The 68,968-nt window shown below is 41.6% G+C and overlaps 2 protein-coding genes across 12 annotated transcripts; both read right to left on the minus strand.

The window, feature by feature from the left end:
* Positions 1-94: 94 nt before the first annotated feature.
* RAPSN (receptor associated protein of the synapse) lies at positions 95-8,422 on the minus strand. 3 transcript variants are annotated; one of them, XM_026035062.1, is made up of 8 exons: positions 7,941-8,422; positions 5,098-5,436; positions 4,381-4,425; positions 3,872-3,970; positions 3,666-3,788; positions 1,732-1,785; positions 908-1,107; positions 95-167 (listed from the first exon to the last, which is right to left on the minus strand). In XM_026035062.1, exons 1-8 carry the CDS (start codon positions 8,130-8,132, stop codon positions 95-97), a joined length of 1,125 nt encoding a protein of 374 aa, XP_025890847.1. In that variant the 5' UTR covers positions 8,133-8,422. The 3 variants fall into 3 exon arrangements, with proteins under 3 accessions (XP_025890847.1, XP_025890846.1, XP_025890848.1); XM_026035061.1 differs by having other exon boundaries at positions 4,267-4,425; XM_026035063.1 differs by lacking the exon at positions 95-167 and having other exon boundaries at positions 904-1,107; positions 4,267-4,425; positions 7,941-8,078; positions 8,167-8,422.
* A 5,125-nt stretch (positions 8,423-13,547) lies between these two features.
* On the minus strand, positions 13,548-53,764 carry CELF1 (CUGBP Elav-like family member 1). 9 transcript variants are annotated; one of them, XM_026035070.1, is made up of 14 exons: positions 53,733-53,764; positions 39,951-40,138; positions 37,910-37,992; positions 37,465-37,513; positions 35,435-35,569; positions 35,142-35,221; positions 34,597-34,758; positions 33,274-33,355; positions 30,615-30,743; positions 24,350-24,463; positions 23,998-24,183; positions 22,986-23,129; positions 21,331-21,499; positions 13,548-15,039 (listed from the first exon to the last, which is right to left on the minus strand). In XM_026035070.1, exons 2-13 carry the CDS (start codon positions 40,126-40,128, stop codon positions 21,372-21,374), a joined length of 1,470 nt encoding a protein of 489 aa, XP_025890855.1. In that variant the 5' UTR covers positions 40,129-40,138; positions 53,733-53,764; the 3' UTR covers positions 13,548-15,039; positions 21,331-21,371. The 9 variants fall into 9 exon arrangements, with proteins under 9 accessions (XP_025890855.1, XP_025890856.1, XP_025890859.1 ...); XM_026035071.1 differs by lacking the exon at positions 13,548-15,039 and adding an exon at positions 18,724-21,224; XM_026035074.1 differs by lacking the exon at positions 13,548-15,039 and having other exon boundaries at positions 18,724-21,499; positions 24,350-24,460; positions 35,435-35,566.
* Positions 53,765-68,968: the final 15,204 nt, after the last annotated feature.

Raw genomic sequence — 68,968 nt, forward strand, 5'->3', positions numbered from 1 at the left:
GCGGGTCAGGCGCGCGCAGGCGGGGCGCGGGCAGGCGGCGCGGCCGTTTATTGCAGTCCGTGGCTGTACAGCGGCGGCGGGCCCGGGCCGCGCCTCACACGTAGCCCGGCTTCAGCGAGGAGCGGCGGCAGTTGGGGCAGCCCCGCGTGCCGTTGGTCTGCAGGCACCTGCAAAGCAAGGGGCTCGTTGCGCGGGCGGCCGGCGCCGCAGCCGCCTCCGCTGGTGCTGGCCACGACCCCCTGGAAACGGGTCCGCACAGCCCGGGACGGGGACCTGCCTTTCCCACCGCCTCCAGGGAGCCTTCCTGCAAGTGCATCTGTGGGAAGGGCCGAGTGCTGCCTGCCTGGGCTGGGCACGGGGTYGGGCCTGCCCTGGTGGCTGCTCCTAGTTGGGTGTCGGGTCCGAGGGTGTATTTTTAAGTGTGTAAACCCTTAGTGTTCAGTGTTTTGTTATGCTCATGCCATTTCTCCTAGCAGTAAAAAATGATCTTAGCACAGCTAACTTAGTACAGCTAGCTTATTCCATGGCAGCCGTACAGTAACCCAGTGAACACCCTATTCAGTTCAGAAATAGAAAGTATGGGATGCTCAAGGAAAGAGGTGGAAAATACCCAAGTGCCTGCAGCCCTGCAGAATTGAAACCCCAAGAGAAATTAAAGATGACAAGACCCTTGGCCCTTAAGCACCGGCAAAGCCAGGGCATTAGTGAACAACCCTTTGGAGGCCAGAAGGGGGAGTGGGATGGACGTTCTGTGCAAATCCTGCACTTACAGGCCTCGGGATTCAAGACACAGGGTGGTGGGATGTGGCTGGTGGGGGCAGGCAGGGCAAGGGCCAGCTGCAAGGCTGTCCTACACTGGACACGAGTAGCTCGTGACAAGGAGCCCGCGCTCGCCCCAGCGCATTACTTTAAATGGAAGACGTGGGAGCAAGGCAGCGCCTGGAGCTGGTTGTTCCTCTCGCCGATGGACTCGCCGCACATGCCRCAGTAGAGCTCCATCTCCTCCACGCACTCGTGGAACTTCACCACGTGGTCGCGCAGCTCTCGCTGCTGCCCCTTCGCGCGGTAGATCCGCTCGCACAGGCAGTGGAGCTTCAGCAGGCCAAGCTGCGCATAGAGGGCGGAAACAGGAGAGAAGTGAACGACGAGGTGGACGCAGACGTGGGGGAAGGAGCAGACAGCGCTCCCAGGAGCCCCGTGCAGCCCTGCCAGCTGGGCTAGAGCTCCGTAGATCCACAGAGCATAGAAAGCTGCCCGAGGGACARGATCGGTCATGGGAACATTGAGATCTGAGTACTTTGTGCCATTAACCCCTCTATCACACAAGAGGATCCCAGATTTGAGGCACTGTAGTTTTTTCATCCCAGTGAATGAAATCCCATCCTTCATCCCCACAGCCATCCCTGAGAAATACAGTGGGGATGCTGCTTAARCCAATGGTATTCTTCAAGGAGCAGACCGTTAATCCTCTTCGGTTGTTTCATGCCCCATTTTTACTGCTCCCACTCCCATGTTTGTCTCACTTGGACTCCTCCTACTCTTTTCAGACTTTCACACTGATCATTACCCGTGCAACTCCCCACAACTAAGAACTTCACAGTTAAACAAGTCCCAAGCACCAACTGGTTTGTATGGACGGGGTAACAAGCACTACCAAATACGTACACTAACACTTCTCAATTTGCCTGAAAAGGCTACAGACACTGCTGAAGGGAAGCTGTGGGATCCTACCTTGTTCCCTAGTCCCTCTGCCAGCTCCTGAGCCTTTTCAATGTTTTCCAGAGCCTGTGAATGGAGAGCACACACTATCAGTTCTCAGTCTGATATATCAAAAACACACTTGTATGAATAACATGACAGCACTCAAAGGGAAGAGGTACAGAGTAGCATTTGGATAAAAAAGCATCCCTGCAGCTCTGATGGGTATTCCCGCACACAAGCTCATCCCTAAGAAGAGCTTAGTTTCTGAAAGATCACAAATCTTTCAGAAAATAGAGCTACATTTCTATTCCAAGCACACAACACAGRGTATGGCAGAGGGAGGATACAGACTTATTTAAATTCAACTGCACATCAGGTCATGAGGGTTGGGATGGAGCACAAGCAAAGCAAACATTGTTCCCTTTGCACACCACAGGCTCAGCAATCTTGGGGCAACTTCAGTTCCAATTTCACTTGTACAAGAGGGGAGGAGAGGGATCAGCACRACCAGCACACTGTGTTCTATTTTGTCCTACTGTCCACATGTCCCCTTAGTCCTACATCACACTGTGTGTAAGTAGGACAGTGTTGCCATCCATCTTTTCCAGTCTGAAGGAAAAGTATTAGGTCTAGCACCTGTCAAACTATGTGAGTCCCTACTTTTCCCAAAGGTGAGAGCATCTCTTACTGCTCTGTAACCTGGTATCACTGCCATGCTGCGAGAAGAGGACCTCATGAGGTGGGAGAGTGTGCTCTGAAAACAGGGGAGATGGCATTAGACCTGTCGTGACAGCAATAGTCTGGGGCAAGGAACTTACAGAACAAGGAAGCAGRAATTGAAAGGTACAGGGGAGAAAAGAACAGAGAACAGCCAAGAGCAACTGGAAAACCCTGAAATTAAATACTGGGTATAGGCTCAAAGTGATGSAAGAAGCATGTGGGGTTGGGAAGAAACGCTGTGAAGTCCAGGGGATATTTTTCCTGAGAAAAGAATGCAAGGAGTGCACGGAGTTTGGAAAAGCAGGTTATGGTGGGATMCTGGGAGGAATAGGGATAGTGCAGATTACACAACCTGAATGGAACCGAAAGGAAGGTGGGACAAGCTGGCCAAGCAGACTTGGGAGATACAGGAGGCTAGAGAGAAATGCAGTCTGAGAGTGGAAAGCTAGAAAGCTGCTTTATTAGGTAACTAGTGTTGGGATGAGTGGCATGAGAAATGGAAATTGGGACTGGCAAGCTAAGGAGCAGACTGGGGCAAGTGCTCAGGGCTGTGACCCTCGAGGAGGTTTCATTTGAGAAAATGTGAGTAAGAGTCCTTGACTACCAGGGCAGACTTCCCTCTAATGCCTGCACAGAACCAGAGATTCACACGTTTGTTCCTTTTTGTGAAATCAGGACTCTGCCACCAGGCTCTCTGCGCTGAAAATTGCTTGTGATACCTGAGGCTGTCAATGGATAGAGATGGGATTGGGGGATCCAAGAAGCAGGTGAATGTTCTGAGGTGATGCAGAATATTCTCTTACTTATAGGTCCACTTGCTGTGTCTTACCCTTTTGTTTTTAGGAATTTGATGCCATGCCTCTTTGCAAAGCACGTGGTGGAGCCACAGAGCTGCCTTATCATCATTATCACACTAATGAGCCTAGTTATTTAGCTAAAAGGTAGGCAGTGGGACCTATTTCAGAGCATAAGCATAAGCTGATTGTCTAAAACGCAGGAAGAGACTTCCTTCCTCCTGGTACCCGCTTCTCAGCGGGGCGTTTAAGCCTTCAGGACTGACTAATGACCCAGTCACCGGTCTGACCCAGGATGGGATGTTCACCCTGTGAGTAACAGATTCCTCGCCAAGAGACGAGTGTCACTGTGCGAGTAACGGCCGCTGCTGGTAGGAGGAAGGGGTGGATGGGCACGAAGCTCAGAGACCGCACGCCCTAGCGCTCCCATAGAGGCAGCTCCTAACTGACCTTCTCCAGCTCCTTCCGGATCATCCAGCATTTAGCGACTCCAAGCAGCACCTGGACCTGTCCCAGGCGATTCCCAATCTCTGTCATGATGCTCATGGAGGAATCGTACCGAGGAAAGGCAGTCTGCAGAGGCAGGGAGGAAACACGCTGTGCCGGGGCCTGCCCTCCCTTCGCTGCTGCCCTCGCCCGGCGGGAAGGGTTTCTACCTGCACGTCTCTGCGGCTGCGGTGGATGTCGGCGAAGCAGAGCAGACACAGCGCCTGCAGGGGCCGGTCGCCGTGCTGCAGGGCGATCTTCATGGACTCCTGCAAGGAAGCACCTGGGGCAGCAAAAGAGCAGGCTCCTGCTCCAGAGCAAAGAGCGGCTGCCAGYGGGGGCTGTAAGCGCTGAAGCCACTGAGGGGGCAGCTCCAGAGAAATGCCGCCCTCTCCATAAAGGAGGTGAGGTCTTGTTCACACCCCCCCAGTCAGAGGCCGTTTACAGGCCCACACTTCAGCGACTGGCTCCCGGGAGCAGCAGCCCCAGGCCTGGCAGGCAGCAGAACACCTGGCGTGGGGGATCCGGCCGCCGTGTCCCCGTTCCCCGCGCGCCCGCCCGCTACCTCACAGCAGTCCATGGCGTCGGCCAAGCGGCCCAGCTGCCGGTACGCCACGGCCATGTGGTACTGGCTCATGGCGCGGTACTTCAAGCTCCAGCCCGCCCCGTAGTCGCTCACCAGCTCCGCTGCTTTGCACGGGAAGAACAAGGCTTTCTCATAGTCCTGTAATGCAGACAGGCAGGAGCTATGGGAGCAATAGGGAGCAGCTCAAGGAGGGGGGGATCAYGGAATATGCTCGCTGTACTGGTGCTGCAGCCCCCAGCAGCTTTCTGTACACCCCTCAGCACCTGCCTTGCTTCCACGTGCCCTCATCTCAGCATTCACATGAGTATCCAGCTGTGGATGGAGGACTTGCCATATGCATAATCCGTATTAATCAATGGGTCTGGGACGGTGAGGCAGTGACACAGCAACTGACTTTCAAGCAGYATGTTGTAAGCTTTACATGTCAGGAATGACATATTCTGCCCTACAACCACAGGCTGAAATGTTCTCTGCTCTTGCATCATCTCTGCTATTAGCACCTACGCAGAGCCCTCATGTTTTCTATATGGTTAGTCAGGACCTCTCAGAGGCTGATTATTCATCGTGGCAGGAAATAGGAAGAAAATTATGGCCTCACCAAATCTGCAGTAAGTAATAGCATAATGTATTTTTACTTTTTAGCACCTTTTTGCAATAAGGTCCTAAAACTATTTAAAAAAAAATCTAAACCCATTCTTGAGTTGCAAGAAGACTGCAAAAATGCAAGAGCCTTCCCCATGTTATTCTGCACCTTCCCTGAGCCTGGGCGAGCGTCACCCTCCCGCCCCACGGGCCGTGGGGCTCCCGCACCTTGAGCTGCGCGTAGAAGTTTCCGAGGCTGCAGCAGACGCGGCACTCGAGCATCTTGTCGTCGTTGTTGTGCGCGTAGCGCAGCGCCTTCTCAAAGCACTCCAGGGCCTTCTGGAAGACACTGAGRCCCATGAAGGCGTTGCCCATGCTGAGGCTCACCTGGCCGTTCAGCTGCAGGCTCACGGTGGTGCCCTGCATGTTCAGGCACGTCTTACAGTACGAGATGGTTTTCTGGAATTCACAGAGCTTCTCATTGCTGCGAGCCAGGTTTAGGTAGCTCTCCGTGAGGAAATCCGGGTCGTCCAGCTCCCGTGCTGTGTCAATCTGTACCACTGCAAACTTCAAGTAGAAAATAAGGTGTTTATAAAAGCATGTAATTTAGTTGTGGATGCCCAACCGTCCACAGAGGGGCACAGTCACGGAGGAGAGGCTCAGCTCTGAGCAGGCCGCAGAAGCAGCAGGGGCTGAGGAACAGAGCACATCCTAAACAGTTATCTAGTGCTTTAAAAGGTGTCTGTGCAGCCTGGAGAAGCCTCCCTCTCTCTTTATACAAAGCCCTCTGGGCAAGGAAGCTGAACTAGGTTGGCAGTTAATGGAAAAAAATCTGTTGAAGGGCCCTAAAGAGATCGTGAGGCAGCAAACATTCAGCACAGCCCAATTCCATCCTCTTACATTCAGTTTAATTTATTCCATTTTTAAATGGAATTCTTCAAACATTAAAGCAGTGTATTAATAAAGAAATGATAACAAGCTGCTTCATCAAACAATTTCATACCACCAAACTGCCGTTTAGTTGTGGTGATGTGTGGTTTTTGCTCTAGAGCCATCAGGACTCACTGCGTCCTGTCCTCTGAGAGGATTTGAAGTCCTTGTGTTTGGGCTGCAAACCCTCTGGGCTGGGGTGCTCCTCTGTGCTTTGCCATGAACCAAGTGMCCTGAGAGGGTGAGTTAGTACCGGTAGTGACAATAATATTTAGCAACTCTCTTGGTGTGTAAATCTGTCAGAGGTAACAGTTTGACTTACTGATAGCAATTCCCAGGGCCACCAATTCCTTCCCTTTTTGTTTTGCATAATGGTACCACATGTGGCTTAAACATTTTTTTTCACAAAATTAAAAGTAAAACCAACAGCTTGTGCTTTGGTGTATTTTTTCACCCTTTTCTTAGCACTTTAGGAAGGCTGCTGTGTGGATTTGGTGATGTGTATTAGCAGATCCTTCCTCACATTCCCTTACCTTTTTAACAAGTTCTTCATTACTTCCCAGTTGCCACAGACTCCTTTCTTGGTGTGAAGTAACTGTTCTTTCCAAGACAGATTGAGCATCCTAACTCTTCTTAAATCATGGTTAACTTCATACCTCTAGGTCCCAGACTCCTCTTCTCCTCTCCAATTCTTATTTTCTCTTCACTGATTTACTGCTAACGCTGTCCTCCTTGTTTGCTTGTACACAGTAAAATCTTCATGTTGAATGAAACCATTTTTCCTTCCCAACACTGTGAGGAATCTAAATTCACCTACTCTGCTCCCGTTTCCTGTTCTCTTCTCGGGTGACAAAGGAACGTTTAGGTCTACGGGGCCCCTTCCTCTTCCTGTTTCATGTTCACATGAAGCCTTCTGATTTTTCTTCAAGTAGTCACATCTTACCTTCTCTCTTCATTAATCAGTTTGCCTTTTTTTTTTTTTTTTCCCCCAACGGCATCTCGTCCCACATCTGTCAGAATCTTGTTTTTTTTTTTTTTTTTTTCCAAATGCTTTCCAAGTGTATTGATATTCCTTTTTTTTTCTTCTTCTTCCTTGCAAGTATATCTTTTGAAGATGGGGCTTTGACACATAGTTGGGTTTGCTAGTACGATGTGCCCCTCACCAAGTGCTAAAAGCCGGTACCTACAGCCTTCCAATACAAGATGTGGGTACCCCCTAACTGTGCTGCAGCATTACCAGCTTAGCAAAGGGCAACTGAAAATCACAGAACAAGAATATCAAGGCCTAAGTAAGTCCCTATTTCAGGCTGAGAGAGTTTCTGAAAACTATTCGTCTGCTTGTCCTGCCTCACAGATTCTTGAGTCACTGTCTCAAACGCTTCCTGCTACTCTATATGCAGCCTGTCACTTCTCAGATACACTCGTCAGCTTCTTTTTATTTAATCAGTTACRTTTATCTTCATACTCTCGAAGTTTAGCTTCAGCTTGTTTTTGCCACCCTTCCATCAAGCCCCTTATCTGCCTTTTTTCCATGCTGTCACGACAATTGGGAATCGCTCCTTGATCTCATCTGTCACGCCCCTTTTGCAGTGTGTCTGTCTCTCAAAGAAAACCAACAAAACAAAAACTTTCTTTTTCCCTCTTTCTTCTTTTAATCACCCCAATACAAAGAAATAATTATAACAAAAACCAATGAGAGATTTGTATGAGATTTCAAACAGCAGKTGAACAACCAGGTATTAGACATCTCTGATTGTTCTATAGAAAATTCCTGGAATTTGCTTTTCACAGCCTTGTATAAGCTGAAATCATCTTTCAGTGGGGCAGAGGCCCCCTTTTCACATCTCTCTGCGATGCTAGATCAGATGGGGCAGGTAGTGGTGTGGAGTAAATCAACGACAGTCCCCGTGATTAACTGGAGAACCTGATTAACCTGAAACCCCAAGGGACAGGCCACTGCAAGCAGCACGCTGTGCATCCTGCAGCCTGGCCTGTTGGACTGAGACAACCCACCACAGGCAGCAAGCTCGGGACAAGTCTCACTGACCAGCAAAATCCCTCCCCTGCGCTCCCAGCGCAGCGCCCAGCCGCTCTGCCCAGCGGGTGCGACCCGGCCGCCGCCTGCGCCTCGGCGYCCTTACCTTCAGCATGTCTTTGTACCTGCCCATCTCGGCATGGGCGGTGATGAGACAACCCAGAACCCGAAACCTGCCAGCAGGATCCGCAGACTTCTCCAACACCCTCATCCAGACTTGCAGGGCCTTTTCGGTATGATTAGACTGGTAGAGATGAAGTCCTTTCTCTATCTGCTGCTTCGTCTGGTCCTGGCCCATCTCTCTTCTGCATTAAAAAGCCTCATACACTAACCTTAAAGGAGTGCCTGAGAGAGAACACAACATAAAGAGCCCTAAGGGAGGAGGGCAGGTTGCGTGCTCAGAAGGCCTGGAGCCATAGAATCCCAGCCATGCCGGGGTGCTGGAGCTGTGGCAGGCAATGGCAAGAGGGGCTTGCTCGGCACGTAAGACAGGACTCCGATCAAGCAGACAAGTGTCTCGCTCGCTAGGACTCCATCTGCGCGTTCGCCTCGCCAGCCCCATAAACAAAGAGGAAAAGCACAACAGGGAGAGAAAGAGAAAAATYGCCAGCGATTGGAGTGAAACCCAATCTGGGCAGCCGGTGCTGGGCTCCCCCGCATTGGCTACAGCTGTGCCCGCCAGTCGGGCTCACGTGGTTCCCAGGAATGCTGGTCGGGCTTCCTGGCTCCCAAGGTCAYGGCGAGCCAAGTGCCTGTCCCAGCCCACCACTATGCAGCTTATAAATACTGCGGGGAGAGACAATCAGCTGTGGGTACAGGGATGTGTCCACTGTCTCTTTTTCCTCTTTCTCAAGCAATCCCTCTTTAAGAAGCCCTGGTACTGATGGTGTCTGGGACACAGCAGCATCCCCTAAGATGCCAACTCTGTGGACCAACTAGACAGAAGACCTAGAAGACCAGGGCCCCATACAAGCCCTACCTTTTTCAGAAATAGAAGGCAGAACATAGGTTTGGGTTCCTTTTTGCAGACCAATTAGGAAAAACAGCAGCAATTCACCTATTTAATGAAGGTCCACATGCAGAAGCAGCACATCTCCAGCCRCAGCCCTCCTTCCACATGAAATCAGCGGTGGCTCTTCCCAAAGAGAGGTAGCAGCTGATGGAATCATCATCTCACAAGCTGGACCATCCTTGCCTGCATCAAGGCCGCTTAAGGCAGCACAGATCCAAGGGAGACTTCCTTAGGTAGCATCCCTCACAAAACAGAAGACTCCAAGAAAAAAGAGAACAGGAACCATAACCTTTCCAGAGGCTTCACATCACATTCATTTTTCTTTAGAGATACCATACAGTGTTTTTTTCCTAAAGTTTCCCTAGAAGAGATAGTAGAAAATGGTAGAAAAATCTTGCTACAATCAGACCTGCTCTCTTTTATGAGCTTGTCTCCCCCATCCATGATATCATTACTCAGTTCAGCACTATTTTTCAGAGAGGTCTTCCACTAGAAGACGTTTTGGCATAAACGCTGTGTGCTTTGAGACTTTGGAAACAGAAACCATCAAGTAAAGTTTAGGCACAGGTAAYGCACAGAGATCATTTCAGCTTACTCTTAACGCTGTTACATAGGCGTTTTAGATTTTATGGCTTTCATAGAAAGCCTCATAGAGAGCAAGAAGCGTTTCTTCTTGCTACACTGATTGCTATATGTCTCCCTGGAGACAAGTGGTGGGACAGGTACAACGTGAAAGACTGATCCACGGACATGAGGCAGGGATAATAATGGAGCCATCAGATTTCTGAACTTGGAGAAAGAGGCTAGAAGGCCAGAGACAGCAGCCACTGGAGTCTGCTACATGCAAGAATCAATGAAGAGGTCAAGAAAGGGGAAGCAAAATCACTTAACTGGTTGCTTGGGCAGACTGCTTTGCAAAATTACTGCCCACAAGTAACCTGCCAATAACACAAACCAACCCTGATGGTTTCAGACCACTTTGCCTAGACACTGGTTCCATCAATACTGTCATGCACTTGTTGCTCAGACTGCACATCCTTGCCTTTGGAGTTGTACTTTATTTTCCCATGAAAATAGGAAAATCTACCTCATCCACCTACCAAGATGAAAATTCATCCTAGGAAAATAAGAACTAGGAAAATCAGCAAACTCAAATTGRTGATCGTCAAAGAAGAGAAATATACTCTCATATGGAATGTGCCAGTATGCACTGCCCAAATAAGGAGGGATAAATGGATAGAGTCACCTAGGCACCACCTGCACCTCTCTGGGAAGCAAAGGGAGCAGGAGGCAGTCCGCAGCYCAAGTCGATATGAGATTCAAGGCGGCTTCTATATGAAATGGCCAAGTTCCATCTCAGATACTGCAAATAAATTGGCCTGCAAGGTCCACAAAACATCGAACTGGGGAATATCAGTGTCGTGCAGGGCAGTCACACACCCGCTTTCTGCCCGGGAGCACTCTGAGCTCCTTGTCCTCCCCTCTGCTCTTCAGGATGCTCCTGGCCCCATGAAGATGAGTATAGGGCTGGTCAAGCCAGGAAGATTAGAGCSTGGAGTTGAAACGAGTACTGAGAGGAGGAGGTTTGAGAGAGGCCTGTCTATTTCTTCTTGATGCTGACAGAGTTTGAAAACTCATGGGAAATGCTGCTGATTTTCAGAAATTAAATAGGCTAGCTCTTGTGGTTTAGTAGCTGGCTGAGTGGTGCTGGCCTTTTAAAGAGGAAGAAAAAAAATCCCCTAACTCCATAAAGTACATAAAAAAGCTATCTACCCAGAGAGAMCCGTATCAGCTTCTGTAACACACGATTGACACGGCTGCTGTTTACACATCGCGTGAGATCAGCCCAGCCAGCTCTGTTACACAAGSAACAACCTTCCATCCCACACGGTCCATTTTCTGATTCAATTGTTTCTCTCCATCTTGTACCCCAGACATACACGAACTGAAATCTCTCCGGCCTCGCTTTTCGACAGCTGCAAATTAGCTGCAGGGATCCCGGCCCCGTCCTGTGCAACAGGTGCCCAGGCCTGGCCTCACGACGGCCCAGGCAGGAATGCGCCGCTGAGGCCCGACGCTTGCAACCGCTCTCAGATTTACACTCGTGTAGGAAGTAACGGGGTGAAATGGAGTACGCCAGAAAAGAGGAGAAAGAGACATGGAGGAGAAACAAGCTGCTCCGGAAACACTTGCTGTCTCTGAGCTGCAAGTAGGCAGAATGGAAGGAGGAACACTTTTGGATTTTTGTGTGATTTAGAAATGTGCTTAAGTCACAGTCATCATGGTACCTGCCCTCCGAGACACGCAACATTGATGTCAAACTCATGGCAAATGGTCTATACCAAATGGTAATCTTTAAAAAATTCATTTTATTGAAAAAAAGATGCATTTTAGTTCTRGAAGCAAAATAGATACCTTTTAACAAAACCTTAGCTAAGAAGTACATATTTATTTATTTATTTATATCCCACTTCATTTTCGGTTTCCCAGGGCAGCRTTCCCAGGACCAGGAGCACTGGGATATGCAGATAACTTGCCATGCTGCAGACCAAGTTAGGTCCAGCAAGACTGGCCTTGGACCCAGAGCGGGGGCYAAGTAAGGAGGCAGGGGAAGGCATGAGGATCGTAGGAAGGGGATGAGCCGCTGTCTCCAGGAGCGCTCATCTAATCCCACGCGCCACCATTCTGGCTCTGTTCAAATATAGCTCACGTTTGGTAGCATGCTCAAGTTAATTAGTTTGTGAAACTCCACGGCGCTCGGTGCACCCACAGGAAAGCGGCTTCCCAGCACCAGGACTGCGAGGTTGGATGTGGCTGCACTTCACTCCCCAGGGTATCTTGTATCTGCAGTATCCTGACCTCTGTATCTTGTCTAATGGGGAATTTACTATAAAAAGATACAAATTGGAGGCTAAAAAAAGCAACTGAAAAATCTYTTCCATTTCTCCTCAATGTAACGGATCACGTAGAGGAAAAAGCGCAATGCTGTTTTGTGCATCCAGAACAAGTGGCATTGCAGCAGGAAAGTTTAATTGCTCACAGGTAACAAATGGAAAACAGGTCTCCCACCTGGTGTCTTCCCACTGCCGGGCGCCGGAAGAGCCTCAAGTTTAAGCCATAAAGACAACACACAAGGAGTCTTCTCAAACAGTTTAATAGCAAATAAACAAAGGAAGGTACCACACTTGGCATATACAAAATGACTTGTTGTCGGTGTGTCTGTGCAATTAAAACAGCTTTAAGTTGCCCTTTGGGACAAAAAGAAAAAGAAAAAAACACACACACACACACACACACAAAAGGAAAAAAATTCCTTTAACACATACTCGCTCGTTCCAAACTTGTAACAAATCTTCTCTTTTTAAATCCACTACACAAACTCTGTGATCAGCTCAGAAAAGCAACACGTGCTCCTCTGCTTTTTAAACCATTAAAGTAAAATCCGTAATTCTCTACAGAGTACAACACAATTTCACACAAAAAGACATTTTGTTTTGCAAATCAAAACAAGAAAAAAAAAGAACAGCTCAAACAAGGTAAAGAAAAGCATTTCTACGACTGAACCACGACTTCGAGTTGATTAAATCCCGTTTACTGCAGAACAGACTCTACATTTGGTCATAGTGGCAATTTGTTTTCTCGTCACATTGTGAATCACTTTACATTGTTTTCTAGTAGAAAAGGCAAAAAACTGTACAAAACCCCTAGTGTTAAATACAATGTTTGTACCAATAAAAAAGCCCACAGGTTTGTCTCCAAAATGTAAATTTTCTTTTTAAATTATTCACAAAAAGCAGCCAAAAATCAGAAAGGCAGCTGCTGCTCCACTGTCTCAAATCCATTAAAACCACCACAGAACAATTAAAACAACCAAAGGAAGAAAAGGAAAGAAGAAAGGAAAGAAACATCCAACGTTTGGCATTTTGGTTTTCTTCAGATTACTTTTCCACAGGTTTCCCCGACGTTCCTTATGGAACCCAATGCGCATGTACGGACATGTATTGGCAGTTGCTCAGTACACTGCAGGGTGTCAGTGCCCCCCCGACACAGAGCCCTGTGCATTCAGACTGTGGGACTAACAGCAGCCAGCCCACAACCCTACCTCCCAAACAAGCACGTCCCTGTCCCCCTCTCCTCGTCCGGCCTTGCGCTCCACTCCCAGGTACATGCACCCCATCCAAAAATGTTTTGTCTCTTAGAAGCAGATTCAGGACTGTCTACACAAATCTAATCAGTGTCTGTTGAGAATTACAGAATCCTCAGCCAACTCAGCAGTAGAGTAAATCCTTTAGCATCTTCATTATCTAAAGCACTGGACGAAAGTAAGAATTCCACCCAATCAAAGAGCGTTAATTTTCTCAGGAAATGCCTTTCTCCTGGGATTTCATTCCACGCTGTTTTCTCCTGTTAAGGCACCTATGCTAGCTCACTTCTCCCTGTGACGAAGTTTCACCACAGCAAACACTCGTCCAGGTGCCTTCATCTAGAAGCTACATCCCAGTTCCTAGCTGTGCAGGTCGCATGCAGGGTAGGGGGAATCCTGCCACCCAGAAAGCGGCAACCTGCTCTAGTTCCTCCTGTGAAGCAGGAAAACTGCTTAGCTCATTACCCAATTAAAAACTAAAAAAAGAAAAAAGAAAAAAAAAACTAAAAAAAAAGAAAAAAGAAAAAAAAGCCCTAAAAAATCTCCGTAGAGATTCCCCAGCTAAGGTCCTTGAGGAGAGAGCTGGGGATGGTACCCTGTTCAGGAAACAGCTTCCGAGGCTGTCGTATTGTGCTTGTCACTTGGGCAAAGAGCCAGCAGTTGTGACCAGGTTTACGAACGCTTCCTCTGGGATATTCCAAACATTTTGTTTCAAGAGCTGACCTAGAGTCTTCAGGGATCCTGCCACCAAGGTCTGACTGATGATGTTAAGCAGGGGCTGGACTTCACACAAAGCATGCCCTAACTTTGATAAAGTACTAGTCAAATGTGTTTCAAAGGAGCCCTGGTTTCAGAGAACTTTGGAAACAGAAACACTGTGGACTGCCCCACTTTCCTGCTTCCCAGCTATTCCCTTCCACCAAAACTCCCGCCATGGCAGCAGTGCAATCCAGCCCCGGGGCACCTCAGAGATGGAGCAAGGTCCAGGTGCTCTGTCAGGCAGACAGTCTAAGTGCACAGGTAGATGCCCTCAGGTGGCTTCTGATCGGATATTTGTTATACCCAAAACACCAATTTAAAAGGATATCTTCGAAACCCATTAAATTGCTCAGTTTTTGCACAAACTATAGAAAACAGAGAGGTGAAGGCGATATATACGAGGGTGTGAAGAAAACAGCAGGAAACATGCAAAACATTTCTGGGCACTATCTTAGTCTGGAAGAGTAAAACAAAACCATCACATTTTGCTGAGGAGACTGTAGTTACAAAAAAACAAGCATGCTGGGGCTTAACAAAATACACCACCACCTTTGATCAAATTTTCACTGCAGACTGATAATCACACAGGGAAGAGGGGGAGCAAAAAAAAAAAAAAGATCAGTAAGTGCCAGGGCAAAAATGTAGCTACAATCAGAAGTGTAGTTCAAGTGTTTTCTGCTGATGCCACTCAAGTCACGAGTTTAAACTCATAAAAATACATGCTGTCTCCTCAAGCACAGAAACCAGATCAGCAAAATGTGACTAGGAAGCCTCCTGAAAGATTGCGTCACACCATACAATCGACTTTTTCTTCAAAACTGTGTTTGTTTTGTTGTTGTTGTTGTTAAAACTAAGCACACAGGAAAAACTAAGCCTAGAAAGTGATTGGCTGTATGTTCACAGAAATACAAATACTCCACAAGGTATGCTAGCAAGGCTGCTCTGAAGACAATTACAAAGAATCAGATTCACAAAATCAAGTGGTTATCTTACGAAGGTCTAGAAAAATAGAATTTTTTTTTTAATATTCAAATGCAAGTTTAAATATTCCCCTTCAGCAGTCTTTCTAGCAAAACCAATTTGGCAGCACAAAAAAAATCAAAAAACAAAAAACCAAAAAACAAAGAAAGAAACAAACATAATAAAAATACACATCAGCATCAAAGGTCAACACAAGGTCAAAGGTGAGAGTTCAAGCATCAGAGAAGCTGAAGAGACAAGGATTTGGACGATGTACTTGAACGCCACATCGACATGCTTTAGGCACAACGATGAACAAACGGCAGGAATCTAGAAAAAAAACAAACCAGAAAGAGGGAGACCCACTGAGTTACACAGAGCAGTACATCCAAACACGGAGAGAGAGAACAAGATGGGCACCGTACAATGAGGCCTTCTTGGGAAGGGAGTCGACAGGGAAGGGCAGCACATGCCAACAATGGACAAGTGAGAGTTGAAGTACATGAAGGACACCAAGTAAACACCAAACTGCCAGAAACCAAATGGAAGGGGAGGCCTGGATTTCCCTCTCCGCACGCGGGTGTGGGGCCCGCCATGGCCTCATGACACACTGGTTACCGTGTGCCCCCCTTGTCCCGTGCCCAGGCTCTCCATGAGCTCCAGGGAAAGAGCAGAGCAAGCAGCTTTCCCAAGAGACCAACTCCAAAAAAAAAAAAAAAAAAAAAAAAAAAAAAAAAAAAAAGGAAATATGGCTCCAGGGCTAACATCTGCCCACACATTAAGACCACGAGAGACAAGACAGAGGACACAAGGGATTCACAGGTGGTTTGATGACTGGGACTTGGCTTGCATTCTATCATGGGAGGTTCTTAGGCAGTGTTAGCCCATGAAATCCATGCCCTCTTTYGGCTACAGACCCCTCTTATTCCCTAGGAGCCCAGAAAACTGTGAGTGGATGGTTTAAAACAGGGGGAGGGAAAATAAAAAGATTATACAAGACAAGTAAGTGGAACCAAAACCCCCACACAATAGAGAAGAATTCCTTAAGACTTGACTGCAAGTTAAGACTTGTCCTAGCTGAGCCCTTTTCACACCATTAGACCTGCACAAGGGTTTTCCTTTCCAACCTTTTATATAAACAGCCCCCAGCTCCCTGGCTTTGTGAGGAGGGGATTCTGGGCTCTGAGAAGCTCTACAGTCACTTTTGCCAGTTTCATGAATAAAAAAATGTTTCCTGAAGCCCTCGAGCTGATTTTTTTWAAAATAATATCTATATTAATATAAATACCTCTGCTGCCTTCCCATAGTCTCTAAACTACTGAATGGAAGCAACATGATTTATTTTAGGGAGAATGTGGGAGGTAGGGGAGAAGATTTCATCTAAGTTTTTCTAAATCTCCTCCTTGGTGCCCTATTTCTTCAGCACTTCTCAATGCTGCCAGTTAAAAGGCTGAAGAAAAACAAGAGGCTTTCCTGCTATCCTCCAGCATTTATAGCATGCTTGAGAACATATCATGTGTTGCGCTCCAGTTTCAAAGCAATAGGCACATTGCCAACTAAACCTGCAAACTTACTAGTACTGCCGAGATGAACGTGCTCTTCATAGTTCCTAATTTAGAGACGGGACTTAAAATGAAGCTTCAGCCAACTCCAACAAACACASTACAACGCAACTCAGTTATTTCTAAAGTTCTAGGAATGCTCTAGGTAGCCTGAAGAACTGTGAGTTTTCAGCGATAAACCAGACAGCTAAACTCATCACAGGGACTCTGAGGCACAAGAGAAAAACAACAAATCAAGTGACATCTGCATGCACCACAGGAATCCCTTGCGCAATTTGTTTAGAGGTTTTGGATATTTTTTTTCAAATATTTAATTCAGCAATTTCAGAGGAAGACCAAGTTTCATTAAAGGTCTTCTGGATGGGCAAAAAGAGTCTTTAGASCAGCCTACAATAGCAGAGCCATGAAATAAAAGCTTATTAGCTTAGTGAAAGTTATTTTAGTGTGTCCCTGTTCTATTCTCACAGATATGAGGTAACAGTGCATCTTTATTCTGTATTTTACACTTTGTGGTATGTCTGATTAGTGATGCAAAACATCCTTAAATATCTGCAGCAGGAGGCTCTCAAAGCGTATTACTTGTGTACAGCTGCATCTTTCATTTACAGTGTGATTTGTCCAAGTTGCTTTTAGATGTTTCCAAATGAAATAGYTATGAACAATTTCACAACCCAATGAATTGTGTTTGCCTTTCTTTCCCTAAGTCACAACTATTAGCATGAAGAAATGCTCAAGTTAATTCTGTCTTGCAGGCAGGTTTCCAAAATAACTTTTATCATTTAGGTAAAAATCTTTTTTACTTATATTTTCTTTTAAGCAATTTTCTTTCATCTACTTTCCAGGTAATAGAGTCAACAGCTAGTAAATAGATCTCATTGTTAAGATATATAAAGATATTCATTGCTTGTTTCATGTATCTTTGAAAAGTTACAGTCCTCATTCTGCTTCGGCTTAACTATACTGACTCCCAAACCATTGTCTCATAATGCAAGCTCTGCAGTACTAGAAAACTAAGCTGCATGGAGACACCTATTTTTAAACTGCTTATTACCTGCAGGGCTGATGAATCTGAGTCACTTTGCTACAGCACTAGATACTAAGCAGCATCAGGCTAAGACTTTGATTGTTCATAATTCTCCCATCTTATTATGATATGTCAAGTAGAATCAAATGTCTTGATTTAAAAAAACTCTATCAAGTAGAAAAATATTTTCCTCTCCTAGAAACATATAAGCATTTCCTGATGCACTCATGGAATTGTTTCATCAGAAATCCTACTAGATTTTGTTGTAGAAAATTCTGATTCTGCTTTTGAGTATACAAAATACTTTGCCCATATGGCTACTTAAGCAAATCCCTCTGCAGTTTACTTGAACTTACCCAACTCCTAACCTACTATCCATGAAATCTGATCCAAGAACAGGTCATAACCAAGACACATATCTAATGATAGCTTCCAACATTAAAATATTGCAGAGAGTATCAAGTTTGCCCCAAATATTTCTGCTATTTTAATGTCTTTATTTTTTTCTTAATCATTCCTCCCAATCTCATTCTTACTAGCGCATTTTAGCATTTTAAAGTCTGATCTGCAGAAACTTCCTCCTCTGCATTACTCAGTATTTCAGTGTTTTTTTTTTCCCCCTCACATCAGCTGCTAATTCAGAATCTGCTTCTATGTCTTGGGCAGTTTACCCCATAAGGCCCTAAAACAGATGACTGGTTTGTTTTGCACTTGAATGAGAACATGTCAGAAATCTAAAAATCAAACCAAACCCCCAGACCCCCAACCTTTCCTGTCAATGAGYGAGGAGGACACCTGGCTTAAAACTGGAAGGCAAGAAGGGCAGAAATCCCCAGAGTCAGTGACAGCCACCAACCAAGCAGATCCAGAAATACTGATCTTATCTGATCAATTGCATTATCAGAAAAAAAATCTGCCCCAGTCACAGACTCGATACATTTATTACCTTTGGCAACATACACATTGATACACYGAAAAAAAGGGGATGGGAGATCAAATCTGAAACAAATACACAAGAAGGGCAAAATCTTCAGCTGGTGAGAACTGATGCAGCTCTGCTGAAGAGAGCAGGAGAGCACTGATTAAAGCCATCTGAGGATCACACCTTTCAGAAATTTAACCTGCATAGTTTTCTGTTTTTTTTTTTTTCTTCTTTTTGGCAATACTTAAAATATAGTTATGCCAGTAAGGCACACAAGCTAGCCCAAGTTAGGTGTCTATGGCGATTATGTTTGGGAAGAATCACTGACCAAACTGAGCCACAATGTAAACGGGTGAATCTCCTAAGGTCAATAGGAGTTAACACCTATYTGTAACAATGCTGAGCTTGATCCAGAAGTTGCAGTACTGAGGACAGGCTATAGGACACAAAAGCTAAAACATCTAGCTTAGGGCAACTGAAATGATTACTGAAGAGGCCAGAGCACCAGGTTAAAAGAAAAACAGGACAAAGGTCTTGGATAGTACAGTGGGTAGGGTGCAAAGCAGGTAAGAGTGACTGTAGAGACCCCAGAGCGCAGTGCTCTCCTCCACTGGTTCACAGCGTTAATCTTTCCCATTGGCAGTTGTTGGGCTGCAAACAGGCCACTGAAAATCAGTAGTTTCAATCATGCACATCATTATGTGTGTAAAACAATCACATTCAGGATTCTACAAAACCCTGGCCTTTTTTTTTTTTTTTTTCCAGTGAAATAATTTAGGTAATAAATATTCTCCATCCTGGAGCTGTATAAAACCTCTATAAAAATAGAAACAACATTCTTGGTTACAGCAGGTTGCACTTGGAGCAGCTGCTCCCAACCATTTTTTTTTTCTTTTTTTTTTCTCTTTTTATTTTTTCTTGAAAAGTATATTATTTATAAAAAAATCCCATCATCACCCTGGAGGCCTTCACACTCCAACACTCTCTTCTCAGAAAACCAGGACACATCTCTCCCATTGTGCAGAATTCAAGTGTACATGGTTCACTTAAGTGTATGCTTACGTTTCTAGATAGAGAGATCCAAATGATTAACATGGAAGGGTACCACATGCCAGCATAAATGGGACATTTGGCAGTCTGGCCTTTCAACCATTTCCACCAAAAGATAATCTGAGCACTAATAGATTTATTTTACCTTTCTGCCACAAAAAAGAGACAGATAGATTTCAAGTAAATGTTTTTCAATTTAACAAGGGAAGGGATTCTTCTTGAACTGTCTGGTCAGGCCTTGTACTTCCGAGGTCAGGGAACTAAGTCCATGCGAATGCATGACATTCCCAACGGACCACAGCTGCGCCTCTTGCACATGGGCATCCATATTCTGAACATGATTTCAGGTTTGATGAATTCAGTGCTCCTCCTGCTGGAGCAGAACAGAAAGCCCAAACCCTATGTTCGACCCACACTCATTTAGCAGCTGGCTCCCAGATTGTAGTGTTATCTGGTGCCCTAGGAAACAGCATCACCAACTGGGAATATAAAGGAAACAAGGAAATGGAGAAAATATGAGGTAAATAGAACTTCTGTCAAAGAAATACATAAATTGTAAACTTTCTCTTCAGACAGAGGTGGATTTTGGTGGTTATAACACGGGACTCCTTCAAACGATTCAGGCCAGAGTGTCAAAAATCCTTTGAGTCCCCCAAAACCAGTGTATAACAAGGCCCTTAGCAACACATTAGCATTTCATAAGTGTGCAAAAAAAGCRTATATTCACTGGAGGGTTGTGTTGAATTTTTTCTTCAGTATAGAAGACAACAGATGATGCCAAAAGGCAGAATAAGACGGGATGGCTCAGTGCTCTGCTATGGTTCAACAGCTCCTGTGTTATTCCTGTTTTGCACTGGCACACATCACCTTAAAGGAAAACTGCAGTTTAAAGAAATACCTAAATACTAGACTAAACCACTCCACAAAATAGTTTTTTTTTTTTAAATAAAGAATTCTTTGCAACACAGTAAAACTGAAAAAGCAACTGTCATGTGAACATGTATGAAGCAGGAGTCTCAAAGAGTTGTTTTAGGGTAAACACTTGGCTTTGTGTATATTTAACAGTCATTTCAACGGAGGAACAGTCTTATGCTTATCAGAATGAATATAAAGCAATGCTCTGTAGAAGGATATTACTCCACAGAAAGGGGGAATTTGAGAAAATGTCAGGAAAAATATATGGCAAAAAATATTCCTAGTTTGTCAGGGTTCTAAAGTTTCTTGTTTCCATCTCTACTTGTATCCACTCCTCCAGATTAAGCTGTGTCTCTCTAAAGCTTTCTACAATACCTAACTGAATTATATAGGGATAATTTTCCTAGGCATGGAACAATTCACTCCATCTCCTTAATATTCAGTGGTAAACTGCAGTGAAATCTTCTGAGCTGAGACATTACTTTATGAAAGTGCTGCATACGTTCACAGTGCTACACAAACACCACTTTATACAGCGCAAAAACAAAAACAAGCCCCCAAAACTGCAGTTTTCCTTTAACTCATAAATGTGTTCACTCTTCTAGCCTGTCTCCTGCTTAGAGATGAATTATTAAATCCCCACAAAGGCAGAGAGATAAGGAAGCTTCAAAGAGTGGGGCATGACAAAGGCTATGTGGAGTCTGTTCCTTGCTCAGCCAGACTTGGATGGACTCAGGTCTCCTTTCTCACCATCCTTGTTCTCATCAGCTGTTCAGCGTTATTTCTGCTTCCCCTTCTCCTCTCCACCCCAAGGCAGTGTGGTGTTGGTTTCTGCTGCTCCCTTTTACCTTACCTCTCCACCCCCAAGGAGCTGGCATTGGTCCTTCTCAACACACACTGGTTACAAACACAGCAAACTTTAAATAAGGGAAAAAAAACCTCAGCGATATGGCACCTAAACTCCAAAGTAAAACACTGGAAACAAAAGCACAAACTTGTCCTCCATCCGAAGCAGGATTCCCAGCAGAGGTTGCAGCCGAGTCTTCAGGGGAAGATGTGCCAGATAGAACGGCATGGATCAGCTTCCAGGACTGCAAAAACACAGCCTTAGGGCTTCGAATCACTATGTGCGCTCCTCCCCAACTTACCAGAAGATCCTTCTCACTCCAGTCCCGGAGGGGAGGGGCGCTCAGTATGGCTTGCTGTCGTTCTTAGAGCGCTTCAGTTGCACTTTCAGRCGCTTCATGCCAATCTGAAAGCCGTTCATCGACTGAATGGCAGCCTGTGCAGAGACGGGATTGTCGTAACTCACAAAACCTAGAGAAAGCAAAATATAAAATTACAGCACAGTTCTCCATACTGTTTACTCATGACTGGAAATGTAGGCTGTATTTTATTTTATATTTCATTCCAGAGAAAGACAACCTCAGACAGGTTTTGAAGAAACCCAAACCTATCTTAAGTACCTAACTCCGGGCGATGGCTGATGTCACTGTCTACGGAGAGATCATTCCGTACACAGATGTTATGGCCTCGGTACGTTCTTTGTCTTTTAAAAATAATTAGCTTGCTAGCATGTTTTGATTACCCAGAACTAGAAGATACAAGATATGAAGCAGCACAAGGCTACCATGGAAAAAAGGCTGACCTGCAACATAGAAAACCTCCCCTAGCACAACAGTGACAAGACCTTACTGAACTCCAAAAATGACACATTGGCTATCCCTGAGATTCCAAAGAAAGGAAAACAAACCTCCAAATCTCATTTTGTGCACACAGCCTTCTACTAGYCAAGCTGTTGTGGCAACATGAACTTAAGCAGCTAACTGAAAACAATTTAATTGGATAATTACAAGCGTGACAGGTTGGTTTAGGATACACTTCCTGCCCTGTTACACTTCCAAGCCAACACATGCCAGGCAGAGCAAAATCAGAATAAAAAATGCAACATAAAATAGGTAGCAAATACCAGCTGAAATGATTTTACTTGAATGACAAAGGCTTCAAAAATTAGAAGGAAGCTTTAAAAAAATGCCTTCTGAGCATTTACAAGATCAGAGGTAAGTGCTCTCTATTATAYTTTACACATAATATAAAAGTATAAATAGAAATAACTCACAATGATTATAATAAATCCAAATAATATGCACATCAATGTAAATAATTACTGAAAAGGTAGAAAGGGGTAGAGGAAAAACAATATCATGATTAGTTTGCAAACACCAATCACGGTGAATTACCTAGTATACCTAATGGTATAGCAAGGTTGAATAATACGAAATTAAGGACAGGGAAAATTCTCAATAAGCACGAGGAAGATATATTTTATTTTTTGAAGAGTTTTTTTTTTTTTTTTTTTTTTTTTTTTTTTTTTTTTAAGGTACATGAAGAAAGATTCACAACTTAAAAGCTAGACAGGACAAAATACTGGAAAAGAGATTACTAACAAAAACAAGCCACAAATTCCAAAGGCACACACTACAGTGAGGTCCAATTTGGCAAACAAAGTACAGGAGATAACAGGATGGGAAAAGGGAAAACTCAGTGAGTCACACATACCAGTGTAGATGACATCACTTAACACTGTGGTCTTAAAACACAGAACTTTCTTAAAATTAAGCAAACAAAACAGTTAAAAGTATTTTAGAAAAGTGAATAYGTAGTTGTCATTACTATTTCTTGTCTCTCCCTATGAACTTCAAACATTTTCCCCTCACAGAGCAACATCAACTTCTCATTTTCAGCTATCTTGGTCTTCCTACTTTGCATTCCCTTTTACAGGTAATGATTAGTCCCAACCTACCAAAACACTTGCTTAGATTGGTCTGCTTGTCAATGAAAACCTTGGCAGAGACAACATTTCCAAATGGCATGAACATCTGCAGCAGATCCTGGTCCCCAAACTCCTGGGGGAGATGGTAGATGAACAGATTGGCTCCCTCGGGACCTGCAAATAACCAGCACAAGCATAAGTTCAGAAGAAAGCATGGGTAACACTGGCCTACTTTACAAAAAAAGGTGAAAGCACCATTCAAGCCAACTGAATCTTCCACAGAGAACAATGCCCTTGCCGTGGACACTTSTGCATCATACTGAATCCTAGAGTAAGTCAGTGTGATCTACTGCTGAGACCATTGAAATAATTCTAGTTCTTCCTCCAGCATCTTTTGCTTATAATTTCCATAGTGTATCAAAAAACACTTACAGATATTTGGTGYAACAAAGGCCAAATAATAAGCCTGAGGCCTAGGGGCTGACAAACAAAAAAATGGCTATACCACATCTGCTGCAAAAAGTGACTAAATAAATCTCAGTAAGCTACAAGTAGTCATATTATCTATATGAGYTCTCTTCCCTTGCTCTACATTTTTTTCCTAATCGTCTTTTAAAAATCTATTTTTAGATGGGGATTTGAATGGGGATTCTTTGTTATTTTACACTGAGCAAAAAAGATGAGCGTTAAGGACACTGGGAAGAGAAAGACAAAGACACAGGGGTCCAAATTCAGAAATACCAACAAAGTCGAATTAAGAAAAAATGCATCTAATTCCCTGACAATGGGATGTGTTAGACTGAAGACCCCCACTCTCCTCTGAGAAAGTGTGTGTGGGGGGTACCATTACTAAGCATTTAAGGCAAGACAATCAAAGGACAAGTCACCTATACAGCATCTGCATTGGATAGTTCTTAACAGAAAGACGATAAAGTTTTTCCTTCTTTATCTTCCGAGACTCAATTTTAAACTATGCTCTGCAGATAAAGTGGTTGMAAGGTTGGGCTACCTCTGTGAAGCAGCTGCACAACTTTCTGCCTACCTTCTTTTTGACTTCCTGCTGCACCAATACTCTGCTGTGTTAAGAGACTCTGATTATAGAGCGTGGGCAGGGCGGCAGCAGCATATTGCTGGATTCCAGAATAGGCCTGGGTGAGGGCTTCCATTGTGCTCCCTGTCCCGTTGGAGAGACCACTGCTGCCAAGTCCTCCATTTAAGGCTGCCATTCCTGTATGGGAAAGAAAATAAAGACGATGGACTATGGCCACTTAGCCAGATATAATAATGCAGAATATTAAGAGTTAAAGTGGCAAGGAGCAGGAAAAAGCTGMATTAGTACAGCTTCAGAAATGCTAACCTGCTCTTTTCTCTACTCACCAAAACATGTAACTTACCTGCTAGAGAGCTAACATTGAGGCCTGCAGTAGCCCCTGCCAGTGTTTGCAATGCTCCAAGAGAAGCCATTGGGTTAACAGAAGAGCTGCTACTGGAGCTAGGTGAAGAACCTGCTATTAAAATAAGATAATTAAACTTCAAGCAATGTTTCTTGGTCTTGACAAGTAAGCTTTCTCATAAAGTTATTACTATAAAAAAAGTTAGCACTGCTCAGACCAAGGCAGAGTATACTTCATGTTTAAAAATACCAAACCCAAAACCTAACTGATCACACCACTTACCATTTAACCCTTTCTTGTGTTTTCAAAAACAAACCAAAACCAAAAAACCTCATTATTATTGCTACAAGAAATGTTACAATTTACTAGAGTAAGATACCTAAAATTCAATCTATAYATGCTAAACTTTGTTCCTCAGCATAAAATGATCAGCCACAATGYCTCTTTCCTGCTGACTGAAGTGAGATAAGAATTGCTGCATACTGACATCTCTCCTTGAAACATCACAAGGTGAAAAAACCTGAAGCAGATAGTACAGACATTAAAAAAAAAAGGCCCCAGTTGAAACTGAGCATATGTTTTTTCCATACCGACAGAGCCTAGGTTATTCTGACACATGAAATAATTTTTCGCTATAAAAATGCTGCTGCAGCAGCCAGGGTTAGTGCCAAGAAAAGTCTTGGAACACACACCCAAAATACAAAGTCTATTCTCTATCAACTGTAACACACACATCCTCAGTCACGTTATTCACTAAGCAAAGTCTTAAAAACACTCTCCCTAGCAGACTAACAGTTTATATGACCTGACAAATTTTACAAGAGATTGAGCTAGTTCTAGATGAACAAACACCAAAATCAAGAAAAAGCAGCAGGTTCAAGTTTAAGTCATCACAAAGATTACTGACATGATAAAAGTGATTATAGATCACCACTTAAAAGTCTGAAGAAGGTGGTAAATAAGAAAAAACATTATACTTATTGCTAGAAGACATACATTTACTGTAATAGACTCATAGAAAAACACTTCGGGATTCTACAAATGAAAAGATACTGAAAATTACTGCCATTGGGGAATCTTTATAGTCAACTTTCTAGAAAAMCTTTCCTGTCTGATCTGTGGCAACATAAGAGTTGAAATTCAGACATTTTCTCTTTCCTTCTTGCTTTTGTAATATTCAGTATGCTTTGCATACCCATTAAAACTTTGAAAAGAATTTTCCACRTTTTTCAACTGGGTTTGCATGCACTACATCCTCATCACCTCACAGACGTTAGACAAAGTTTTTACTGGAGAGGAATACAGTAACTATTTAAGTGAAAAAATGCATACTTGCCAAGYGAGGGCAAGTTAAAACCTTATAACCAATAAAAGGTGCGTGAGAACCCAGGGAACTACACTTTAGACTTCGGCTTTCGTGCTGACAGAGGAAGTGACAAATCTCCCCCAGGGAAAACTTTAGATAACCTTAACAAGTCTGAAATTGAAAGAGAGCATCCAGATGCATGTTTCAAGATGCTGGGGAAAAAGGAAACACTTCCTGTGTTACTACCTGTAGCATGTTAAATGTAAAATGCAGAGAACTAGTTAGCTGCTATTTTACCTGTTGTTAGAAAAATAGCACAGTCAGCTGAATAAAATCCAACATGCAGACATGGCACAGTCACATCAATTTCAGAATATGATTTGTTTCTGCAACAGTTCATTGTTAAGCTACATAATTTAAACTGACACTTCATTTGAGACAGACAAAACATTATTTCAAAAAGGTAGTGGTAGGGGCAGAAGAACGAAGCCAAAGCTAGAAAACAAAGACAGAAAAAATATATTTCTTGCCTACTTTAAAAGGGTTATAACTTTGTATCAGTTCATGTACACTACTACTACAAAAAAAAAAAAAAAAATTAAATACACAGTTATTTTAGTTAGCTAACTTCATCAGAAATGTGTTTAAGGAAAACATGTATATGTCCTGAAAATAGGCAGCTGCAAAGCAATACTTTGTGGCCAAACTCTCACAGCTTCCAACAACCTGTGCCTCAAGGCTTCTGCAGCTGAGGACAACTACTTTAATATTAAGTCTTGGCTTACAATCTTCATTCATGAATTTCAGTACATTTGGAGTCCCCAAACTTTTGGCTCTACTCTATTTTGTGGCACTGAAATCTAAGATTTAAACATGCATTATGTGCAGAAACATATTTTTTCATTTACATTTTTCAACTATCAGCTGAAAACTTCAYTTGATATCCTGGAACTTTTGTCTTGGAAAATCCAGTGACTAATCTTTTCCTATTCATCTTTATCACACCACTAATATATTTATAGGCTTCCATTATATCCACCTGTCTGTGTCACCAATCTATTTTTCTCGCTATTTAGTTGCTATGAATGGGGAAGGAATTCCACAGTTCTTGTAGTTCTAGTACATTCTTTTAGCTCAAATGGGGAAAAAAGGCAAAACAAATGAAAAAACTCTAACACACACTAACAGAAAATTGAGTGTATACATATCTTCCACTTAAGTCCTAATTTTTAGCATTGTTTCACTTTTTTTCTTTTGGTTTGTTATTAAACTTACATTTTCTTAGAAATCCMTCTTGGTTTCTATCATCTAGTGATTTATCTTGTAAAGGTACCTCCACAAGATGTAGAACCTTACATAKGTGTTCCCTAGAGGGGGTACATTGTCCAAAACAAGAGTTCAAACCTAACACTGATTATGCTCAATTCAAGCAGTATCTGTAAATCATGCTCCAAAGCCTCATCCTCTCGTATGGGACAATGAAAAGGGCAGAGCAATGGCTCTTCTCTCTATTTCTCCCAGTCAAAGGAAAACTCAAAGAATAAATAGTATTCTGAAGTGAAAAAGCAGCAGGGAGCAAAAAMACACACGGACCCTGATGGTCACCCTACAACAGTCAGCTACTGGAATAATACATTAAGAAATCACTGCTAATTGGAATTATTGCTGAGCAGACCCCTAGAAAACAAAGGATCACTATTAGACTATAAMCTAGTGTGAAATTATCTACAAGAAGACCAAAATGTTCTTTATCCTTTCCATTGTGAACACAAAGACAAGGAATTCTTACAAAGTTTTTTGCACTGATGATATAAGAAGATGGCATTAGATAAAAGGAAAACATTGTTACTTCTACACAGGAAACAGCATATATGAAAGAAAAAAGCTAAATTGATTCACCTCCTAGGATAAACAGGAATCAGACATCACAGTTTCACTGTGTTGTCACTTGTCACAGAAAAACAGTTTAAGGAAATCTGACCATGCATCTTCCCTACCTTTTTGGCTAGGGTGCTAGCTACCAGACATATTGCCGTCGTGAGGGAGCAGACGAGGAGACCTGCAACCACCAGCTCAAAGGGCTTTCCGGACAGCAGGAMAGTGGCAAGATTTAAAGTTCCCACTGCAAGGCTCTGTTCGTAACAGGAGCTATTTTAATGACTGACAACAAAAGAGGCAAAATCATCCTCATTTTGAAGATGTATGGCCAAAATCAAAATGGCTGGTGAATGAACTCCAACACTGAAAGGACAGAGGGCTTTCAAAATTTTTTAATAAGTAGTAAAGAATACCTGGAAAAGATGATGAAACTAGGACAGGGATATTAACTGCGAACTTGTTGAGGTAGGCAGATTAAGGGATTTTCCTGGTGCTTGTCTGGAAAGAATAAGTCTGTCCTCACTCAGTCATCAAGCATCCAAGCAACAAAGTAAAGAGCATTAAAATCCAGACAATGAATCTGACAGAACTGTAACAGAGGTACTTCCAGTTAGAGTAGAAAGACTCACACATCCTTAAAAACAATATTGCTGAGGACACTCTAAGGCAACTAAAATTATCTAGKCTTTGATGGTTCCCTTAAAAGAACGGAAAAGGAGAAAAAAAMCAGTATTTCCACACATGTGATCTTGCTTTGGAGCACACAATTCCTGTTGATGTCCAAATGAAAAACATTGCTTCCAAGGTGCTCCAGTCCTGAAATACTTCCATAATATCGTTTTTGAATGCCTCATTCAAAAATCAGCAGTTTAAATGAAAGGCTATCTGCTAAAATCATAGTCTCTATAATATGGATGACCCACAGGAGAAAGCAGCAGTGGACTGTTAATTTCCAAAGGGAAGATTTGGCAGTTGAAGGAATTTTGCTTCATGCTGTTCTGCATTAGAAACACCAAATCACTCCCTGCATGTGAAAAATCTAAAAAAACCCTGATGACCTGGAATGTGCAGAAAGACAGCACTACAAGAATACTTAACATCTCTGAATTCAACAATAGTGATGGGTATCCCAGGTCTAGACCACAGAGCCTGCCCTGTGTGGCTCTCTGAGCAAGTTCCCCAACACACAGAAGATTATCAGTGTGAGTGAAAATTCAAGTGGCTCCTAGTGTCTGGATTTTTCCACCAATTATGTTACTTGAGGACAGTCTGGGATAGATGTCAAAACAAGCATCAGGTGAACATTTGGATGACAGATGGATAGAAGTCAAGCCAGTAGTCATCTCATCTGCAGTTAGGTCTAAGAGGTTATCACAGTGGATATTGCCATATGGTCCACTTAGACAAGAAAGTCATTTACGTGGCACTGAATGGCTATACATTGATTTTCCTTCTGAGGTCTAAGTATGGTTCCAAATGGATGCTCCGGGTTAGTGTGAAGTCTAACAGCTTCTTCTGTGCGAACACATGCAGTGTGAACACACACATAATCAAAAGAGAACCTCAAGTTTGCTTTTGTGACAGATAAGAAATAGCCTGTGCAGAGTGAAGAGCTATAACGATTTATAATGAATAACAATAAGATGTTATGAACCCAACTGTTGCCCATATTCATGGAGGCTTTTTCCCCCCTCAATTTATGTACAGTTTTTAAAAGGTCAAACACACTCATCTCTAATGAAAAGTCCTAAAACTTTCAGATTGTGATGGATCAAACAGACCATATATCCTCCAGAATTTCTTTCTTTTTTCTCCTCCTTTTCTCTTGAATAAAGTCAATCTCTACTCTTGGAAAATATGCTAAAAAAGAGGGGTTAAGAGTAATACAGCAGTGACTGCTTCAGATTAAAGGACTGTGAAGGGTAAATTGTTACGACTCTCTAGGATATTCACTCATTGGCAGGCTATTGTCATGGCAAGCTATCATAAATTTGTTTAGATTTTGAACAGATGGTCCTTGAAAATGGACCACTGTTCCTCACCACCTAGCTCCTTGCCAGCCAGTGTGATTAAYGGGGTAAGAGAGTCCCAAAACAAGTCTGGAAACAAAACCTGCAAAATGCTGTGGGACATTCACAGAAGACAAAATTCACAGAGACTAGTCAATCCCAAGGAATCATAAAATCATAGTGTAATTTCTGAAGATCATCTAGTCCAACTGTCTGCTCAAAACAGTTAACTTCAAAGCCAGATCCAGCTGTTCTGGGCTTTGTTCAGCTGACTGATTGCACAGTCTCTCTGGGCACCTGCTTCCTGCGTTCATGGCTCTCACATTAATTATTTTCCTTTATATCCAGTCAGAATTTTCACTCTTGCAACTTGTGTCTGTTGCCTTTTGTCCTTTTGCTGTGCACTTCTGGGGAGAATTTGGCTCTGTCTTCTGCAGCATGTGTGAGGCATGTGAGCTCAGTGGAGGCTGGAGCCAACAAGGAATGGCTCCAAAGGCCAGTCATAGCTGAAGTAACCTGACCATTTCAGCTCTGCTACTACTTGAGGAAGGCATTGGGGGATTCACAAACATATTCATGTTCATACTTTCTCTGAGAGGAAACAGTAGAAGGTTCTAAATATAGGATAAGTTTTAGATTTTTTTATCTTTAAGGATTACAGACCATGAGCTTTTTGTTTTGTTTTTAAGTGTTGTTTTGTTTTTCCAAGTGGCATAAACTCCATTAACAAGACTCCTTGAGSCCTCTCTCAGGGATTTCTCAAGTAGAAAACTAGGCAAAACACTCAAAGTTTAATTCCTGACCTTGTGACATAAAGGTTTCTAAGCAGCTTTTCTTCTTTATAACCTATTATTCTGGTTCTATATTCCTCCAACACACTGCAGAAAGCATTTCTCCCCTATTTGTTGCTTTTAATGAGCATGTTTCACAGTAAGTTATCAGGAGGACGCTGTTTAGGAAACCTAGTCTCTCTGGATAACATACGTGGCCTGAAGAAAGAAAAATCACCAACCAGTGGAGTGAGTCCCGAGGCCAGGGAAGGCGCGTGGCCCTGGTGCAGGCAGCCTCTTACCTGAGCTGGTGAGCACGCTCAGGGGGCTGCTGGAGGAGGTGAGCGCAGCGGTGCCGCTCGGCGGGTTCTGGGCCGCGCTGGCTGCGGCGGCCAGAGCGGCCAGGTTCTGGAGCTGCATCGCGTTCAGGCCTGCAACACAGGGGAAAATGCAGCGGCTGCTGTGACGGTAAGAAGGCTCATCAGACCCAGCAACCTCAGCACATCATAAGGCCATCAGTCAGTACAGAGACGAACTTAAAAACTAAACAAAAAACCTTCTATACCAGTTCTTGACCTTTTCCACACTGCAATCTCTTGCGAATAGTCATGATTCAAGATTCAGACTCCAGAGAACAATTTCCAAGCAGCGTTCTTCCTCCCAAAATACTCTTAGTTATAAGTGTGATGCTAAGTTAAGGAAGATGCCCTAGTGTTAATGAACTTTTAGGAGACAATTTACTCATCTGTCTCATCTTCATTTTGAGTCACAGCTTCCAAATAAACCATTCATTCAATACTGACAAAGCAGTTTGCCCTCTTTCTCTGCCTGMTACTCATCTCCTCAGGACTTCTGTGTTTTATCCATCCAGAAGGCTAGCTCTATTCTTCCTATTCTGCCTCTCTTCCCTTCTCCTTACTTCCATCTTGTGTCTCTAACTTTACTTATTCTAACAGATTCTCCTCTTCCCATCTAACTTCAGCCAATCCCTAGTAGTTTTTCCGTCCTATAGACTTGATTTTGGATTTAATTTCAATCACTATTAATGTAACAACCACTAAAGGTAGGCATAGCATCTACCCCTCTTTTGGATGCTCAGGAAGTATCTAGTAGCAAAGCATGCATTTCAAAAGATTCAAATATCTGTTTGGAAATAAAGTAAATGKATAAAAGGAAAATGTAAATGGACAATGATTCAATGCAATATCAACTACCTGCTCAATAACTTCTATTACCATTATCATACTTAATTTATTATGTTTTAAAATTATTTTCTTTTGGTGGAAGGATCTGTTTTGTAGACCAAATTTAATGTCTAAAACAAGAGGATCGTAACTACTTGTGTTCTCAAGATGCTACTGCAACACAAAGAAGAGCATGAAGTCAAAACAGGAAAGTCCTGCTGTTTTTATTGTGCTAGAGAGGGTTAGAGCTCCTTCAGAGTTAGAGCTGCTGAAGGATAGAGCAGCTTGCTTCCTTTCTGAAGCAGTTTGGCATGCGTACATTGCACCTGTCCTCTTTTCATCACATTGTTTTCCCATCTGCTTTCAAATAGGGTCAAGATTAAATTTTGTCTGTTAAGTCTGATACAGAGATTTCTATGAATTTTGTGAAAGAAATCTCAGCTGAGATATTAATGAGACTTTTAAACTTCTTTTGGTGAAGATCTGGTCTTTGAATAATTATTTCAAAGCACCATGAAAGATTCCCATTTCAATTTGCTATATACACTCAACAGTTCTCAATTTTTATGATATTCTTTAACAATGACTACAGAACAACTCTGAAAGCTTTATATGCAACCTCAACTAGATCCTTACTGCAGTAAAAGAAAGAAAAAAGCATCATCATCTTGTTCATTACAAAAATCTATCAAGATCACCACCACATATGAAACAGGATAGTACAACAGAAGAGTCTGAGATACTTAGACCTGAGAACTCTGTAGAAGTCTAACATGAAAAGAAAAAATGTAAATGTAAGAGACACTGGTTAGAATTAACCTCAAAGGCAAATACAAATTCTTATAACAAAGGACATAACACTTCAAAAGTTTTTAGCTGTTACTGATGGGTGTACATACACAAGTCAGATACACAAGAGACAACAATTTCATAGCAGTTTTAAATTGACTTCTTTGCAGGTGCAGCATGTAATACTTTGGATTACTCCATATTTCTAGGAGGCGGTTTTAAAAGTTTAAAATATTCAGCATTAAAATCATAATTAGAAGTTTTTCTTTTTTTTCTTTATCTGCAGATAAACATACAGAATGCAGTGAATGGGGATACTAACATGGGTCTCACAGACGGAAGGGCCATTAATTCATAGCCACAGTTTAGCAACTTCTTTGCTATCTCCACATCCCTAAAGTATCTAAGTTTAACTTACTTCAGATGTTTTTCCTTATATTATTTTCATCTGCTATACTTGGTGAATATGCTGACTAGCGGTCTATAGAAAGGAATTTAGTTCATACATTCAATTACATCAGCATGTCCCTCCTTCTAGCAATATTGTAATCAATCATGCAACACAAATTCAGGATACATCCCAAGAGAAGGACTAATTCACTTCCCTTGCAACACTGCATTTACAGTTTTGAGGCATTTAAGAAGAAATATTTTAAAACAGGAAACCTCAGGAAGCCATCATCACTGAAATTCATGTACCAGGGTGTTYATTTCAAAACATAATGCCTCAAATCTGTATCTGTTTGAACAAATACCAGAGGTAGGAAAGATTAACAGCATACCACAACTTACCTTGGGGACAATGATTAACTAAGGTTAAGAAAGAATATTCACACTTGTAGCAGAGGATTGCGTCATTCCAAGGGAGTAGATATATCAGGAGTACTTATTACAACTAGGGTTAATGTCTCAGCATTTTGACTGCTTCCTCTACCCTGCTCCTTTTGACTTTGGCATTGAATCTGTCTTCTGGTGGAAATAAACTCACCTCCCATTGGGTGGAGGCTGCTCAATGTGTTCAGGTTCCCAGATGAGGCAGCTGCTGTCTGCTGAAGGAGCTGCAAATAAAGCTAGACATTACACCAAAAAACAAAACAAGAGTGAGAGTGAGGGCTGGCTCCGCTTCTGGGAGAAACTGCATCACACCACAGCCAGAGCGCCGTCACAGAGAGTTCCCGCTGCCAGTGCATCACCCCGTAGCCAAGAGGGAAGAGAAGTCCCCTCACACACTGCAGCCAAAGCACCACCACAGGGTAGTCCACACTGCCCATGCAGCACACCACAACCAAAGCAACAGCCCAAGGAAAGCTTTCCCCACTTAGCAGGATCAGGGAACGAGCCGAAGAGAAGTTAGTTTTTAGTGCACCAAGACAAAACCACTAGAATCAGCAGCAGTGAACAAGAATCCCCTTCAAAGCACCTCAGCCAGCAGAGCCACTGCTAAGAACACACTACCTCAAGCCAGACTTTACAGCTGATGTTACTGGCACAGGAAAACTGCCAGATGCCATAACAAAACCAATGAGCTGCTGCGTGAGGGGATTCCCTCCACAGCCCTCAAGCAAAAGGGCACAGCAACCACACAAGGGAAATAAATCTCAACTAAGAGGCTATTTAGAGGGATTTCCCATTCCTTTCTCCATTAACTAGTTGTTGTTACAAAGAAATTCCAATGAAGGAAGGATTGTACTCATTCCAGTAGTACATCATTGCAAGCGTGAGGTCAATTTTTTCTTTTCTGTTCCCCAAACCTTCACATCACACGAGAACAGTTCTCACAGTCACCCTGACAATCCACGTGAGTCAGAGGCAATAGCACTGTGAGCTGCTTAGCACTTGCACCTGACCTCCTTTTCTATTTACACAGCACCAAATACTGTACTAAGTCTAACTGGAAGAGTATGAAAAAAATAAATGTTGGAGAAGGAACAATGGATGAGGAATACAAAACCTAGGTCATCAGATGGACATGAAAGGGCATGCAAGAACTACTGGATAAATACAGAGGCCACAACATACGAGGAAAATCTCCCCAGCACAAAGTCATTCTACTGAAGGCAGGGAAAATATGTTTCTGTGTGCAGGGCTTTAGGGACTGGGGTTAAAAACTTCCCTGTCAGACACATCCTGAGTCACTATTAGTACATAACTTGATTTCTTTGTGATTCAGCCTGCCCAACCACAAAACGGGGATTAAAAACCCTGCATCTATCTACCTAATGTCTTCTGAGAATGAACACATTAAACACTATACGACAACCAGACACCATAATCCCTAAAGATATTAAAGGAATCAAAGTTAGAAACTCACTGCTAAGTATTGGGGTCCAAGCGTGTTCAGACCAGCCAGATTTCCCCATACAGAGGCAGCACTGATCTGTTGCATTTGTTGCTGGAGTTGCTGAGCAATTCGTTTCTGCTCTTTGTCCTTTTGCGTGTCAGCAAATTTTACCACAATGGGAGAAGAGCAACCCTGCAAATAGTAATTCACAGTTACCACCTTGCTATCCCTCCAGTAGTCACAGAAATATTGCATTAAGAGCTAGTCACTAAGATAATTTTTTCTTCTTACATATGCTCAAATAATATATATTATCTTCTCTTCTATCCAAATGTCACAAATTTTCTAAAAGATTCAAAATCTCTTTTAATGTTTATTTTTATTTTGGTATTTTCTCTGCAGATCAAGTGTCTATGTTGAACTCTAAAGATAGGAGCTGAGCAAACACAATATTTCAGAAGGAATACTTGTAGAGAGACTCCCATTACACTTCTGTCTGTTCCCTAGTCTCCTAAACTCCACAGTGACTGCCTGGCCCATTACATCTTTTCCTCCCAGTCACTAACTAGATTTACCTCCATGGTTTGTGCTTGGTGCATTGCTTTGATTGCTGTTTGTGCCATGGCTCTTGTCGTAAAAGTCACAAATGCACAACCTGAGGAAAAAGAAAACAAAACAAAAACATCAAACAAGTCATTCATTATACTCACAATTACTGAGACAAACCAAGAAATGCAAAAGCTTATGAGGGGAATAGAGGGTGGGTGGAGAAATCACAGAAACAGCTGAAATGCTACCTTAGGCTGCATAGCAGCTGCCAGAGGAGAGAGTGGAGAATGTTGAACAGTCAGAAGGGCTTCGTGCTTACCTCGGCTGAGACCATCTGGGCCCCGTAATATTCTGCATTCTTCAATCTGTCCAAAGGAGGAGAACATCACTCGGATATCATTTTCATTGCACTTCTTGGATATCATTCCAATAAACAATTTCCTATCTTCTACTGCTAAGAAATCAAAAAGATAAAGAGTATTACTAACAAAGAAGCACTTGCATCAAGGCAGAACTTGGATCATAGCTTTCCTTGTATTGTAGGCCCTTTTCAGCTCTACCTTGTCTTTTCTAATAGCTGAAATAATGGAAAGAAAATAAAAGCAAAACACTTTCAGCAAGGTAAAGCTGCCAAAAAACAGTGTTGCTAATGAGGCAGTGGGGAAAAGACCGAAGATGACACATTAACCTCGTTTTGTCAAAATGTCTTCTTTGACAATTGTAGGACTATTTCCCTTGTATTTRGAGTAGGGATTTGTTGAAACTAGATTCCCAGGAGCTAAATCTTATCCATTTTATAAAGGTATGAGATACTTCAGTAAACYTGCAGAATGCCTATAGGTGTTTTATTGTTATATTTAGATAAAACTGTCTTCATTGCAAGCCTGTGAACTGCAAGTATGTAAGAAAATAAAGAACTGTTTCAGAGAAATGGTGCWCTTCCCTCATCTTCTACTGTCCATTCCTCCTGATGAGAGAAGAGTTTTACATATTTTACTAGACTACTTGCATCCTCTCATCCATCTCTGTCTCTAGACTGTCAGCACACCTTTCCTATATCTAAACAAGCAAGTTACCTGCAGAAGGCTTCTGTCTAGCCCTTTAGATTACCCTCTTCATCCAATCACTTAAACTTAGTTCTGCCTATTTCCTCATGATCCTGTCTCAACAGTGGAAGCAACAGCGACTGTTTTAGTTCCGCTTCATATTCATCCATTCTAATCTGTAGTAAGAGCATGAAAATGACACCTCAAATCAGAAGGACGGATGGCTTGTGCTGCCATATCTTATCTCTAAGCGCAGAAGAACACCTTTCGGTGTGTGGGCTACTTTAAAATAAACAGTCCAGACACAAGCATTTCTCCTACATTGTCAGTTAGTGGTTACAATTGTCAGTTTGATGTCAATTAGAGGGAGTGAGATAAATTCAAATCCAGAGCAGAACTTTATGCCTCTCATTTTACTTGATTAAAAAGGCCAATCACCATCTGAAACGTCCATTTTTAGGAGATGGAGCAAAGTATCCATAATAACATTTGGGAATATAAAACAGTTCACAAATACGACATTCAACACAAAATAAATCACAGTACAATGAACAACATTGCACAGTTTGAAGCTTCAAGGGAGAGTCTTCTATTCTGTGCAGTGGATGGGGGAAAGCAGGGAAATYAATTTATTCACTGTGTTGCCTATGAGCTTGAAGAAGAAAGTTCCAAACTATTTCAGTTGACAAGACTTAAATCACAAGGATGTAGGCAGCAATATTACTTTCTTGTGTGCACACACGTATGTGTATGTAACTTTGTATTCAAACACACACACAAAAAAGTCATTACGGAAATACATATATAAATCAAGATTTATACACTGGTACATGCTCAACATCTTAATCCACATGGACTGGGTAACATACATAAGTAGATTCACAGTCTTTTCTCTACAAGAACGTTTTGAACACTCTTTTGTCCTTGTATGTTAAAAGATGAGTTTCTGAGTCCCACTGAAGCTGCAACAGGCCTTGCTTCAAATTGGCAAAGGACTTTAAAAAAAAAGGAAAAAAAAAAACAGAAAAAAAAGAATACCTAATTTAAACCATCTCAGTAGAAACAAGAATTCACTGGATGTTTCTCTAACTGGCATCACAGTTTTGTCACGAGCAACAGGAGATGCAGACTCATAGAACTATAGACATCACTTACAGTATCTACTGTACTAAAAGAACACTTTTTAAAATTAAGTCTGTAATTCATGAAGACTTCTGGTAGAAGYTGTTCAAAAAAGAAAAAAAGGGAAAATCCTGGTTTCCCTATTATCATGCCATAAAACTCAGACTTTAATAAAACTTACCATTATTCTTTTCACTGTCAGCTGGTTTCATCTGGATAGGATGGTGCATCTGAAATACAATAAGAGCATTTCATCCTAAATGCATTCACCTTGCTTTATGAAATACATCCCACAAGACTAGTAGACAGCAAGAGAGGCTATTCTAGAGAACGGCATATGTGCAAACGCGTACATTTCTGGAAGAAGAAAGAGCACTTTTCCTGTATACTTCCTAACAACGTGCCATCTTTCCCGCCCAGAAACTATTACCATAGAAGCCACACCACCCATTTAATTACAATATTATTCCCGCAAGCATTTCTAAGATGTAAATCTCAACCTTGCTCTTTCAGACTGCTCTCTAAAAACACAGCTTCAGAGGGCGAGATAACATATGTTTATACATCAGTGGTGCCAGAGCTCAACCAAGTCAGAGTTGTGAAGAAAAATACRTCTTTTCTCTTACCCCTGGGAGTATCTTCATGTTGTGAAGAGCATTCTGTGCTTCTAGTGCAGCTTTACGGGTATAAAATGTAACAAAACAGCACCCTGCAATTGAAACAAAATACTAGCCAAGAAAGCACACTATGTACCTTGCTGAGTTGTACAGAAATTACAAGTCCCACTTCTACCCTTCTCACGCAAAATACCCAGCACGCAAGAGAGTGTAGACATGTAAATAGGTAGGTATTACTGACTGTGATTGTTTACAAAAAGATTCCTGATAAGTAAAAAATTGAACTTATGCAGACCTGAGGGAATAACTCATATGTAGCTAAACAACTGCATGCTTTAATGATGCTTTTGCCAAACAATTTCTGGCTAAAGCTGCCATCTCTTTCGTAAATAAGTGTACAGTATTTTGCTGTCCAGTATGATGGTTCAAACCTCTTGCCTAAACATCTTGCCAGCCAATATGTTTTGAAAATGATTTTTCTCCTGCTCTTTTCATACAGACTCTTCAATTGCCCAGCCAGTAATGACAAGCACATACTGGTCAGTACTAATATTTTCCTACTTTCAGTCATTAACATGTCTCMTTTGGTCTGAATCCTGAAAACAGCTTCTAATATCCTCTGAATGGTCTTTGATATGCAAAGTGGTTGAACTCCAGCAATTCTCAAATGACTTATTTTGAAAATAAAGATGGCACCAGACTGAAAATTCTTGGTTCATTATAAACCATTTGTCTCCAAAGCCAAGTACAGTTAACACAGGCCTGATTTGCACAAGCAAGCACTAACCTCRAACTCTTTGTTGCTGCTGAAGAAAAGACTTTGTTTTCCTGGTGCCATTGCAGAACCGCAAGGCAGCAGAGGATCCGTTCTTTCCGCTCACGGATACCTCCTCCCTCTCTCTTCACAGAGACTGGACACTATGTGTAACAGTATTCATAAYTCAGTCCTACCCATCACCATTTCCATTCCTATTTCCTTGGTTAAACGCTCTTTACTCATCCATTTAATAAGTCTTAGGGACTTGGAGAGGAATTGCGTTAGTGCAGGTTAATCTGCTTTACTAATTTTAAACCAGGATATAACTCTAGAGTCTCAGCATGAGGCATAAACTTCAAAACCTCACTGCTCCTTTTTTGTTGTTTACTTTAGCTGCAAAGTGTAAGACAATGACTTTTGACACTGACCAGAAGCAATTATTCCCTAATAATTAATCTGTATCAGTCTACTTTTTCCTCTAACTCACATTTTACCTTAAAGGAAAACAAACAAACTTTTTAACAGTAGAAATTGAAACAGACGTTCTCATCAGCTGCAAGCTTGAAGATCATCTCACAATAGATAAATCTGCCTTCTCATAAGTTACATTATAAATATCTGGTTAAATTTATTATAAATAACTAATACATGAACAAAAAGAATAAGACTACATAAGCTTTTCCTCACATGCATTCAATTGCTTTTGACAAAGTTTTCATCTGTTATTTTAAGAGATCTCACCATCCCTGCAATGCAAAGCTTCCACAGTTCCAAAATAGCACCCAGACTAACCCTAGTTTCACTGGAAATAAAATACTGCATACTAACAAACTCTAAAAACAAGTATAAAATTTAGTCAGGTTATTGGATTAGCATCCTCTTAAAATATTCAATGGAAAGAAATATTCAAGAGCTTTTTGTATCTGGTCTAAAATGTTACGTTCCTGTAACACTGTAGCATGCCACAACACCAWAATGACCCTCTGATGTGAAACAATGTTCATAACATGTTCCTCTTTGCATTTATACACTTAYACACTATGTATTTACACTCTTCAAGCACTGCCATTACTTCTGTTCTCCCAAAAAGTCAGCCCAGTTTAACAATTGGGTCACACTCCAAGGACAACTATATTTAGACACAAACAGTTCAGGACTGTAAAGTCTGGGCTTGCATGCACACCTGGGTGCATAGTGCTCCAAGAGAAAGGGATGCCTGAAAGAAAACAACAAGGAAGCATGGACCTGTGTGAAAGAAGTTGAAACCTCAAGTCTCACGTAAGAAATTCTCACCTTTGCTTTGAGGAGGGTTTTGACTCCTGTCCCGCAAGACATTGATTTCATAGACAGCACCATACTGTTCAAAGAGTTCTCTTAGATCCTTCTCACACCAGCTCCGTGGGACCTGGCCCACAAACATTTTGATAGCATCTAGATCCGGTTGGTCTGGGTGATCCAGTGTGCCATTCATTTTCTTTGAGCTATAAAAAGCAACAAGAAATTTCTGTTATCTTTCCACAGTTTCAACCTGCTTTTGTGGCTACAAGCATCTTGTAGTGTATTTTGTGCATATGTTCATTTATATATACACACATGTGCACACGCATGTGTGTGCATGTACAAGCAAAAACAGACTCTCACACCTTCAGAGTCCCACATATTGGAAAATACTCAGAAACATCACTCACACCAAATGCTCCCTGCGCAGCTGAACCTCTCCTGTTTGCTCTTAGAATGCAGCCACCATTTAAGATTCAGGACATAAATTTGTTGTGAGGTTCAATTCAATGTGGCCATATGCAAGCGTTCCCAGGTTCAAGATCCATCTCGGAACAGAGAACCCAACTGAAGAGATGAGGAGTCCCATGTAAGGCGTACACCAAGTGTTTTGCAAAAACAGCCTCAGGTTATGGCAGAAACTGGGCAGGTTGGGCTTAGACAATCTACTTAGAGAATCGCATTAAGTAACAGTCCAGCACTAACACAGAGGAGTTATTTCTTAACACTACAGCAATATTGAAGTTTTGAGTACAGAGATTCAAGGCACCATACTGAGCAACGTCAACAATTTACAGCCTCTTAGCAAAACTGGCTGTGTCCTGCTCTACACAAGAAGCTGTCAGCCACACACTGCTGTCTATATTACTCCTTGCTGTTTGCCAAGTGAGGTGCAAGGTCTTCTTATCAGTAGCCAAAGCCCAACATCTCACAGGAGCAGCCTTTGCRGGAGGCCGTCTGCAGCGACATCCCACTGCAGCGAGGGCGACTGGTTCGATAAAACTGCTGACAATCCCTGTATAATCTAGAAAGGACATGGGAGGGGATCAGCAGCTATGGAACGATTTGCCTCCCGGCCCAAACTCTTTGTTCCAAGGTACGAGCAGCCTTCTCCCAGACTAGCCAGTCGGCTCTCCCTTTGCTGTTTTCCTTCAATAATTTTTACTGAATGGCTAATTACCTGTAGGTTATGGGAAACAGAGCTCCTTCCATTGCTTACCTGAAATCATATTCCTCTCTGATAATAAAATTTCCTCAAACTAGGAAATTTAAAAGTTATAAATTTCTATTTTTTTTCAAAATTCTTCTTACTTGTAGATGCAGATTTTTCCYCCCTCTTTTCCCTCAGCATGCTGCTGTTCAGAGCCACTGCCAGAAAGAACTCTGTAATTGTCAAACTCCACAAAGGGACCTCAGAAAGCCCAAGGCTTCCTACTAGAAAGGAGGAGAATCATCATCATCAATCATTCACTCCTCCTGACCTTCCCCCTCAGAAAGGGCCGGCACCACCCCAAACATCAAAGCAAACAATACCTTCTACAAAGAGCTAAACTACTTGCTTGTTCATAAGGGCGATGAGCAACTGGAAATCATTTAGCCTCCTCCAGCAGTAGTTCACAGCACTGCTTTCTCTCCCACGGGCAGCTTCAAGAGTATAGGGCGGCTCCAGTTAACTGAGTGATTTTTAACCTGGCCCCAGCGGTATTTCCAGGGTTCTTTTTTTCCCCTAATTACAACAGTTTTAATTCAGATTAAAAGCCATCAAGAGGGAAGAAGTGGAATCGTTCTCACCAACAGTGGATTTCAACCACAGATTTCACAGCAATAGCACCTGTGGTATATGGTGTACACAGTACTGACAAATAGCTTTTTTCCCCTCATACAACCTCCTCCCTCAAATTAACTGACAGAACAGTAATTATTTTTCTGCCCTGTCCAGAAATCAATATCAGCTATCAATGCCCACTAACATGTCTTCAAGAAAACATGACAAATTCTCCTATTCCTTTCTTTTCCTCTCTTCAAGGGAGGGTTCATCAAACAGTAAAACTCCAAGGCAGCAATTCCTACCATCAACAAAACTTTAAAATTTGATACAATGACAGAAAATACTCACACAGGACTAGCATTCAAGGAGCAATGGTCCACCATCATCTCTGGGAGGAAATCCAACTTGAACGCAGCCATCACCTCAGTCTGTCACAAACCACCAGCCCTAAATCAAGTATTGCCTAAACCCCAAACACCACCACTYCCAAAAGTCCTGCAGGTCTAAACACTCAGCCACACAAAAAACACTCAAATCACAGAAACAGAAGCTCGGGGAGACGAGCAATAGACACCACAGAAACAGGCTGGACTGGGAAAGGGACATGGAATCCCAGATTAAAAAGGGGATGTGACCATGTGAAGGGAGGCTCAGCTCAATACACAATGAAAATGCTGATGCACTGGCCTTGTTTTGTGCAATTTTCCCTGGCGAAGCAGTACTGAGTGCACTGTCAGATAAACAGAGTGTCAGATCCATGAAGATAGCAGTGGGTGATAGAGCAGAAAGAATACAAACTCCAGCCTTTCCATCCCCAGCTAACTCCTTACCTCCCAAAATGGCAGCCCAAGGCCTTGAAGCCCAGACAGACAGGCCCATGCAACCAGTATCAAGACGGACAACTCACAGGATTAGCAAATCAAGAAGTTCTTTATGACGGACTAAACTCACTTTTCATAGTGATCTCACTATTTCTGAATATCTAACAAATGTTAGGAASAGAAAAATGTCAGTTAAATGCTTCTCTGAATCTGTTCAAAACATTTCAAAGCTAAGGAGATCCGATCACTAAAATACTCCCAAACTACCACAGAACATCAAGTACTACTACTCGTTAGAGAAGCAAAACATACAATTATCTGGAAACAATACTTTGCCCTTTGTGTATTTACTTATCCAGACACATTCAGATACTGTAGCTGAAAAAAACAAAAGTAGGGGTCTAATGCTTACAGTACCCTTTTTATCTTTGGCAGTAACTTGTTGAAACCGTCATTCGATTTTTGAAAACAGCGATCTTACACCTCAACTTCATCACTAGAACGGGAATAACATATGTTGATTGAAGGACTACGAGGTACAGTATTTATATGCGTAATACAGACCTACTGCTAAGTCTTCAATGCCCAAACAACTGGGGAGATAAGCAAGATAACACTAAAAGCAGCAAGAGATGCAGAAACATTTGCGAGATAGTGGTGCAGGGCCAGCTGGGCATCTCTGAGCACTCTAGAAGGGATGATTAGTTCAAGCCCCACATGAACCCAGATAAGCCTGAAGTACATACGCAATACAGGCAACTGATGAACTGCATCAAGGAATACACAATATGGGCCACTATTATCACTTTCCTTGCCTGTGTCTGCAGCACGTACCTGTAGTTATCTAGACTGGCTAGTACAGACAATTTTATTTACAACTCAACAGACACAGCACAAGAGCTTTCTTACATAAACAACTGTTTCCAACATGTACCAAAAAAACATCTTCTGCCTACAGACAGATATATCAAAGGAATTAGGTCTTATAACACAGARATATAAGCAAATTAAAGAAGGGTATGCATTTATCAGATGTTCAACAAGAACCCCTTCATGCATGCTCTTACTATAGGGTAAATGCAAGAAAACTTATTAAATGAAAAAAGTGCAAGTGAGCCACAACGTGCATCTGCTCAGAGCACAAACAGGCACTGTGGGGCACAGGTCAATTCATCAGTTTTTAATATGTTGTGTCCAACCTTCAGACACATCTTACTTGGGAAAAAGCCATTGTTTACAAAACTGTTCATATTCAAATGACACATCTAGTTTGGAATCTCTGTTATGAATTTCTCCAAGATGAAACTACAAGGGGAAAACACTAGAGATTTATTTAGTGAGAACAGGAGAAGAAGCAGCAGGATCCTGTCCCATTTAATATAATTTTGTAGCCTAGCCCTGTAAATTCCAGTCATACCAATGAAGAGATAACAGGTCACCCTCTGCTACCCGTAGCTGTTTTAAGCAGTCAGTAAAATGCCCCAACAACTGTGTTCATTATCAATTAAAGATGATGCTGACAACAGATATGCTAGAAATTGTGTTTAAGAGATTACTCAGATTTATTGAAAACAAACAAACAACTAAAAAATACCAACCAAAAAAAAAAAATCCACCAGCCATCTACTGGCTTTGCTAATAATTAAAACATTAGTTTGGGGTGATTATCCAGCTACACAATAATTTCTATTACTTGATCTTCCATTTTTAATGCTCTCACTGCATTTAATGAACAGATGCCAAAAACATTTCACATGCTGTTCTGTACAATTTGCAGGAAGGAAGAACTGATGTTAGAATGAATGATGGGAGTACGTTAGCTCTGACTATGCATCAATGAAAATCACTTTTCTGGAATAACGAGGCAAAGTTCAGTGACAAAACACTAGTATACAAAACACTCCTGTTTTTGGATTATTTAGGTGAATACATCACCTCATGTGACACTGAAATATTTACAGATTTTGCTGGTAAAAATATGGGAAAAGATGGTATTTTACTACTGTGTATAAAGAATTAAATGAGAAGCTGTGTTATTTTGGAATTAAATAAGATGGAACAACCATCCCAGCTATTGCTCACAAAGAAAGAAACAAAACTAAGAGAGCTAGACACACTTATTTTTTGCTCAGATGGCCAAATTCCTGCTGGCTTCCTGATCTATTCTTTTGACTATTTCTATTCAAAGGATAATAGAAACAATGTCTGAAATTCCTAGCTCTATGGACCGCAGCTACACATTCAAACGGGGTCCTAATTTGACAATAAGAACATTAAAAACTTCTACATGCTGCAGTCTCCTTTTCCAGTAATTTGGAGGTCCCAGATTTTGCTGCAGAATATATTGCTGTAAACATTCCTCAGACTGCAGGGTATGCATTGCAAAAACGTCATCATTTATTTACACATTTGTAGAACTATATCATGTTTTGAGGCATAAAAACCCTAGAAAGAAAAACTCCATGCTTCCCTCACTCCGCCCTGCACGATACTTCTGTACCTTGTTGATTCGGACAAGAGCAGTTCACTCCAAAAGTTAAAGATAATGCCAGCATCCCCTTTATATACAATCTGAACCTCAGATAACACAGGCAGCTACGAAGATGAGGGACTAGCAGGATGGTGAGAGCCTGTTATGGGAAAGGATGCAGGCTATGGGTAGATCAGAATCAGTGAAGCTTTGAAGGAGACAGGTCCTAGAATAAACTTCCCCTTGTATTATCTGTGCATATCCAGATCCCCACAATGTTGCTGAGTTGCAGCTTCGGTTTTTAAACAGATAACCCCTGGGTTACATGCATTGGAACAGAGTAACAACTTGTCAATTCTTCATTGTTTGACTGTTGATCATATAAGCACATAGACAGAATGTTTTCTGCCTCTGTAGACACCCAAACTGTCTCCTCATGTCTCAATATGCACAAAAAGTCCCCTCCCCGGCTGCCTAAATTGCAGTTTCTTCCCCTCCTCTGTGATAGTTAAACACTGTGGAGCATACAAATCTTTTACAAACTGAAAATGTTGAATCTACCATCAAAACATATGAAGCTTTAGAATGATGGTAATTTAGATTCAATTTATTAGAAAACAATTTTTGAAGAGGTGGAAGATGCATAGGACATGGCATTTGCGAGAAGAATTTCACAATGCTTTGCTATCTGTATAACTGAGAGCCTTTAATTCCTCCATACTTTCCACATCTTCTAGCTGGATAAGCAAATTTTACTTAAGTAAATTTTTGTCTAAAAATAGCTCACAATATAAACTTTTTTYCCTTCTCTAAGTATTTCCAGAAAAAAATAATTACTTGAGTTAGTAAGATAAATTCTTGATCAGTATACCTGGTTTGTGTCCAGGTATGGAACAAAGGTCACTGTTTACCTGTAGCTCCTACTCCAGTTAGTGCTGTGAAAGCTCAAAAGCAATGAATTCTGAGGTGGAACTTTTGTCTGGCTGACGAAACCCCAGGAGTCCCAGCTCTCTGCCCATAGATGAAGCAGCAAAAGTCACCTATTCCTCTCGCTTATAGGAAGATGTTTCCTCTGCCTAAGCACGCCTAGAAAGGGAAAAAAAAATAATATGATGGCTAAACTTACATCTCTCTCTGACAGTAAAGACAAATAATTCAAAATAAAGTATATAAAAATCTAATTTCTACAAGGATTTCTAGAAATTTTACGCTGTCTTTCCAGGAAAGAACTTTTTTTTTGGGCTCCAATATATGAACAAATTCSCTACCCTAATAAAGTGTGAATGGTGCAGTTCATAAGACGACAGCTAGAAAGCATACATAAAATGYATATATTTTTGAAATCAATTACAGGTTTCCTTAAATATATATCTCCTCCTCATAAAAGTTCTGCTTCTTTCACTTTTCCTGTCTTCTTATCACTGCATCTGGCCCCAAAATATTGCCACAAATTCTTAAAACAGTTATAATTCCCAAAGTTCACGTGGCTAAAGAGACTGACAAAGCCAAATTTAAACCTGGTAAAAGGGAGAACTTTTTAAATGCACAGAAAGAAAAAAGTATTTAGTGGCAGTGAATTTCATAGTCCTGCCACAGTTTGACAGGTTTGAGCAGAATTGTCTGTTTGCTAGGATATGTTCTTTTACTTGTAGTTACTGCAGACAYATATAACCTCAACTGCTGCACCAGTCATTTTAATAATAACACAAAGTGAGGCAYCAAAATTCCGGGCATGAGAACTACCACCTTCTCCCTAACATTAGGAACTCGAGCAACCTCATCTTTAAACACCGACTGATCTATTACTATTAATATAAATCTCTGGGGCATAATCCGAAGCAAGATCCAAAGCTAAACTGTGTTGTGCAGCACAGTGGCACCAAATCCCCCTGCTCGTTCCCCAAGCTGCAGGCACTAGTGTACAGGCACGGTGRAGGAATTGGCAAAGCAATCGAGAAGAGGTAATCCAGTAGCACACTGAGTTTTTACACAGTGTACAGCTTTTTAAATTGCCATTTTACTGCAGGTACTCTCAGTAAAGCCCATAAAACAACTGATGCTCTGACAAAGCCTCTTGGAGCTTAATGTAACAGCAAAAACAGGTAACAAAGATTTTTATCTACAATGCTGTCCAAGTACCAGAGTAATGTCCAACAGAGGTCTGCAAGGACTGSCAAACATTTCTCAAGTGGCATGTTTAGATGCTCTTACCATTCTTTCAAACTGCAAGTAATATGGGGAACGCATGTATGGATTGTAATAGGCCGTGTGTGCTATCTACATRAGAAAGTAACACATCTGCAAGGAAACTTTTCTACGGAGAGCTAAGAAAGCAAAGCTTTTAACAGCCAGTACTGCAGGATTCCTCCTCTGAGGAAAGGAAGAGACAGCTTTTCAGGCAAATGATTGCAGATGGGCACTCTTAAAGGGCACTGTAGACATCACTAGCTCATATGAGGGCAAGGGCAGACTGGACAAYTGCGTGAAGAGATCATCAGAGGCTACCAGACAAACCACACCAGACTGGGCTCTCCTGAAGCAAAAGCAGAGGCGCTGAGACATTACTGGGTTAGTCTGGCTGAACATCGGAGGAAAGGATTTTCTAGTTAACGGATGGCAACAAGCAGCACTTAACATCACCCTTTGTGAATCCAGCAAAGCCTGGAAGGTGCCCAACAGCAGATGCCTATGCATTTGTGCTGGGAGAAGGAGAGGGCAAAAATCACTATAGAAACTGGGAAGATATGTTCTAGCACAACCACTCAAAACCTAACCCACAAGCACATTGCAAAAATGCTAATTAAAAATACTCGGTTACTAAAGCAACCAACAATATTACTGGTTAGAAGTACGTGTGTGTGTGTGTGTGTTTGTATACAGAGCAGGGGACAGAGACATGGAAGGGGGTCTCGCCTTTGGACTTCAGCAAATGGAACAGCCCAGGAAGGATCCAGTACCGAAACGTTCCCCTCCTCCTAAAACTGCCCTGCAGCTGCTTTCAAAATTGCTATCACATTACTGAGGAATAAATTCTATCTGCAGTTTACTCAAYACCTGGCTAACTCATGAGGCCAACATGACAGTAAGGCAGAAGCAACATGAGAACGAATCTACTAGGAAACAGATTGCACCGCTTGTTCAGATGTGGAAAGTCATAAAACGACAGGTAGGTCCTGCTCTATCAGTAGCTCCTGGGAACAGGATATCTAACAAATGCTTATAAAAAGCTAAATTACTGGCCTTAAGACCCTCTAATGGCATATAAATGACATTCACAGATTCCAGACTATGGTCCTTTAGCTGCTCCAGTAAATAATAAAAATAATAATAAAAAACAATAAATGAACTTTTCAGCTGATCATTAATAGCAGTAGCAAATTAAAAAACAAACAAAAAAAACCACACCCACACCAAAATTTTCCATGATGCTTAGAAGAGRGCAAAGAGGCATTTGAAAAGACTTACAATAAAGGCAACAGAGACAAAGCAGATGAACATACTACCAAAAGGTCAAATCATTAATCTGGAGTGACTGATGCCTGATAAGCTATTAACATCTCTACACATGGAACAGATAACGAGCCTTAATGCAGGCTTCCCAGAATAACTAACTTTGTGAAGTGCTGTACAAAACGGAATAAATGTGATGATTACTCATGGTCGATGATTTGACAATAATTGATATGAAGAAGATGTCGTGGCAATGAATCCCAGAGAACTGCTTTTGAAGCAGAAGCTTTTAAGTGTCTTCCTAACTCTGTTGATTTTTTGCACAAGAAAAAGAAAACGCAGACATTAACATTGGAGAAATTTAATCTTTTTATCCTCATCTGTTATCTGTTAAGTTTTTTTTTTTTTTTGTAAATAGACATAAAATTTGTATTTAAGCTCTATTGGAAGATGAGCAGCAGACAACTTTAGATAAAAATCCCATCTGGCATGTGTGGCTTTTTTTTTTTTTCTTCTTCTTCCCTTTTTTTCCCTCTTTTAAACCACCTGTTAAATTCTACCAGACATAACTTGGAAATATTCTGAGCTTTTATTCTTACAGTGCTCAAATAAAGACATTTTATTTTGCAAGAGACAAACTATGGAAATGCAGAGGAAATCATTTTGGGAAAAGACGCTGAACTTAAGCTCCTAGGAGAGATGTGAAAGATCTGTAGACAGTTTAGCATAGACAGAAAAATTCTTAAAGCAGTAGAAAAAGTGCCTTGGTCACAATAGTAAGAGGAAACAGATGCAGCAAGATGACACACAACAGGAGACAAGGCAGGAAACAAGAAGAAAGAAGATAAAGATGTGGGCAGAGCACAGAAAGTGAGGACATGCATCTCTGTCCCGTGAAAAGAGAAAGAACGACTCAAGGGAGACAGGCTGGAACATATTTATGGCTACAGGAGGCATTTGCTATCTTTTTAAACTCATTCAGCCTACGTTGTATAGTATGGATGGTAAACAACACTCGAACACCAGCTTTTAATCTTCAGTGGAAGGGTATCCAAACAGCAGTGCGAGCGATGAGGCCCTGAAAGCAGAAGCAAGGTTTTCTTTACCTTGTTCCCTTTCCTCTCCTCACACATGATATGGCTGAGYTTATAAATTTGTTTTTAAAGATTTGAAGGAAACACTGTCTGGACTGTCAGGAATTCACCTTTAGATATTTGGAAGTTGCCTTTTATCCAAGAGGTAACTGAGTAGGCAATTCTCCAGAACTGTATAATTTAGACCTCACTCAGCTATTTCCCTCTAGAAATAGCAGCACAAGACCTAGAAATCTATCTTCAGAGGCCTGCATTTTTTTTCCTATAAGAATCTGTTTGGTCAAAGAGATGCAGTGTAAAACAAACAGTTAATCATCCCTGCAATATTTGCAAAAGAGACTTTTAAAGGGTCATCTAGAAACCGCATGCCACAAAAACAGCTAAAAGCTACTCCCTCTAGGCAGGAGCTCCAAATCAACCGGGTCCTGGGGAGTTCTGAACAGATTCTGTTTCTTGTCAAACCAAACACACCACAAGCCAATTACACTTCTGCAACTACATGGCAATTCTCTGTGTATTTGACCCAAGGGAGCCTGAAGAACAAGCTACACAATTCAAGCACAATTGCACATATGAACCTTGTATTACCCCACACGAGAGYTACAGCGAATCAAAATGCCTTTGGTCACGTTTGGTAAATGTAGCATACATTGCACTTGTRTATAAATTTCAAAATAAGAATCGGGCATAAAGCTGATTTTTGGCATAACAGGTGTAGTATGTAACCTATCTTGAAGGAACAAAATTCACACTATTAAATAATTCTTAAATTTCTGATACTTCTTAAAAAGGCAGTCAGACATCTTTAAAAAAAGATTTTTCAAAAGTATATTAGAATTTGTTTTTCTTTTTTTCTTCTCCTGAGATTTGAAGAGACCTTTGGGACTAAACTGAAAGCAACAAGTTTCAAGTTTCATTGTGCTTTGCAGCCATTTGAGTAGCCTTGCAAGCTGTTTTAAAAAGGAGACCATCAGGCTCAAACTGTTTCTACTAACAAATCCAGATACAAAACTGAACCAGCTAACAATATACTACTGTAAAAAAAGAAGTCAATATTTGATCACTTTTTGTTTTATCCAAATTAAACTTTGCTTAGCGTGTTACCCGCAGAGAATTCACATGCAGCACCAGATTGCTCCAACTTTCCATTTGAGAGYGGACCCAAACCTATCCCATCACTCACCAAGGGAGAAGAAAAACCTCTAATCCAAAATAGACTCTCCAAACAAACAAAATCCAGGACAGAAATGTACATCTACTTTGCACAACTTTAAATGACTTTTAGAGTATTCTGAGGAAAAATCAACTTCTCTTAAATAAGATCTAAAGTTCATTCTGACTAGACAAATCTTAAACCTTTAAATATCTACTCCAACCTCCATCTCAAATGTTTTGTTTTGAAGTGACTCTGATCTGCACACATTTGATCTGAAGATGGATGTATGTCAGGTAAGAATAGAAAAGAGTTTCTATTCTTCACCAAACAACAGGCTGGCAGGTCTGTYCCAATGGAGCATTCAGGAAAACGGCTGCATTATCCTAAGGGAGAGGCAGGGAAGCCAAAACAACATCAATACTACAGTGCTTGCCCTTCATTCATCAGGCATTTAGACAGTATAAAGCCATTTTTGTGCCCCAATAGAACACGGTGAGTGTGGATCTCCTAAATGTAAATGCAGAAGTCCCCAAACTGTAAGTGCTCATAAGGCACTATACAAAAGTATATTTGGCAGAAAAACCACAATTCAATTTGCTTTGGAAAAGCAACAAGCAACTTGTGAGGACTTTCTGAATTCAAAGGCCAATCCTGAATCTCAGAGTAAAGTCAATTAAAAAAAAAAAAAAAAAAAAAAAAAATGCCTGGACAATTTTTTGGACAGCAACTACCAAGAAAGTAGGGAATGAAACCAATCAATAGATGCAGTTCAGTAAAATCCTGTGGCAACAGGCTTTGAAACTTCGGCCAGGGTCCAGAGTGTTCACTGTGTGAGGAGAAGCAGCAAGCGAGGTCTTCATAAGGTGAAGAGCACGACTTCCTGGGGAACAGGGGTTGTGCAATTTATTAACATTCCCAAACATAGCAGGATTAAAGGAATCTAGATTAAAAAAAAATGCTTTGTTTTTATAGAGCTCAGTAGATAAAAATCAGTGCAGCAAAAAAAGAAAAAGAATTCAAATATGCATTTTTTTAGTTTGTATGGATCCATACTTAAAATATATTTCCTCTTTTTTTTCAGACAGAAGAACCTTGCTTTTCAAGCCAAAGTACAGGGATAGTTAAGGAAACCAGTAACAGAAGAGTCCCTTTTGTCCTTCAATTGAACAACTAAAAATGCTTGAACTCTGAAATTACAAGGAGGCATTTGCTTTCTACTGTGATGAGAACATGTTTGCTAAAGATTTCACAAACACATTGAGAAGGAATTAATCACATCTACACTGGAAAGAAAGTCAAAGTTTGTCTTTTAAGGGCAGGATTTCCTGTCTTTCCGTGTCCTACACATCAGGATAGGAAGCTAAAGTTGGAGCAAAAAAATAATAAAAAAAAATACAAAAAGAAAGCAACAAAAAAACAGAAAACACTAAATTTGGTCTAAGGAATGTCTTCATTTGCAAAGGACTTTTATGTCTTCCCCTTTTCAGGTAAACCAAAACAGAGCCTCCCCAAAAGTCACATARCAATGAGACAGCCCAGAATTAAAAAGCACTAAAGAAGATAGAAAAGCAAACAGGCAAACAAACAAACAAAAAAACCAAACCCCACGCACACCCTAACTTTGAAATCAGAAAATACAGAACTGAAGTCTGTAGCAGGTGACTTGGCGTCAGCTAGTGGTATTGCTCCAAGTATGATTAAGCCATGAGGAGACTGACTAATGAACAGTCCTGTAAGCAACATAAAGAAAATTTAGTGTGGCAATGAACAAAATGATAACTGAATGCCTTTTAAATATTCACAGGAATTTCTGTCATTGCTTTATTTCTCAGATCTCTCAAGAAAGGACRGTTACTTTCCCTTGGACCTCTATATTCCACTTCAAATACGTTAGCAGACGTAACTTTGGGAGACGACCATTTCAAATATTTCCAAGGTCTTAATGACAGAGCACATCTTTCTTTTCAAAAATGCAGTATATATAAAAAAATTTGCTTTCCTGCAAATGACAACAGTGTATATCCCTCATCTGTAAAGGTAAAGCTACTGAGAGCTGCAAGCCTTGGGAGACGATATACCTCTTATGCCAAATCCCGCCAAAGACTTTCCCTCTTTTGTCCACAGCCTAAAGCATGCCTGAAACATTTTTGCCATAGCAGAGTTATTCACAAGCAGAGCACCAACACTGCCATTTGAGCATGACAGCGTTACTTAGCACAGCAGTCACAGACCAACAGTTCTCAGAACAGAATTGAAACTCTTAAGCTGCACAGTTACATGAAACAGTCTAATCCCTTCCTTTGGGGCTTCTCTGACACAGAAAATGAATCCAAATTGCTAAACTGGGGGAGTAAGTTGATCACAAAAGAGCTTTTCACTAGGTTAGTAAAGTGACTTTTTTTACCATGCAGTCAAACTACCACAAGAGCCACACACAACCAACGCAGCAGAGTGACTCGGCTGAAAACTGGATAAAGGCACGAGGGCAACATCGAGGCCTCAGGAGGCCTGCCACGCCGTGACACTGCTCCCTTGCTGGACTTCAGCTACTAACAAAACTGCACCACGAGATACTCATGTTTGGCTCCAAGCATTTTCAYCCTACACCACACTTCCATTACACTGCACATGATTTGATCTGTCTCGGCATGTAGGAAGTTGTTCCACTAACACTCACCTTACATGTTTCACGCACTATAAAGTACCTGAGATTTGTTGTGTTCAAGAAACTACTGCGAAGGCAAACATTTTGGCTTCCTAGTTAGGGCTTTCTTTTCCCCCCCTAAAATTATGACATCTCAAATGGAACGAAGGAAGCCTGTTTACCCAGTACTCACAATCCAGAGTTGTTAGCACTTCCAACCCTCTTTAGCAGCACAAAGGCAGGAAACTGCCAAGAGCTCAAAGTTCAGGGAGCACTACTCACTGCAGGGGAAAACCTTCACTGAGTCTCATCACCGAGACTGAACTCTTCCCTAGGCTTTTGAAAGGAGGTTTCAATAAACAATTGGAAAACATGAACTGCAATTGGTTCATACCTGCAGCTATGCACCTCCCTCTTGCAGTTCCAGTCTTCACTCTGAAAGACAAGGAAAAATAGACATTGAGGACTGCAGAGTTGCAATCAGGTAATAGGAGCTTCATTTTACAAAGGGCACAGAACTGGCTAAGTAAACTRCATCTCCAGTAACAAAAAATCATTATGAGGTGATAATATTCCTCACTAGACTAGAAAACAGAGGCTTGTACCTCATAAGAAGGGACATGTCCAGTGATAGAGGGTTTTTCTTTTGCAGGAAGTATCAGAAGTTGACCCACAAGGCAAGGCTGGCTTTGTACCTAAACACAAATTTTGAGGGAGTTTTGGAAAGGATTTCTTCTCTAAATCACACACAGTTGTCCAGAACTATCCTTGAGCTGTCTAGCAGTATTACAGAGAAAGCCCTAATCCATTTACCTCATTCTAAGTAACCGGTCACCTATRGGAGCACCGCATTCATCTGCACAAGCAGAGTTTTGCCAGGCTGCTGGACATCCCAGTCTCCGGAGCTTCGCAGGCCCCTTCGCAGCCTTTGCTCTGCACTCCCAGGGCGGCCAGGATCAGCCATCCCTCTCCTCTCCCATCCCAGCAGCTCCACAAGCAAACTACACATTTATCACATGCACTCACAATCTCTTTTCCAAAGGGAGGTGTCTTGAGATTTTTTAATCATTATTTTACAGYCATTTTCAGTTGTAATTTGTTCCAAATTTGTTCAATTGTCCTAATAAAGTATTATACCCTTCAAATTGAGCTCAGCAGCTTCAACAAATTAGAACAAATGAATTCTCATAACATTAGTTAGAAAAGGAAAAATTCACCCAAGAATCTCATAGTTACCTGAAATGAGTATTTAGAAATAAATGAATTCACATTTTAAAAAAGTATTACAGAAAACTGATTATTGTTCAGAAAACACTTTATATACTTCTTGTTTACTTTGTTTTAAAGTAGCACTTCTGGTTACGAAGATCCTGCTAGTGATTCAGGCAAATATTCTACCTTGAGGACACCTTCTTCCACCTCACCCACATTCCTTTGCTTTTTTGAAGTTTAATTAAAGAGTATTTGATTATGGTGAAGAAGTGGTCTCAAAAGCCTGCTAGGAGCCCCAGCTTCAAACCATCAAGTAATAAACATATTTATTTTTCCTTTTCCCTGTAAACCCAAACTTTGTCAGGTATTTATAAGCCTTATGGAGCTGCTACAAAATGCAGAGGTATATTTTCATGATATTCAACTTCCAGTAAAACATGAACTACAAAACCACATTGGTCTTACAGTCAAGAATATACCAGTAAACCACACTGGGAATTAATTTAAAAACTTCAAAGATGACTAAAGTACAGTTACCATAGCCAGAGGAACCTATAATTCTTGGATACCACAGAGGAAAAAAAAATATACACCTCTCTGAATCAAAGGCCAAATCTAACTCAATAAAAGCTCTAAAAGAGCAGGCTGCAAATCACACAACCACCTRAAGGGAGCCAGCGAGAAGGCTGTTAAATCATAAATGTTAAACCAAACAATACTGTTTCAAGAGATCGCATCCAGAATATAAATACACTGAATACTTTAGGCAAGTTTCTACATCAGATGGACTTGGCCCAAAGGCCAAAGAATCTGACAGCTCAGGACTTGGATGCTTCAGCTCAAGGGATATATGGCTGGAATGCTGCTAGCAACACGTAGTAGAGCAGTTCTGCAGTAACAGACGTGGCAGGAGGTCTCGTGCAAGAGCCGGTATGGCTGCACGGGTGTGCATTCCTCCTGAAGACAGCCAAGCACAAACTGTGACACCTCCTTGCAGCTTCTGCAGGGGACGTTTCTCCTGCCCCGACTGAAACGCAGCCTCTCAGTAGAGATGCCCTTTCCAACTTCTTCTGCATGGAGCGGGGTGGAGTTTGGACACCACCTGACAATCCCATGCAGAAAAACAAGGGCTTAGCACTTAGCCTCACCAGAGTTAAGACTGACAAAATCCACTGCYGCTGCTGAATGAACAGCTGTAACTTCTGCCATCCAATACAGTACAAATAGGACTGTGGCTGGTAACGACAACAAGCAGCTCTGGCCAGTAAATACCAGACAACAGAGATAAGCCAAATCTAGTGATACTATTACTCTTTTAGTGGCAAAAGTTCAGTCTCTCCCAAGAACTCCCTCCAGGGAGCATCTGCAAGATGTTCCTGACTCATTTAATGGATTCTGATCAATGAAATTACTATGGCAGTCAGCACTTGTCTAGACGAGTTAGCTCTGATTTCCGACTGCACTTTCCAGGAATTAACGTTTGTGGGCTGCCAGGCTTACCTTCTACAATTAAACAAGCTGACAACAGACCCCAATCCTCTAGTTCAGATATATATCCTGGAGGCAACAGTTTCTGCAATGAATCAGTGCAAGTCTGGACTCGCTGCAGATTTACACACCTATACATACTGATTCAATATGGCCAGAGCTAAAAACAGGGAAACAAAAACACTCATTCCTCTGGAGCAAGTGAAAGAGCCAAAGAGCGAAGGAACAAGCGCACTGCACAAACCAGGCTCTGAACAGGAAGCTCCTACAGAACAGGGGAAGTCTCAGTTACTGCACACCTCAGGCCACAACCCACGCCAAGTGCACCACTTGCTAGTAAATATTATGAGAAAACAAGGCAACGGAGACGGCAACGAGAAAGCTGGCAGGGACTCGAGGCTCCCAAAATGCCGAAGAGCTGCAGTTCTACTTGCTTATCTGAGCGTTTCCCATCTGTCACTGCAATCTTTATACCACCCAAACCTCTCAGCACTGGCAGTAACTTGCTCAGTTCAGGGCAACTGTGCCTCTTCTCTGCACCTGCTCGCTTTATTTTTGAAAACGGAACTGTCAAATACAGTTTTCTTCAGTGTCCTAGGCACAAGCACCAATGCACATACAGGTTAACAGACAACATGAAGAGCTAGTAAATGAACCAGCYGAGTTACCCACCAGACAGTTTTATTCCACTCTGGCTTACAAATACACTGGAAAAAAATGCAACAAAGAATAAAGTAAGTGCACATTTTGGGACTAATGTAGACTAAAATAAAAGGGAAGGCTGAGAGCATTTTAATCTTCATGCTTCAGGGAACCAGAAAATCACAGACTGTGATGCAGTCTGTATCTGCAATGTCTGTTCCACTCCCAGTCAATAATTACAGCCTTAACAGTTCAAAGATTAAGCATTAGCTTCATAACCCATAAGGAAAGTGTGAAGAGACACAGTTTGAGAGTGCAAACCAATGCAGTAGTCTACTGCTAAGAACATGAGATTGGGCCTTAGAGGACCCCAGATCTATTACTAACCGGGACTGAACAGTATTAGATGAATCACTTCACAATCCTAAGTATTTTCATTTGCAGGGCATTAACATCATCTGATTTGTTTTCATTGTAACATATATATAAGAATTACTGGTAGAACGTATTTAATGGGAGCCAAAGATTACCCTATTGTCACAACTGCATCTCAGCACCAAATGCTGCAGACAACTTCATCAGAAAAAAAAAAAAAAAAAAGCTTCTGCAAAATATTAATCTGTTAATAAAAGCAAAGTACCTCACCAATACGAGAGAGAAAACTGCTACATGCTTCCAGTTTATTGCATTACGGGACACAAAACATCTGAAGAGTCACAGATGCAGAATGTACACACCTATGCAACATGCCATTTACTCTTTGAAGGAGGATCCTACAGCCTCAGAACTCGCCCATTCATGCTTTTCTCTTTACACACACCCCAGAGGAAAACATATTATCTCTAGCACAGAGTTTAATAGTTTCTTCTGGGTAAAGTTACATTGAGCAGTACTGAACAGAGGCAAGAGTTCTGCATTTAAATGCTGAGGCTACTTCCCAAGGCAGCAACAGCAGCGCAAGGGGTTTTTATAACCTCATCCACCTCAGCTGAAAGATTCAAATATACTTCCACTTACCTATCATTAAACTCAATGGCAAAATCTGCAAGAGACCATCCCTATGCACTGCTCAAATGCACAACGTGCATAACTCCGCATTGAAGTAAGTCTTTTCTAATATACATACACACCTCTTTCTTTTGATTGCACAGAGGAGAATACTATCAAGCCCAAAGAGAGAAGAAAGTTATGTCAGATCTCCCCACATCACGATCCTCAAACCAAGGCCCCTGTCACTCTGTACTGCTATGCACGATATAGTAAAGGGGGATTATAGTGGATTGGACCATTTTCAGCAACAACTGCCAGCTTCGGAGGGAAAATAATTTTCAAGGGTCCTTATTTTGAAGGATCAGAAGTTAACTGAATAAAAACTGCCAAGTAGGTATGAAATTCTAACAATTCAATATAATCATATATAATAATTAGTTCACAAAGTGATGAAGTATAAACATTTACATTTCATTTCAAAGAACTAAAAATASTGATTTATCCTAAGTCCCTATATGCCCCTTTCTTGGCTTATATTAGACAAATGTTTGCCATGAACTTTGCAGAACCTGCCACATTTGCTAATCAGACAGCAAAAATATGCCTCTTTTAAAAATAGGCACAACGTTCAAATCTTTGCAAAAGTAAATAGATGCAACTCTTAAGTTATACTCATTGACATCAGCAAAGAATTAGGGTGAGCGATCTATTTTAAAGACTGAACACTGATTGAAACCACTTCCAAGAACAAATACTTTYCATTAACACTTCTAGAGATGCAAATATTGTGTGTAGAGCTGTGGCTTTCAAACTTTCAGTACTCTTTCTTTTCCTTTAGAGCCTTTTCCTTTAGAGCCGACTATGGCATTCCTGTGGAAACTTTTAACTTCCAAATGTCCAAACYAGCATTCAAAAATCTAAATGAAATAAAATCTAGCCTTTTACATGGAAAAGGAGTTCTTCCGAAGTTTGCACCAAAGCTCTATGAAGGTTTGTCACCATTTCTCAAACTGARGTATACTATCTATTGTAAAAGAAATTAGAAAAATACATTTCTTGTATGAATTCATAACCTAATGCACCTGAAAATACATTAATGAATATAAATCATGCAGCACATTGAAGCATTATCTTTGCCTGAAGACCACTCATACATTTAATGCCACTCCTTAGAGGAACTTGCTTGGCCCAAGAATAACTTTCCTCCCAAGTCACAAACATCTGAAAGTCACTTCCAGTAGGCTTTAGGTGAATGTCCTCCCTACTGATTTCAGCTGCTGTTTACTCCACAAACCTTCTGGGTCCTCATRGCCCTTGTTGGGACCCACGATCACTCCCTCCAGGCTGTTCATCTTAATTAAAGCTCACAGAGAGCTCTGCCAGAGAAGCTGCTCTCCTCCCCAAGGGCCAGGAGCCCTTGGTGCTGTGCACAGCTCCATCCCTGGCTTGACACAAGACCCTTTTGGGTGGGCAGGAAGGTGGTGCAGGCAGCTCCTCTCGGCAGGAACCGTGGTGCTCTGCGCCATCAGCTTCAGCTGCGTGCGGGGACAAGAGCGTCGACGCAYTTTGCCAAGGACGGGAGACATCCAGGGTTCGCTTTTAGCTTCACGTACGTAGTTTCTGACTTTCTTCACTTGCGCACATTTCCAACCGTTTTTTCCATTCCCTTTTCCTGGAAGGCACAGTATGACATCAGCTGGCTTCCAATGGTAGCAGAAGTCTCCAGAAACTTTATGACAAAACAAGTGCTATAAATATAGTTTTTGGCTGCATGTCTTAATGAGGAATCAAAATAGACAAAATGTTTTTATATATCTTGCTGAATTCCTGGGATTTCTTTACTGCACATATCCGGATTAAGAAAATGACACTAAAAACTCATATATAGCAATCTGTGTGCCACACTATCTTCCCTCTGTCCTCACATCAGAGGAGTTCACCAATTTATTTCCCAGAAGAACTGCAGGTTTCTCTGTGAAGCTGCATCATGTATCAGCTACTGAATTCATCATGTAACACGTTATGACTGAATCTAGTATCTCTCCATGTAGGACCAGACTCCTGGTCCTACAGGAGGATTAGGTGTAATCTTCCTAAAGAAGATAAGATGAAACTGGAGAAAAAGGGTCTGAAGGACTCTAAGATACTCTTAGTCAGTGGTCTTGCCAAAAGAGGATAGCCCAACCTGTCCCTGCTTTGGCCATTCATTCCCGCATCTGCTCCATGAGCTTGAGGAGCAAAGGCTTGTGTGGCCTACACAGCAGCGGGGACAAATTCTAGCTGATTCACTTCACTGTCCAACCACATCAGTGCCCTTGGCAGCACAGGCAGTGGGAATATACAAGAGCTGGAACAGGCAGCTTTCACAGCAGTAGTGGCATATGCTCCTTCTAATTACTCACAGAACTACATCATATCTAGTGCTGAATGTCCCATAATTAATTTTCTAGCAATTAACTCCTCCTAGTTTCAAAGTCCYCAAGTGCTAAGGCTTCCACTATTTCCATTAAGAAAAACATGCTTTCTAAGACCTATGTGTACATGTTCTTTCACCTAATCACCTTTATACTGTCCCTTTACAGCTGCATTCTACTACTGACAACAAAGCCTCTTAACTCTTTACCAGTGGACTGCATCTAACATTTAAAGACATTTCAGTTTCTCTCCTTGGTTAATATATAAGATTTAGCTTTGTAAATCAAAAGTAAAATCTTCAACTTACACTTATTTTCCCTCCTTGAGTATATTATCCATAACTGCAATTGAACAGTGTTTATAATTGTAACTAAMATCAAACAGACCCTGGACTTAATTCCAAATGCCTGTAATCTTCTCACRTGCAAACACTTTGCTGGACATTACTACTCAAATGCATGATTATGATAGTGTAGAGTGGGGAAAAAAGCAACTTTTTTTGTTTTTAATAAAGAATAAAAGTACTAAAGATAAAAAGGTAGAAAGTTGCCCCTCCTGTGGAATTCCAGAGCCTGCATTTCAAAGAACACCAGATTAGAGTTAACTTCTCATTTGTCTCCAGCCTTGCTTAAATTGTCTTTACAAACAGGACAACAATGCAGTCAATCCTGACTGGATTAATGGGCATTCCCCCTTAAACTCAAAGTACATGCACCCAATAGGATTTTCCATCTATAAATATCTAAAGCATTATATTATGCCACATAAATCACTCAAACTGAAAACAGGGTGAATAACAAATCACTCTTTCTGCACTACTGGGCAGTAGGTACAGGACAGATTTACTACACAGATAAAGCATCCGGCTTCCAAGAAACATAATTGACAGCTTGGCTCTAAACAATGCAACTCTTGCATACTGCCTGTAAGAAGATTTTTTCAGAATGGCAGATTTAAATCCCCTGTTGTCATTCTGCAGCCTGGCTCTATCTACCTCACCTGTTTAATGCACTAGGTGAACATAAACTTCTTCTATACTCCCCCAGTTGACCATGACATTTTTCATAGAATGGACAATGCTTTACAAACAAAACACTGAACTTTCTTTCAAGAGGCCTTTGAAAACTGTCTGATCATGCTCTTGCTATGAGATTGCAGGTAAAAATTAGGCATGCTGTTAGAATATATGTCAAAGCACAGGAACGTAGTAACCACAGTCATCAGCATGTACAAATACCAAAGTGTGCTTTAAATTAGCTTAGAACTCAGAAAGAGTTCGGATTTTGCTTCTGTCACTCTCTTCTGGCCACTGTGCATGGAAGGATGTAAACAAGGGGACAGGAAATGGAAAAGTGAAGAGAAAGAAAGGCTGAGATCTTGAGGAGTATGTGGGAATTGTAAAAGACATCAGGACACTTCTGACAGAACACAATATCCCAGAAGCTGCTGGAATTCATAGTGAATTCACTTAGTGTGTCCCCATTGCACAAAGAATGATCAGAAACAACACAAACAACAAAGTCACTTGAGTGTAAGCAGACCCAGAGTGAAATGACCCTCTGTCACACATCAATCACTGTTCCCTGCCTGTAGACAAAGTATGATCCTGATATTTTTGGGAGGCTGAGATACTCCCCCAACATTCAAATTAAGATATACATAGCTTTTTTTTTTTTTTTTCTTTCTTTCTTTTTTCCCCTCCCCACTCTCTCCTCAAGAGAAAATAGGCTAGACAAAATGCAGTGGTAAAAACGGAAAATAACATTTTCTGGAAAACGGTCCTCAAGCAAGATTTTAATTCTGCCTTTTATTTCTCAAGTAAATGTTTTTCTAGTTCAAAACCCAGAAATAAAAGCCTTGATTACTTGCATATTCAGAAGCTCAAGAGGCAGCAGGATCTGTAAATGGGCAGCAACCCCTAAAAGGCAGAAAAAGCCCCTATTCTCCATTCCCCACCCCCCCAAGCCCCTACATTTTCCCCAATGCTACGTACAGATCCAGCTGCTGCCACTATTTTGAGCTCCTCTCCACTACTCAAGGAATGTCTTATCGACATAGTTTACTACCGGGTCAGCAGCTGACTTTCSGCACTAGGCTACAATATTTTTTTCCACCTGATCTAGTATTGAAGAAAAGCAGTTTTGAACAGTCATTGCACCCCATGCAGGACCTTAATATGAAGCTTATGCAAATGTAGAGCTAGGGAAATCCCAGTTGCAGGTTTCCAGCTCTTCCTTATAAGGTATTCCCTGCAGCCCCATCCCCCCAGCGCCAGCTCTTTATTCCAAGCTCGGCTGGCCGGGGTCTAGCTCCTCATTAATCCCCCTTGCCCATAACAAGGGGAGACAGCACTCCAGGATCTAGTTTGCAGGATCTAGTTTGCATTAATCCTCAGGGCAGGCAGTGACAACAGACCTTTAAGGGCAGGATCTAGGCCCTTGCTAATCATTCCCCAGTGCAGGCAAGGGTGTTAAACCCTCATTCCAGAAGCCAGCAGCTCTTCTGTAGGCTAAAACTGAACTTTCCTGATGTGTCTAGGACCTGCTACACACTCTCCCTGCGAGACGACTGCCTGCCCTCCTCCAGTCCCAGGCCTGGCTCCCCACTTGGAGGAACTGCAACGTACAAAACACACAAAAACCACCCACAAGCAGATCACCTTTCACGGGAACGCCAGTCCTTCCCAGAGACGCAGAGACAGACAGACAGACGTTAACGACAGAGACTGTAAGCCCTGGCTCTCGATGCGCCCAGCGAGCGCGGAGCGTGCCCAGGGCGGCTGCRGCGCCTCGCTAACGAGCGCACTGCTGCTGCTGTACAAATATAGAAAGCCCAGAGTGGAACAAGCGTTTCAGCAGAACACACTCTGCTCCGCTCTCCGGGAGGGAGGAGCAGAGAGCCAAACTAGCCCAACTGCTTTACCCATACATGGTCTCCGAGAGAGACCATTGCTAGGACGAGCTCCTTCACACAYGCTCACTCACTCCCTGTCATGCAGTACTGGGGAAGAAAGCGTATGGAGTTAAAGAAAGAGTTACTGGTTTGAAACAGCCTCCAAGGCCATTCTGCTCCAGTCCACCTTTGTAAGAAGCTTCCAACATTCTCCATCCAATAGAATCCAGGCAGCCGCTTGGACACAGGACAAAATATCATTTCCAGGGAATGCCACATTCGCTAGCATTTCAAGAATTACTGAACTGGCCAAATCTTCCTTGTTGTCTTTGGAAGCACACATGCACCTACTAGGCTGCTGGTTTGATTTTCTTTTTCTACTTGAATTATAGCAATCATTTTCTCCCTACTATCCCCAAACCTTTGAAGTGTTTTCTAAAGCCAGGAAGCAGAATTTTCCTGTTAGTTGATACAAACTATCATGGTGACCTCACACATCCCAAGTCTGCTTTCCCAGCGATCCATTACTGCAGTGTTTAAACACAGTCATTTCCTATATACCCTTCCTAAAATCAAATAGAAGCAAACCACCTCTATATAACTCCCAGCTATTTTTCCTTCTGGTATTCTGGCATAAAGAAGGAGCAACAATTATTGTAACTGAAAACCCAAATCTCTAAATATTAAAAGAAATCAAACCGGTGGCTTAGTTCCTTTTTTTCAATGCAGAGGTATGGCAGGCTGCAAAATCTAAAGTGGATGCATTTACATACTAAAGCTAGTAATTTCCATGACATGGATTTATTATTTCCCGCTGCCATTTCTTATATTTACTATATCACACATTGTAATAACAAATAACTGCCTTATACAAGTTATCAGAAAAGTTTTGTCACATGATTAAGTAGAACCTTTCAGCTATTCCAAAAAATAGTAACAAATTCAGGATGAGAAGTGCAACTATCAGACAGGTCTTCAAAATTTTCCTCACGAAAAGGGAACATCCTAGTCGTCCTGCCCTGTTATTTAGCCAAGAGATGCCTGCTAAGCCTAGTACTGTTGAATTAAGAAAAAAGAAATATCTCAGAAGCAAGTTCTTCAGCACAGAATCAATACTATACCAGCTTAACTGTGCAATATATGTAATATTATCTATATCCAGATTGATAATGATCAAATTCAGGCACTCAATGCACAATCCAAAAGCAGGACTCTACTCCATAAATATCAGGAGAATCTCATTTATTTCTTAAGCCATCTAAGATATGATCAGTTCTCTGAGCAGTCAAAACTRTGCTTGGGAGAAGTAAATAAGCAGCTGCCCTCTCTCTAAAGATTTTGCACTTTGATCATGTTTAAATGAAAATTCTAATATAGGTGATGACTTTTCAAGGAATAATTTCTTWGCATGTGTGCTAGGTATTGCACAGGCATAATACCATGACAGGCAAATCGAAACAAAAAACAAAAACAGAAGAAATGCTTTTTTCGTGTAGTCAACCTGTCATCATGATTTACCTTTCTAATTTAGATGTTTAAATAGAAAACAGTTGTTTTGAGATGGGAAATAACAAGGATATGCATGCAAGGAAGGAACAGATGCTCAGGAGGTGCTCTACTTGGGCAGGCCCAACTGTAAGGGAGAGAAGAACTGGCTTTACCCCTCACTGCGCCTACTGAATACACAAGAGCTAGACATGACCTTGAGAGCTTCTTCTGTTCCTGAAAAAATGGCACTGCCTTCTCACAGASAGCATCATCTACCCAGGCTCCCCTTTATAAATTTTTCCAAAGATATTAAGAAGCACTAGTCTTCGTTCTGCAAATCTCTACCTACGGTAAGTTAAAGAGGATGCAACTATTCACAGAAGAGGACTTGGATACTGTCCATTAAATACTTCATCTGATTTGCAGAGTTCACAAATAACTGTTTCCTTTGCTTTGAAAAGAAGGATCTCCTTCCAACAGATGGAGATGGACCCATGGATATCCTGCATATGTTGGAATTTCTCTTGAACTGCACAGTTTGAAGGGAAAAAAAAAGCAAGGAATTTTCAGGAATTCAGTAAGAAAAAAGATAATTAAATCTGCAGGAAACAAACAGCATGTTACTTTGAAATATATAATAATAAAAACACAGCAGATAAGAACTACACTATTATTGTGAAAGGCACTGTAAGAATCTGCAGACAAAACTGAAAGAAAATAGGAAGCTTAAATCCGATGAGATTTAAAAATATGAAAATTTAAATTAATTTAATGTAAAAACAACATAGGTGACCACTGAATTTCAACTCTGTTCTTAAGAGAGATAGAAGTCATTCTGAGAATGGTCAATACACAACCATGAGGAAATGTTTTCCTGCAAAGAAAAGCCTGCTAGACAGGGTACCAGCAAGATACTGTGATACTCAGTAGCCATCATCCTTTCATTCAAATGCTGATTTAAGATCTCCTTGAGATTTGCTACAAAAAGCAAGGATAAAGAACCTAAAGTCACCGCTCATTTGCCTGAATTCTAGCAAGGCTAGAATGACAGAGGAATGAGAAGAAAATGCTCTGATCTAAACCAGCCATTCCAAGTTAAGTTTATAAGTAATTTAGTTAAATGACTGCAAAATCCCAGATACATAATTTCAAACCCAGTTTATAGCATCTTAGTTTGTCTGCAACTTCATCACTGCAAGCCAGCTCATTAAACCAATTATAAGTCCACTCTAAATCAATACAAAGTAATTACCATTGCCATAAGTATCCTGCCTCTGAGAGAGACGCAAAGCAATCCAGACAGTGATATATTGAGAGGAACGAAGTATAACGCTACTGAAGGATAAAATATCATTAACATCAGCAGCTACCTTTTCTTCAAAATTCTTGAACAAATGTAGGTGGCAGGATGACAAGTATACAGGAGAACAAAATGAAAACTTATGTACCATGATCCCATTTTGGGGATATGGTTTTCATATTGCACATATGAAATCAGTYCTAGTGATAGAGCCTGTGGCACACGTATGTTTATTAATAAGAGCTGAAAACTGCTAGCTTGTTTTTCAAGACTCCTGTTCACCTACCTAGCTGCTCATGGTTCGTTCTGAATTAAGTTAGCAAAAATGCTTTTTCTTTTAAAATGCACCCAGCTAGACTGAAGCTCCCACTCTACCCAAGATGTCAGAAAGATTTCAGCKGTGTTGCAATAATCTTGCCCTGCTTATCACAGTTCAGACAGGAGCCACTCGCCCCTGCAGCTAAGTGTTTGCTGAATAACCTGCCCTGCAGCTTTGAAACAGTTTACGTTTTCTCTCCTGCTCTATGAAAATTTCCGGCTTTGACCTCATGCATATTTTACCTTTACATGTTTGAATGTCATATCAAGTTCAAATAAGATTAATCCAGCAACAATCACAGCAACAGCAGAAAAGACAATATCTTGTGCTTTTTTCCACATCAAACAACTATCTCTAATAACAGGAGCTTGGGCATTAAAACTACTGGCTACCTTTTTTTAAAGATAATTTCTAATCTCAACTAAGCTTTGTGATGGAATCACAACTCAGGATCTTTTGTTGGGCCATTCCAAGAGAAATACCTTTGGTGAGGCCTAGATAACTGACCTTGATTTGAAACTCCCATTCTGATAAATTCTTAGGTATTTTAGTCTGCTCATGTTTGATTTTTTTTTTTTTTTTTGTTCTACCAAATAATCTATCAATGGGTAAAAATGATACTCGCCTGCATGAGGGCAGTTATTAAGGCAATGAATAAATTTGCACCCAGTCCTACTAAATGGCAAACTAGAAGAAGCAATTTTTGAAAATGTTGAGATTGAAATAGGACACTACTTATTGCGAGACTGCTAAATAAGAATCCAGATATATAAATCTTGTCAGTCTGCTGGACTATGGCTGCTCTTCCGCCAGCAAATCTCCCAGTATGACCTGAAAACCCGGACTGCCTCATGGGCTTCATTGCTGAACAGCAGTCTCTAGCTCAAGAGACTGAAGAACGGGTTCTTCTTAGATTGCCAGATTCAGAAACTAACAACTAAGAAACCTCAAGAAAAAAAAAATGCACTAAAACAATTTCATTAGAGTAGGCTCTTTGGAAAGACTTGTGATAAAAAAAGCCAGCCAGCCAGATGAAACTAAGAACAGCAGGAGCAGCTGATAACCACTGCCCCCATTTCAGAACCAGGTGCAAGAAGGAGCTAAGGAACAACCTGCTGGTGACAGAGCTCTGGTTAATTGCAGTTAGAGACTGCATTACAGGCAACATTTTATTTACTGACTGCAACTGTAAATATTTTCAAGATTCACATAAACATCTAAGCTTTTATGACCTTCTACTGATCATCGTAATATTGCTTGCTGTAATTTCAAAAGAAAAATTACACAATACTAAAAATGTTTCTCAAGTTTTATATTATGCAGTCATAGTCTCCATCTCACCTCATAATTATTCAATTTATATATTCTTGCGAGGGACCTGCAAATTATGGAATAATTGTATACCTTATCAATAATATATCCACGTATCTATGAAAGTCAGCTGCTTTACTTTTCTATTTAGTGGAACAGTGCTAGGCAACACATACTTCCAGAATTCCCACCGTCAGATGAAGAAAGACTGGAGATGTCCTCTCCCTATCATATAACCTGACCACTGCATCCAGTTTGAGAGAAGCAGCAGAAATAAGTGGATAAGTACAAGGTCCTTCTGGGGCATTCTTTACCATTCCTCCATTTTGAAAGATGGCTAAATTCTTGTTTATGGTAGGCTATACATTTTCAAAAGGAAGTACTCAACATAAAATCATGAATAGGAAGAGCACCAAGATGTGCATGACAGCCACTTTTCAATTAAGAGAATATTCAAATGTCTTTCCATGAACGTTATGTGCCTCTTGTTCTAGGTGCATAAACTTCCCAAGCCAAACAGATTCTCARATTCCTAGATTATTTTATTTACAAAGCACACTAAGATACATAAGGTCAAGCACCTAACTAAGATGTGAGAATCTGCACTTTCATTTTATCCAATATAACACTAGAAACTTGGACAGGAAAGGGGAAACACACCCATCTCAGAGGTATCATTTGGAAAAGGTGACTCTTTTTCCACAAAACAGAACATAATTTCCTACAGTAAGCAGCAACAATAATCTGGAAAGCGAGGAAAAAGAGGAATGGCAAGCATCACCAATGTGTTTGTTTATATTAAAACCCCTGCTGAGGGAACAGTTGTACTAGTGCACGTATGTGCACCCATATCCCTGGGCGGATAAAAGGGTTGTGCTGCTACCCAGAGGACTCTTCATCAGGAGAGATGCAGCTGGATATACCAGGTTGCAGGGTGACCCCACACAGGAGCTTCCTMTCAGGATGGCAAGCAGGTAGGCAATACCATTAAGCAGAATCTAACATTATGCAGAGCCCCTTGAGTCGGGAGCAGGGTTATTACAGATATGCAATACCAAGCCAGTGCTACAAAAGCCATCTGAGGAACACAAAATAATTAGGAGAGACAACTAAAGGCTCCACGAGAGAATGTGGCAACTGCTGCGATTGCTAACTCCACGAGCCTGGAGCGGCAGGGACACACACACACCAGGATCTCAGCACGGCACTCCGAGGCCCAGCTCTCACAGGGCAGAAGCAAAGGGCACCTCAAGAGGCAAATCCCAGGGAAATGTTTTTCCGCATCAAGCGAGCGGCCAGCGAAACAGCCGCTGCCCATGCTGGGCCCTAGGGGTGCGCCCAGCCGGGCCGGCTCCCGGGAATTCCGGGCAGGGCCGGCTCCCCGCTCACACTTCCTACTCAGCCRCCTTCCTACAGAAAGGAAACCCTCCTGCTGCTGATTCTTATCTCTTCTTTCAGCATTTAACACTAATATGATATTCGCACCCTCCCCTCCTTTTTTTTTTAAACACATTGCCATCTTTTCCCGCCGGCCTCGCCGCTGCCGCCGCAGGCCGCGGCCCCTCCGCGGGGC

This window comes from Nothoprocta perdicaria, unplaced genomic scaffold, assembly GCF_003342845.1.
Source record: "Nothoprocta perdicaria isolate Ctin4 unplaced genomic scaffold, notPer1 scaffold_156, whole genome shotgun sequence".
Classification (NCBI taxonomy): domain Eukaryota; kingdom Metazoa; phylum Chordata; class Aves; order Tinamiformes; family Tinamidae; genus Nothoprocta; species Nothoprocta perdicaria.